Source organism: Micropterus salmoides, unplaced genomic scaffold (assembly GCF_014851395.1).
Source record: "Micropterus salmoides isolate LMB-PRFRI ecotype aquatic unplaced genomic scaffold, ASM1485139v1 Ms_hic_scaffold_14, whole genome shotgun sequence".
Classification (NCBI taxonomy): domain Eukaryota; kingdom Metazoa; phylum Chordata; class Actinopteri; order Centrarchiformes; family Centrarchidae; genus Micropterus; species Micropterus salmoides.
Genome location: NW_024040485.1, coordinates 23,320,350 through 23,382,640, shown reverse-complemented (window position 1 = coordinate 23,382,640; position 62,291 = coordinate 23,320,350). Strand labels below are relative to the sequence as shown.

Sequence of the window (62,291 nt, the reverse complement as noted above, 5' to 3'; positions counted from 1 at the left end):
CTTCAATGGCTGTGCAAAGTTGCAGTCAGGTCAAGACCCCAATGAGGACAACGAGCATGCAGATGAGCTTCCCTGAGACGGTTCCTGACAGTTTGTGCAGAAATTCTTTGGTTATGCAAACCTGTTGTTGCAGCAGCTGTCCGGTTGGCTGGTCTTAGACGATCTTGGAGGTGAAGTTGCTGGGTGTGGAGGTCCTGGGCTGTGATCACGTGCTCTGCGGTTGTGAGGTCGGTTGGATGTACTGCCAATTCTCCGAAATGCCTTAGGAGACAGCTTAAGGTAGAGAAATGAACATTCAATTCACAGGCAACAGTTTGGTGGACATTCCTGCAGTCAGCATGCCAATTGCACGCAAAACTTGCGACAACTGTGGCATTGTGCTGTGTGATGGAACTGCAAGTTTTAAAGTGGCCTTTTATTGTGGCCAGCCTATGGCAAGGTTTATACTTTCCGCGTCCATGAGTATGCGAGGGTCCGCGTGACGAAAAAATCGTCATCAGAGGGGGTACGCATAGGGTCTATGCAGACGTCCGCGTGCCTCCCATTTTTTTTGTCCGTGCGTACCTGGACAGGCGACTAGCGCTACCAGGGCACCAACCAATCTACTGCGCATGTGTGGAACGTGTCCGCCAAGCAGACTGCATTAAGTAGTATAAACAGAAGTAGTCCGCGTCCGTGGAGTCTGCAACTGTCGGTGTCCGCATACGCTCCCGAGTATATTCGAGGCTTAAGGCACACCTGTGCAATACTCATGCTATCTGATCAGCATATTGATATTCCACACCTGTGAGGTGGATGGATTATCTCAGCAAAGGAGAAGTGTTCACTAACACAGATTTTGACAGATTTGTGAACACTATTTGAGTGAAATAGGCCTTTTGTGCACATAGAGAAAGTCTTAGTTCTTTGAGTTGATGATGAATGGGGGCAAAAACAAGTGTTGCGTTTACAATTTTGCTCAGTGTAGTTTTTGTTTGTTGTTGCCTTTACAACAACCTTAGCATTAATGTATCAAACAATGTTGCGATAAACAGCTATAATCACCAATATCTGTCATGGCCTGAAATTCAATGGCCATCTTTTAAAATATTCCGAAGTTATTAGCAGTACAAGTCACACACCAAAAAAGTCAGATTCTGGTTTAAACTTAATTTTGACCAAATGTGTAGTTACTCCATTTTGGGTCTGTATAGCAGTGTGACTTTATGGGTACAGTAAAAGGCCTGTAGAAAAGGCTGGGTGCGCTGATGAAATACCAAATTAATCACATTAGAAATAACATCTTGTAGGATGGAAAAATTCCCTTAGCCACGTGGCAGTCAGTTGTTTAGAAAGGACAGTATCAAAGTAGAATAAACCCTGCCTATTGTATGCATAGATGATTGATGTGGACTGTTATGTGGTAATGTTAATGTTATGAATACAGTTTATGTTAAGTTAGCACATTATTGTGTGTTTTTGGTGGTTAGTTAGCCTATGCTAATTTTAGCTGAGGCTAGAGAGGCTTGTTAAATGTTAACTAACTAAGCTGTATAGAAGTTGCAAGCTCTCACTGCACACAAAATATTGTTGATGGGAGCTTCTTCAGTATGTGGGCATTTCACCCACTGTTAACTATAAATAAAGTTAGTCAGTGCTATTCAGTTATTACTGTTGGAGCTTGTATTTGGGCTTGTAATTCTTGTGTACTGTATTAATGAGGAGTTCTATCCTTAGACCACACACATACCCACTCCTCACCTACATTGTGGCTGACAGATTTAAGGACTGTGAGCATTTTGTGCTTATGTACCTGACAACTTATGCCTCAGTACAATTAAAAGTCCAGTCTCTGTGTCGTGACCCGACAACCTATATAGCGAAACATTCCAGAACCAGCTGTATCCTTTTGTACAAGCCTCCATTTTGCCATTTGTAACTATATTCTTATTATGCACTGCCCTCTGTGGACAACTGTTTGCATCTGGATTATGCATACTCACCTACTAGCTCTACTGACAAAGTGCATGGACCAGCAAAAGGACTTTTGTGCACTCTGGTTTCTCAGTTTAAAGGCAAAACCACAGAAAAGCACAACATATTTATGCAGTTTAGTTTGGAATCTGCAATAGTATGTAAAAATGGTCATTGGCAGCACAGATTAACAACACTGTAAGAAGAGATGGGATGTATTATAATGTCAGTCAGGAGACTCAGCAGCAGCTGATGGAAACTTGGGTGAGTTGACTTCCCCCCAGTAGCATTCAGAGAAATACAGTGAGCCCGCAGTGGGTTGTTTTAGCTCACTACAAAACTGCATACCTCTATATAAGACAGTGTGCCACCACATTCTGAGCTGCAATTCACCCTTTGCCAGTGTCATTTTCAGTCAGCCACAAAATGACTCATTGTCTCAGTAAGATATACAACTACATCTGTAGAGGCTTTAATTAACTTTTTATTTAAAAAAAGGCTCAAATTAAATTGAACTTTGGTTTCAGCATTGTAAGATTAAGTCCATGCATCATCAACACCATTGTGGGAACAAGCTGGATGTGCATCTTAATAGGATATGCCACCAACCTGCCAATGACAACCCAAGCCACCTGTTTCAATGTCTCCATTTCATTCTTTTAAAAAAAGAGCACAAACAAGCACACAAAAAAACCTGATACAGATAAACAAAACTGAAGCATAGTGAAGTAACTTTGATATCATCGAATAATAATAAATAACAATATTAAAGCTCACTTTTTATAACGCAGGGAATTTCTGAATTACACACACTCATGCTACACATTTCCCCCACGCATAGGCTGACAAACACACACATAGTTCCACCAAACCTAATGTTTCCAATCTGCCATCCAGAGTCCACTGTAAGCCCTGTTGAGTATCTCTCTCAGTTGCAAGAGCAGCAGGTCCTGCAGGCAGTCCCAGGTCACCCAGAATCTTTCCACTAGACTATATTGGCAGTAACCCATAACCAACCCAAAGCCCACATCTGTCACATAGTGTCTGGCAAGCAGCAGCCGGGACAGGCTCACCAGAGCGGCCCAGCCCACCACGAGGACCCGCATGGAGGCTGTGTCCACCAGCTGAGCTAGGAGGAACCGGGCACACATGGCCGCACGCGTGGCGTGGCCCGAGGGGAAAGAGTAGCGCTCCACAAAGAAGGCGGAGAGGATGTCAGAACGGTTCTGGGCAGGCCTGCGACGTCTGACCACAGTTTTTACAGCTCTGACCAACAGCAGGTCCAACAACAGAGCTGTGATGAGGAAAGACAGAGATACAACATTGGTTTCAGTCTGCATTACAGGCCAACGACCTATTCACAAAGTAACTCAGCTACTTTCCCTTGTTAAACATTTCCCCTCACAATTCCCCCTTTTATAGTAATCTGTTCTAGCCCATCACTCTGCAACTTCTCTACCTTTGTCCTTATCAGAGCAGTCACCTATACCTCTGATTTACTTATTTAGAACTCTATGTATCACTTTATAATAGTAATAGTGAACATATAAGTGGTTTAAAAGTGGTAACAACTGGCTTTAATAATGGTTAATAAATCACTTAGTATCCTACTGCTTTATAGTTCAGACATAAATCATTAATAAGAACACTTTTGTTTGTTGAAAATCCCCATGGCTGGTGCCTATACTACTTGCTGTTTGGTATTAATCCAACTATCCCCAGTATTTCCAAAACACAGTGGCAAACAATAGGATATTATGTGCCCAAAATAGCTCTGGTATTTTCACCACAGCACAAAACAATATAACCGTGTAGGACTTGATCTCTAGCTGTCAGTCAACAGATACAGAGTCTGCACATGTAAATAAAGCATCAGCCATATCACGTGCATGTCTGTCCGTGGCCGTGGATGCCCTCTGCTGCGGCCCAAAAGGTTTCTCTGACGGTCAATTTGCAGCGCCACTAATGCATTATTTGACACTTGGGTGGGTTGATGCGGATTTTGGTCTGTTAAGTTGTGCTATTTCACAATCCAATAACATTGATAACTTAGCCACTGATAACCTTCACTTTGTCCTCACAAGGCTCTACTTTGACACAAATGTGCGTAATAACGCAAAGGCTTTCCCGTAGCTAATGTGGCTATAAACACAAAGGTGCGTGAACATGGGGCACATAAATGACAGCAGATTAGTAATTGTGTATTTTGATTTCGTAATAATAAAGACGTGTTTCTCTGAAGACTAAAATGTTCCAAACTGGCATGCCAAATGTAAGGCGAAGTAAAGAGAGTAAAAACAACAACAAAACTAGGAACATTGTTGCAGTCTAAATGTTCATATTAAATACATAAAAAGGTTATCTGATAATCATGGGTGACAGTCTTAAGAAGCGGATACTTGACTGAATAGGCCTACCTACAGCATAAAATTTATTCATAATTTGATTCCAGGAATCTAAACAAATGTTGATCTATAACCCGACTGGACTCATTCCTAATAACCCGAATTAAAAACAACGAACACACATTCGCTCACCCAGGGTCAAATTCAGCATGATCTCCTGTTCCGCCACACTCTCTCCCCGGAGCAGAGTGTACACAGTGCCGATGAGCCACGGGATGACATGCCCAGATAACTCCACCAGCCGTACCAGGGGCCGTATACCACCCCACGAAGACCCCTCACATGCGCACACCCCGAGCCGCTTGGACAGCCACAAATCTATCGCCAGCAAAAACCGGAGCGTTATCGTGACTATCGGCTGGCTCAGGCTGACGGAAAAGTCTTCAGTTTGCGCCCCAGAGGAAAAGTAAGAACAGCTGGATCCCCGGCGGCGGACGACATGGCACTCTGATGATGCCCGGTTTCCACACACAACTCCACGGCAACTATTCCGTCTGGACGTTGATGAGGACATTGTCATTTGACTAAAGTGTCCACAGCAGTCTCTTCGCCCTTCTTTATCGACCACCAGTGGCGCGTAAACAATTAATGCTGCTGCGCCTTTACTCAAAACATCCTGCAAACCGGGGAGTCCTAATACATGGGGTTAAAATGTCACCTATTCAGAACGGGGCTCTGGTCACGTGGCAACATCATCCCTCCCATTAACATGTAATTAAACTGGCATTTAGTTTTCAATGTATGATCCCCGCTCGATCCCCACCCCGCCATCCCCGTTCTCTTGCAGGTGCTGTCCTTTCTCTGGGGTGTCTGTTTGTATGATGTTTGTGCCCCCCGACCCGTTTCTGCCCCCTTTCCGGCCCGCTGATTAAATAAATAATAAAGAAGACAAAGGATAAATATTAAAACTCACTTGTTAAAGCTAAATCTGTCTGGCACAACATGGTATGCAGCTCCTCATATTGTATTCCAGGCTGCTGGGCAGGACAGGTTTAAAAAAAACAACCAACAACTGGCCTTTAGTTTTAAATGTAGATAATGCAGAGTAACTAACTTCCCAGACATAATGCACTCTTTATTTGCTTAGGCTTCATATTTTATTGGAGATGTGTTTCAGTGCTGCACTTTAATAAAATGTGTCAATCCCTGCGACGACTGCGCCAATCAATCAATCAAAACGCACCACAGTGTGGATGTCTGGATGCGGTCATGTATGCTGCCCTGTGCAGTTGACAGTGGGTGCTTATGTAAATCGCGTGGCCTTCAGGGGGACGTTTCCGCCTTATCTTGATCATCTTTCATCACAGCTGCAGCTGAACAGACGGAACACCTCGCGCACTGAAAATGCCCGGACTGCTGCTCGGAGATGTGTTTCCTGATTTCGAGGCAGAGACCACCACTGGCAAAATTAAACTCCACGAATTTCTCGGTGATTCGTAAGTAGGCTTATTAAATGTGTTTATTGTTGTTGGTTATTGATTCGTAGGCTTAACGAGAATTCAGTTCACTAGAGAGAGAGAGAGAGAGAGAGAGAGAGAGAGAGCGCGAGAGCGAGAGAGAGAGATTGCATGGAGTTCCTGTTACTGATGTTTAACTTCTGCTTTAGACCTTTGGCTATATGCTGTAGGCCTATAGGCTAGAACACCAAAACCTATAAACATATAAAGGTGGAATCTTGGCCTACAAGTGCATATGTCATTTAAAAATAATTTATAATGTGGTGGACAAAAGGACAAACTAATTTGCTCTGGCATGCAGTTATCAACTGCAACAACTGTTTATGACAAGATCAAAGCCTTCATGATCACATGGTGAGATGATCCAAATCAAAAGAATCAGTAAGACCAGACAGAGGTCAAACCTAAAATCCCCCCACCATTTTCCCTCTTGTCATCATTTTAAAAACATTTCAGTTAAAAAGAGGTGACATCCTGTCAGTCTGGTATCAGGTGCATCATTCAGCTTCATCCTATTGTGCAACAATAGTAACCACAAGAAAAAGAGATGTGATGAGAGGAAACCAAGTCAGACTGAAATATGTTTGTGCTTACCGAAGCACTGATCTTGGCATACACCGGACACAGCCTCACTAACCTCTCTTTTCATTCCAGATGGGGAATCCTGTTCTCCCATCCGAGAGACTACACCCCTGTGTGCACCACAGAGCTAGGTCGAGCTGCCAGACTGAGCAGTGAGTTCAGTAAACGCAATGTCAAAATGATCGCGCTGTCCATCGACTTCCTGGAGGATCACCATGGCTGGAGCAAGGTGTGATAGCTACATCCACCTGTTTTCTGACACCACATCCAGAGTAACACACAGTGCTGATCAGTAAAACTGAGGAAGCATGAGGCTGTCCACATTTGGAGGATTCTGTTGTTTTAAACTTAGGCTTTAATCCAAAGCAGGGACGGTGGGAATTGAACCCGGGTCTCTCACACCAAAGGCATGTGTCTTATCCACTTTTCCATTAAAAAACATACTTAGTATCAAATTTGCTAAGCTCTGTCTTCAACCCAGTAAGCATCGCTTTTCGCGAGTCAAAAGAAGTTCAGGCTACCATTGTTTAAATTAGACAGGTTACACATAACCCTTGTTTTAAAAGTGAATTAGATGACTTAGATCTAATTAGATAGTATATTTTAGTGTCCCAAGTCTTAACTACACATGTAAATGCTGTGAAAAGAAACATTTACTTTTCAACCAAAGTTAGCGCAGTGTTAATGTGGAAATCTTGTGACCTGCAAATTTCAAATGCTTACTGGGAGAGCAGGCAACCAGAACATACTGAATGTCCCAAGATTTTTTATAGACATAAAACCTTACAAGACAAACTAGGTTTGATTCCACAGTTTCAGTGGAAAATTTGATAAGATGGTATGTTCAAATGTAATTAACTATGCAGTTAAAGAAAAAAGTCAGCTATGGGTTTGCTATGGGTTCTGCATATTGCACATTTTAGGAGCATCTTATAGCCAAATCTTGTTCTTCTTTATTTTCTTATTTTGTTCAGTTTGCCTCTACTGTCTGTGCTGCCGTACACATTTCTCTTCAATTGTTTTTATCATAAATATCACTTGTTTGGATAAGACAACAGAACTACAGTGTTGCACCAATTTGGTTTAAATAACTAAGGGCTTGTGTCTCTGTACTAACCAGGACATCCTGGCATACAACTGTGAGGAGTCTGCCTGCTGCACGCTGCCTTTTCCCATCATAGCGGACAGTAAACGTGAGCTGGCAGTGGCCCTGGGCATGCTGGACCCTGATGAGAAGGACAAAGATGGCATGCCGCTCACTGCCCGCTGTGTAAGACTTAACAGTCAAAATCAAATGTTTTTAGCCAGCATTCAAACTTAATATCCAATATCTACTCTCAAGCCTACAGTAGAGATTAACCCTCTCAGGCTCCTACTCTCTGTCTCTGTTTGTGTGTAGGTATTTATCATTGGCCCTGACAAAAGGCTGAAACTATCACTCCTCTACCCAGCAACCACTGGGCGCAACTTTGATGAGATTTTGCGAGTGGTGGACTCACTCCAGATCACAGCAGGGAAACGAGTGGCCACACCTGCCGACTGGAAGGTATGTCACGCCTTTCAAAGTGACCTCAGTTGGCACCAATCATTTCAGCAGCTGACTACAGAGATAATAGAAACAGGAATTGACCTGATGCCATGGAGAATAACCCCCATTTCTTTTCCGTGTCTGCCTTCCGCCAGCCTGGAGACTGTGTGATGGTCCCTCCCAGCATGTCTGAGGAGGAGGCTGCCTCTTTGTTCCCAGGTGGTGTCTACACCAAAGACCTGCCCTCTGGCAAGAAGTACCTGCGTTACACGCCCCAGCCATAAGCACAAGCAGAGACAGTACTGATATTCAACACTCGCTTTACAAAATGTCACACAGACTGTCCTATGATCCAGCAGCTCTCAACCCTTGACTTCAAGAACCTTGAGTTCTGATCACCAGGTAGAAAAACAAGTCAGTGGACAAATGACAACCAGTGCCTTTTAGAATATGTAAGACTTTTTAAAGTTTTTACAGTTAAAATAAGTTTTAAACATGTACAGTGTACCAATAATAAAAGCTGCAATGTTGCAGGAGGAAGTGGTTTGTGGTGCCATTTACACTAAGGGTGAGGAAATAATGTGGTCGCCTTGCCTGGGTAGTGAGTACTCATTTTAGGTTTACAATCAATAAACCTGGGATTGTCTACTCTCACATAACTGATTGCTGTAAGTTTGCAATAGTTTTGCCAGGCCACACTGATTATTTTCACAGAAAGTCTTGTGGATTTATTGTATCTATATATAGATCATGGTTATGTAGCGATGAGTATTAGGAGTAATTTTTTACTAAAGAATGATGTTTAGCAAACTCACTGAATAACTCTGTCATGATTTCGGGACTCCACTGTTTAGAAATATCTTAGTGTTGGGCAGCAGAGCTCTCCCTGCCCCCTCTTTGTCATAATTTACTTCTGTTTGAAGGCGGCTGTTAACTCAGCTGTGTAGGATTTGGCGTTCCCCGTCACCGGGTCGACAGCATTGGTGAAGAGCTTATCAACTTTGAGCCTGGGAACTGCTGGCAACAGGTTCCTCTCTGCGACCAGCGGACAGGACAATTTAAGGACAGTGGAGGAATTACAAAGAGGAAATGAAAAGATAAGATAAAATACAGTGAAGATAGAACAAAGGACATGGTTTTTAAAAATGAATGAGCGTGTCACCACTTAGTTGAAGCTCACTAAATTATATATCAAAAGACATTAGTTTGGAGTGACTGGCATGAGCACAGTTCTATCATTTAAATTTTTTATTAGGAATACATTTGAAGGTGTCAGTACTTGCCGGTTTGTGACTTTGGATGGAGCAAGTGAACACTGTAAAATCTGTCGATGTTACCTCCTTCACTCCTGCATCCTGCTCTTTGTTTTGGGTAGAAATGCAACAGTGGATCTACAAGGACAGACAGCCATGGAAAGCTCCAACAGCTTGTCCCCATAAAGGTCTTCTTTACTGTCATCTGCCAGGTGGTGTTAAATCGAGCATGTGTGAAGTCTAAATTCTGCCAGTCATATATCCAGAACCAACTTAACCCCTGACAGATAGTCAGCCACAGAGAGCGGTTTTCCTTCAGGTTCCTTCAAACTGGGCCATTAATAATATCAGGGAAATTAGCAGGGTTAAGACTACTGTTCTTGTCTCTAGTGTGTGGATTTGTCATCACTATTACGTCAGAGAGAGTCAGTTCCAACTTGGCCGCCTCCCACCAGCAGTGTCATCTCTGGTTCATGATGGCTTGGTACTCCCTCTGGTGGGCGAACAGTCGCAGGAACACTTTGTACTTTCTCTCATAGAAGCTAAAAAAATGAAATGTAGAAAATAATTACACAAATCTGATGCATAGTACTGTATGTTTCAGTTTTTATTGTAATAAAAACATGCAGACTTCTTAAATGTGAAGTTTTTCTCATAACCTGGCTGACTTTAAGGAGACTAGTATAACATTTTGGTTTCACCTTGAATGAATGGACTCATTTAACAGAAAAATACCTATAACTCAATCAATCTTTATCTATGTGGGTCATTTTGCACATTTAAAAGCGATGCAATTTCCTTCACATTAGAAATAAATTGTTCTAACATATGGCTCTGTAAAAACGATGCATTCTTACTAAATTGGGCATATATTTGATCCATTTGTTACTATCCCACAGGCCATTACAGCAACCGTGACATCACCAAATATTTGGGGAAAAAACCCTCTTTGTCTCACCTCTGGAGTTCATTGTCAGGCTGAACAACTTTCCCCACTTTAGCCATTTTCTCCATTGCCTCCTAAAACATAAATTGCAAAGACAAATATCCCTCAATAAATCATGTTATGCACATTCGGTTTTAGGCCAGCCGTGACCCAGTTATAGTATTAACACAAGCCAACTGCAGTGGTTTCGATGTGGCTGAGTTTATGACTAATGCAGTGCTGGGGCTCTCTCCTGGCTAAACCTACAAAATCCAGCTACATGACTGTGTGCAGCGCTGAGGATCAGACACAACTGCCTGCTAGTAGTTATGACTGAAAACAGGTGCAGCCTAGTCCAAAGTCTTATTTTTAGTATATCTGGCTTAAAGGCTTGCCATTGTGCTACGAGCTCTGGTACTGAGACACCAAGGGATGATAGCTTGACCTAGCAACAGATTAAATCATCGCTTATATCTTAAACACATAGAGTGCAAATCCACTCTGTGACTGAGGCAAGCAAAGCAATGTAAATTTTGGTTCCACCCAGTAGATGGAGGCATTGAGTCAGTGATTATAAGATCTGTGCCATGTGCATGTAGCGTGGCATTTTACATTTCTGAAGTCAATTTCTTAAATTTCATTAAAATAAGATTGGTTTGCAAACAAATGAATATATTGCACAATAAAATTTCAATGTACAAACATTTAACCCATGAAGTTCAAGTTCACTAGAACAAATTTTGAGAATTATTTTCTCTGTCACACAATTCCCCCACCTTTATGGAAGTGTAATACTAAATAACTGTAGATCCCCTTTAACAGCAAATTTCAGAAGTATCAACAAATTTTACATTTTTGCTTCAATATTAGCACTGTTTTTACTTATTTTCATGGCATTGAAAGATATTAACATAATTAAAAAGATTGTATTAGCACTTGATTTTTATGTTGTTTCAGGCACACAAGGTCCTTCTTACATATTTTCTCCAAAATCCTTAATTACAACATATAGAAATATTTTATGCTTTTCAGAACTAAGCTGTTTAATGCAACCTGCACAAAGCAGTGCATTCAGAAGCACAAAACAACATACAGTGGGCTGATTTACAAGTGTGTTATTGTAGACTGCACAGGCCATTTTAAAATTACAACTACAAATTTTTAATTATTAAGGACAATTTTAAGCTAAAGCTGCATGAAGTCTCAAAAGCCTTTTCTGCCTAAGCCCCTGTCAACTTTATGGCCTTAGTTTACATACTACGGTATGTAATGTAATGTTTGTGTATCACACCACCTGTATAGTGCTGTAGTCCTGTGATGCACATGCACCCAGGACTGCTGCTCCTATTAGCACAGCCTCTATCTGGTCAGGCAACACCACAGGCAATCCTGAAAAGTATAATACTGAAAAAATTAGAATTGGCTTAAGCCTCCACGGGAGATAATGTCCAACAAAAGTTTTGATAACAATGTGGATTATTTAGTAGAAATTGTAGAGAAACAAAAGTTGTTGTGATGCCATTACTTTATATTTTGGGGTGAAATGCCTATTTAGCTAAATTCACAAAACAGTCATCGTCCCTTGTTTATACCTGTAGCGTTGGCATGAATCTGTACAAACAGAGCATTTTTGCTCAACCCGCCACACAGGAAGAGGGTTCTGATGTCATGTCCTGCTTCTTTCATAGCCTCGAGAATATGAAGAGTACCAAGCTGAAACCAGAGAAAAAGACACAAGGGGAATCAGGTTACAGGTAATCAAATACAATCTTCTTTCGTACTTTAAGGTACTTGGATGTCAGACTGAGGCTCAGAGGTGGTCATTTGAAACAAATGAAACACAGTAGACTCACAGCGAGGGCTTGTACAGTGGCCAAATAGAGCAGGGCCAAGTCATCCAAAGTTTGGGAGAGTGACAGTCCGATCACCTGCAAAATGGTAATGAGTCATTCATGAAGAAATGTCTCAGTGCTGAATAATAGGGGTCACCAGACAGTGAAAACCGTAAATGATCTCTAATCAGCGATTTGGTTGTAACAATGTTCACCAGTTATCTGCTCACTGGCTTCCTGCTTCCTGGAGCTGCAGATATGGCCTGGAAACAACAATTAGCTGACTGAACACAGAAATCATTTCATGCTCAACTGATCAAGTTTCTTCTTTGCACTTACAAAATCATGATACTTTTTTGAATGCTTAGCAGTGAATGTAAACTGTTGTCAGTACAATGTTAAAAAAAATAAAGGCGACATCTACAAAAACAAACAAATCGTTTGTGATGCAATGATAATGACCCAGAGCCTGGCTAAAAGTTACCAGTTTCATTTAGCTTCTAGCTAACTGTATCATGCATTTATTTTGTTTAAAAGAATAGTTAAATATTTTGGGAAATACCCAATTTCAATGAGATTATTTATACCACTGTCATGTCTGTGCTTTACGTATGGAGCAGGGACACGATTAGCTTAGCATAGCGAGTGGACAGCTACCATGGCTCTGTCAAAAATTTAAAATTTCTCCCACTAATTAACAAATGTTTGTTTGTTCATTTGTTTAATCAACATCTGTTTAATCGACACACACAAAGAAATGTAAAAACGATAATTTGTGGTTTATGGGGCATGTGGGGCTGTACCCCAACTCCATTTCCATACTTAATTATTTGCTTACTTAATCATAAGCATTATGCTTCCATAATATGCTTTACTAATTATTCCTTATTTACTAAAATGATCAAATTTAACTAAATTGGTTAGAGGAGGGTCTGCAATGATCGCTCCACCTCTGTAGGTTAGGGTGGTAAATAAACTTAAAAACCCACGCTTTGTTTAATAGTATTTTATGTCATAAGTTACACTCTCTCACCATGCCCTTCAAGGTGGGGTCAGCCAGGGGAGACCTGTTCCCGTGAAAGTCTGGCCACAAGTGCAGACTGGAGCCCAGCAGGTCAACAGCAGAACCGGAGTTGGCCATTAAACTCAGGTGGCTGTTCAGGTAGCTGTAGATATTCTCTCCAGTAAAAGGAAGTCTTGGAAAAAGAACAGCAAGCAAATAAAGAGCTCCGTCTGATAAAATGTCATTAAAGATGGTGCTGTATGGACACTACTTTGTTTAGAAAGTTTTACAGGCATTATGACATGACATAGCAGGAATATCTGTTACTAATCACATGTAACAGTAAGCCATGTCAGTAGGTGAGCATGAAAATTATACCAGAGCATTCTTCTTTAATTCTAAGTAAAAGTTAAGCTTCTAACCTTCCCAAAGCTTACTAAACCTTATTATACGTCAGCTGAACAGAGATGACAGCTGTGCTAGAATATTTTCGGGAAGTGCAGCACTAAATGCATCAGCTGACCTCTGCCGTGCCTGTTCCTGGAGCTGGGTGTAAGCGGTGTGACCCTTCACCATGTGGTCGATCTGAGGGAGGACAGAGCAACACAATTTAACAGAAAGTATTAGAGATGACACAGCTAAAGGCATAAAGGCTCGTGAAGATGCAACTTCTGATTTTATATCGTCACTGATTAATTTATCAGTTATTTTCAATTACTGGCCAAAAATGTAATCAATAAAGTGTCAAATACATTTTACAAATTCCCATGAAATTCCCATGGAGCTTAAAGGGATGGTATAAAATGGCTTATTTTGTCAAACCCACAGTTAAAAAACCCAAAAGGTATTTAATAGAAACCAGCCAGAAACCACAAAATATTCTGTTTTTTTACTAATATATATATATATATATATATATATATATATATATATATATATATATATATATATGACTGTTCATAGTTTATAAACATTGTTAATAATAAATTTCTCTACAACTAAAAAAACCCCTGAAATAACTGATGAAATAACTGTCACTCTTACATCATCCATTTATTTACTATAAAGGAGACAGCCTGCTTTAAATGTCATCGTTTATGTGGCCAGATGTGTTGATCACGTCTGGGTGTCTTCTGGGTGCATGGTCACATGGATTTTATACATTTTGTATCTACTTGCATTCAGTTTTCTGTCACTGTGCTGCATAAACCCTGGTCAATAAAGTCATGTATAAAGCTTGAGAGTGGACTGACCAGCCTTCCCGTAGCGCTCTGTCCTCCCTCGTTGAGCCACATGCCAGGCACCATGGCAGACAGGCAGGGCCCCCACACTCCTGGCACAAACAGAGGCTGCTCGCTGAGCTGATGCACACAAAGGTGAAAAATGTAATTTTTTAGTTAGCACTGTATATCTGTATATCACACTAACAATGAGTTTACATCTACAAAGATATGCATGCTCTAAAAGCTAACAGAAATACTTTTTGTACTTATGTTTTAAATGGCAATGGAAACCACTACAGTTTCAATTTCAGATCAACAAAACAAGATTGCCAACAGTTTGCTTCACTACTTACAGTTACTGCCATTGGTCTGTGCACACAGGATAATTTCTACATACAATAACAATTCACTGAACATATAATATATGTAAACATTAAGGAAGAGAGGAAAATATATAAGACTTCTTTTAACTGATTGCACACCTGCGTATTATTTTTACATCACTTCAGAGTTGACTCAGTTAACACACCATAGGCAGTGATTGTATGATTAATTATAGGAGGTATTTTATTATTCATGACATTCTCGGTAAAGTGTGCATGTGTCAGAAAGGTCATCATGGAGATCACACCATGTCTATGTTTTTTAATAGCACATAAGCACAGTGTTTGCTAAACACTGACACTGAAGTGTACAACGGGTAACGTAACCCACTCACCGCCATGTGACAGGTTGATGTCCCACAGATCATTGCCATGCGTGAGGTGATTGGCTGGTCCTCACAGGGCAAGTGAAAGCCTTTTACATCTGCACCTATAACACCTGGGAGGAGTTACATACATAAATACATAAACATTTTTTAATTTTAATTTTTCAGGGGGTGGTAATGTAATATTACCCAAACAAAGTTTACAAAACTCCTGTTAAAGCCCGGTCAAGGACTAATCACAATGATTTGCAGATCAAAAGCTTTAAATCCTTTTAATGTGGTTCTCTAACCTTCACCTGGGATCCAGCAGTGACACTAACTGCTGGAATAATGTTTGTCAAGCTGGTTTGAGTTTGAGGTGGAAGGTTCATCTATGCACGGGAGCAGCGGGTATACATCACTGTGACATGCACAACAAGCGTTTTTTAACCTCTGACTGATGCAACAATGTGTGATCGGCAGAGGTCACAGCCAGAGGGCAGAGGGCAGAGTTCATGAGCAGTTTTATCTCTAAGAACAAAACCAGATGGTTAGGATTTCTGTAACAAAGAAAATACTGCTGCAAGGAAGCTAACAAGGTGTTTACAGATACAGTATACAGCGGCATTAATTAAATTATTAATTATTGTTGCACAGAAAATTAAAGTTGGGGGAGTTTTGGTGGGCAAGCAGTCTAAAATTCACGAGTTAGCTCAACATTCCTGCTTTGATTCTAGTTAGGAATCTTCGTATGTCATCCCCCTCTTGTATCACTACTACTTTCAGCTAACTTTGTGTGCCAATTTCTTCTTTACTCGGTCTGTTTGTCTATACCTGAGCAAATTATCTTGACAACTACTGGCTCAGAGTGCAATAATCTAATGGACAGATGGCTTTGAAATTTACCAAACATCCTCATTTTCTCCCAAAAATACACTATTTGCTTATGGGACTCTTTGTTGGTCAATTTTCAACTTTGTGCACAAGATACTGAAAACTCTTGGCTGGAATTCCATTAGTCTGCTTTATTTTCACATTCCCCTAAGATTAAAAATTGAGTGTTTGCAAGCTGACCTTGTCTAGAACTACAGTCAAGCTAACCTTGTGGCTGTGTGCAAGAAATATCTAAATGTAACCAGAAAATTGTCATGAAGTTTATTTAAGTTCTCTTGTGGATAAGCATCTTAATTTTTGACATTACATACATACAACTTAGACCAAAATGTCAACTTTAGACATTAGCTTTAAATCTTCTACCTCTCTTTTCCATTTCATGTCTTTTGAAGCGTCAAGGTCTAGCAGGGTTGGGCTTATACACCTTGCTTATGACACATTTTTCATGAAATGTGTCAGTTTATATTTTAAAAGCTGTTGCTTCTCAAAGCAACAGGGGAACCTGCAAAGTTACCTTATGCACCTTCGAAAAAATTTATAAAATTTGGCAGAAGAAGATTGGTTCAATAAACAGATTTAGGATGTAATACCAAGGCCTCCAGCATGAGCATCAATGAGAGAAGCAGCAACTGCAGTTCTTGGGTCCAAACCCAAATCTGCTGCTGCCTGCTGGGTGAGGCCGTCCCCCAACGGGCTCCCTGGAGCGCACGTCACACTGCCTGGGTGGCAGAAAACAGCACAGCTTAAATTAAAGATGATGTGTTTGAAAAGATCATAATACAAATGCTCTGTGAAGCTTCCTACCAATATTTTCAGATTTTCTTAAAATCTTACAATATACAATTAATTAACTGTTAGCTTGTTAATTTATTTTACCTATTTTGGAAAAACTGTTTTCGAGGAGATCCTCCAGGCCAATGCTAGTCCAAAAACTGGCATCCCATCCTTCTGGAGGGCAATATGTCCATTTACACACCAGAGTACATAAAGACCTGCGACACGTTGCAGAGTAGTACTGAAACATGTCTCATAATATATTCATTAAAGTACAGCTTGGGGTCACATTAACAGCATCTGGTGAAGGCAACATTTTCAAAAATCAAAATGCTTTTGTTGCTTTCCATGACAAAAAAACTAATTTCTTAGAATTACCCCTGATGTAGAGGACAACCCTATTCTTTCTTTTAAACAGACATTTGATACAAGGATAATGTATCACACAGTCACAATGACCATCATCCAGCAAAGCTCACCGTGTCAAAGAGCCTGTTGCCTTCCAAGACAGGAAGTCTGGAAGGTCAAAAAAGTGAGCAGCTTTGTTCCAGCAGCTTTCTTTTAGATTCTGATGAAAAGACAAGAGGAAAGTGATCACTGAGAGAAATAATAGCACATGCATGTACTACCAGACCTTGACCAACAAACCACTTGCATGGAAACTTCACCATGTTTTGAAGATTCAATCTATCAGATGCCTCCCAAGAAAAATGGCGGTATGGCTGAAAGACTTCTAAAACAACACTAGGCACATGCTGACCAGCCAATACAGACAGGGATAATAAAGCATAGAGATCAGTGGTCCTGTGCTGACCTTGCTCACCTCTCACCTCTTTGAGCCAGAGCAGCTTAGGGGGTTGTATCTCTGGTGACATGACCCCTCCCACCCTGCTCAGGACCCTGTGGCCGGCATTTGTTATACGAGCAGCCTGCTCTTCAGCACGATGGTCCATCCACATCACCACGTTCCTTTGTCTGTCACCTTGGAAGGCAAAATGTAAAGAAAAGACATCATATATACATATACCAATATTTAATACTGCATGGACTGAATATCCCAGATGCAATTCTAACATTAAATTGGTCTATTAGGAGTCATTTAACCTGAGTATCCCCTGTGTCCACCTTGCTTAATTGATAAAAACATGAATCCCTACCATCTGGCAGGGTTCTGCTCTGTAGCTGACCCTGACCTTTGACCTCGTAGTGGAGGAGGGGATATTACCTTTAGGGATCAATAACATACCCCTTCACATTAGACTAAAACAGCATGTCCAAGAAAAAAACACTGTATAACCTAAACTGTGTAATATACCCATAAGGTGTATATTAATGGCGCTTTACAAAGTTTTCCTGAAGCAAAACCTATGAGTGAGTTGTGAGGTACATAGGGTAACAAAGTGTTTCACATACCATCCTGACTGACTGGCACAGGCTGGAAGCTTTGGTCCAAAACCACTAGAGAGCAGGTGGCATCAAAGCCAATCCCTCGTACCAGACTCCTCTCCACACTTTGGGTAACTCGCTGGAATAGATTAAAAATAAATAAATGCTTGGTTTCTTTGCAGTTGACAGGGGGTACATGGAAAGACAGTGAAGTATCTTAGCTAATTTTAAAATTAATTTTAAATATGACTTGTTCGTGTTAAGCAGAAAAATACACATCCAAATAGAACCTCAAACTGGTGCGATGCTGATGTTTAGTAAATGTATTGACAACTAGCTGTCTGTTCAGTACCCAATTCCTACCATAGCAAATTAACAGAGAAGTTGAAATAGTCAGAAAAAAGTGACACAGAAATGGTCGAAAGAGTAAAAGTAATTTATAAAGAGCTGAAATGTTAGCTACATGTAATGGATAAACGGTTAAAATAGTAAGTGGAAAGTAACAGATAACAATTTAAATATCTTAAGATCAGAATAAACACCTAAAACTAATGATGAGCTACTTAAGTGCATCTGATTATGGAGGACATGTTAATAAAAGCTTGGGAAACTGAGATCACCCTACTTTGACCACTGTGCAGCATTTCTCCCAGATCTCAGTGGAGGACTGGACATAATGGTCAGATTGGGGCTCCCAGATGCTGATGGGCTCCTCTGCAGTGCTCTTCAGCAGGCCCGCCCTGGTCACCAGTGCAGCCCTCACACTGGAAGTGCCCACGTCCACTCCAACATAGTAGACCTCTGCCATGAGACGAGCTGAATGTGGAGGAGGGATAGCAGGAGAAGGTCCGGTGTTAAATATTAACTGGTCAATGTCAACCCGTTTCGAAATAGGTGCAGGTAAACAGAGATTTCAACGCAAGAATATCGTACATTTGCTTTTAATTCATTATTTCTTGTCTATGTCTTCTTGGCACATCACACACTGAAATCGTCCTCAAGACCTCAACTGAACACTATCGTTACTAGACTAGTGCAGCAACTGGGAAGATAACGTTAGTGATTTTTCACTAATGATTTGCACAGAAAAACATTTCAAATACGCATTACAGACGTGATCAAACATAGAGGAAATCAGCTAGAACGACCTCTCCGAACTTACCGGAAGATCAAAATATTATTACAGCGCAGAAAAGAAAAAAAAAAAATCAGATTTGAGTTTCTGATAAGTGTACTTTGAGCTGCAGACGGTGGCCGCGACGGAACGCGAAAGCGGCCAAAAAGGACAAAGTCGAAAACGAAGTAAAAACTGGCAAGCACCACGAATGGGTTATTTTAGATTCTCTCTATCATCAAGTTGTTATCTTGTTGTCTTTGGAGAGTCCAGGTTTTTAGAAGGTCAATAGGCCTTGAAAAAAATCACTGCAACACAAACAAAATCTTCATCATTGTGCATTATTATGTACTGGCTATTGTGGGAGATAGGAGTGCATAGCTGTTTTGTTGTTACTCAAGCTGTTTTTTTTTTATCATATTAACACAAACAGACACACAAGAAACAGAGTGGAACTCAAGGGTTACAGCAAGTCATGCCGTTAAGCCAGCATGCACAATGCAAAGGATCCAGAATTGGTGAGACTACATGGTATGCAGCCACCGTTAATGTATTAAACACGTGTTTTCGTGCTATGAAAACTCAAAATATTTTCTGTGAATAAGATCTATGAAAATACTCAACAACATGGGTACAGACAGTGTACATGAATTACACAGCTGAATTAAGGACCAATCTAGTCTACCAATCTAGAGTAGTGTAGTGTTAGGGCTGCAATATGGGATTTGTTGCAAAACGGTTGAGGTGATGACAGGCCATCAAAAACATTTGACATGTCAAACTTTCTACCCTCCTTGTCTCTTTACTCTAATGTGTTCTTTTCTTGAGATCAACAGCTGTCTAAAGGAAGTGGTGCTGGCTGTGATCAGCGTGTTTGGACCAGGAATGATCAGCATAGATGGAGTACAGAGAGAAACCAAGCAGCAGGACAGGAAGAAACAGATGGCCTTCCACAAACACTGCACGGACAGTGTTTGAAAGCTCATCTGTCTCTCTCACTGCTCGACGTGTCTGCGTGTGCGTCTATGTGTCCCTCTGGTCCACGCCTGAAGGTAATCAAAACTTTGTTCTGTTCATACATCAACACATGCATATATAGTCTTTCTCTGTGTTTTCCTCTCATGAAAGGAGGACTGTTTCCATGGACCTTACTGTCCCACCTGGGTACATCAAAAGCTGGCCTGTTGGGAGGCAGGCAGGACCAGCTCCTGATTAGAAAACTTCATGCAGTGGAAACAGCTGGCCTGGGCAGGGGAGGAGGGAAGCGCTGTTATTTAAAAGCAACCCCATCAGGCCAGCAGAGGGGAAAAGCTGACAAAGAAACAGGAAGCGTGGCCGGGGGACAGCGGTAGTTTGATAGGAAAATACTCTCTAGGGCTTAACACAGGTGTACAGAAAGAAACAGAGAGAGTAAAGTGTTTCAGAAAGTTATTGTTACATTGTAAGATGCTCTGTTATATTAGAAGAGAGGAAAATGGAAAACCGAAGGAAAGAAAGAAAAAGTGGAGGCCTTGTTTGCCTCCATTGCTGCTGTGGTATTAGACACAAATGTTTCTGAAGCATTCCAGCACTGGATTTCCACTTCAGGGTGTCAAATACTTCCAAATGGGTGTTGTGAGGACAACATGTCATCTCAAGAGTGTTGACCTCAGGCAGCTCTGGTTCTCCCAGGCTGTCTGGGGCTGTTAACTTATTTATAGTTGGCTTGAGGACAGCATGTTGAATAATACAATGGGGGAGGCAGACTGGACTGCAGCTGTACAGAGCCTTCAGTCATGAAGTGCAGCTTCACATTTACCTACAGGCAAAGATCAAGTGGCCAAGTGATAAGCATGAGCGACCTATACGTTTGAGGGCTAAAATGTATATCATGATACATTTACCATGATAACTATAAATGCAATTATTTGTCATTTGTCCTTATTACAGATATGGCCAGTTTAACATCTGGACATTTGCAATTTACTGTGAGCTGACTGGTTAATTAAGATAAGCTTGAACTTTATTCATCTATGAAAGTTTAAATATAGATATATCAATATATAAATGATAAATGAATGTGCTGGGTACTGCTGACTATGGTATGTTATAAATTATTAAAAAATTACAGTATGTTACAAATGACAAGCATATAATATATTAAGAAAATGGGTGTTGGAGCTATTTCCACTTTGATTATATGAGAATTGAACAATTTATTAGAATCTGCAGTATAATATAAATGTATAAGACAGAAAGAAATTCATAATGTCTGTATTTTTTTTTAAATTCAGTTTATTGTTTAGCTCTAGAAACCAATATGAATTAATTGTACTTCAACATACACAGGTTACAATAACAATTTGACTTATTTATAGGTAGCGTATGTTGGTTGTGATCTATTTTCATACCCACTCGTGCCTGTCTTCCTGTACACTGAGTGTTTGGCCCTGTGTACAAGAATATTGTGAGCTTCTGAAAACTCCAGTCATATTAGTTGGCCTATAGGCCTATGCTCCTTAAGTTCTCTGCAAGAACTAAAAAAGGAACTTCAAACATGCAGAGTAGCGGAAAGACGTTTTTAAAATGTGTTGTTCTTTACAACAGAAGAGCTCTTGGTGAAGGTAGGCTATGACCTCACTTTCTGTCTTCTGTCTTTAACCCTTAACTACTTTACCATCCAACAGCACTCATTTTCTGAACTGTTATAACTACATTTAGCCTATAGCGACACTGACAATTTCAAGTGTCTGCATTTTGATAATTAGGTAGGCTACTCATTTGCATATGCTCTTATTTAGTGATCTGTGAAACATTCTGTAAGCAATATGTTGCTTATCAAAACCATAGCCTATTATTAAAAGAATATTGATTTGCTGTCATGTGTTAATCACGACTAAGTTCTATACGCCATCTGGACCAGCCCTCACTTTAAGATGGGTAACTAATAATTGAGCGGGTAACTAAATATTCAAAAACACTACGTAATCCCAGAGTACATTGCTGCACTGTCTGCATTACCTAATCCCATAAGCCATCGCGGGGGGGCGGAGATATGGCTAGTTGTCAGAGCAACCTGCATGTCATTAGACATACCCCGCCCACCAAATCAGATCAAGCCAATCAGAGTCCGTAGAAATGACATCATTGTTATTTTCAGTAGAGCTGCAGCTTAGAGGTGGATAAAGTTCGTCTCCACGTTGGAAGTGATAGAAAGTATAATCCCTATTCAGGCTCTGTTTCCAGATTTTCGGGAAGGAGGATAAATCAGAGAGGATACTTCAGGTGTACAAACACCGAGGCTCGGCGGCGGGGAACTACGTTTTCCGTTGATGATCACACGGTTCACAAGAGAAAAGTTTTCTCCGGACGCGAAGTTGTCAAGTGAGTTGAACTTCAACAATAGGCGGACTCTTTCACAAGACAGTTAAGAGAAAGAGAGTCACAGGACGTATGTAAACCATTCGATCTTGTGCTTTTTTTAAGGAATAGACCTCCCTAAAGGTGATAAAAAACTTTATGTCCAGAAAAATGGAAGCGACATTTTACGACGAAGCCGTGAATGCGTCCAACTCTGACGGGACGACGGTGTATGGGTTCAACCCCAAAACCCTGAAACAGACCATGACTCTGAACCTAAACGACCCAAAAAACTTCAAACCCCAGCTGAGCTCCAAGGCCCTGGACATCCTGACGTCCCCTGATGTCGGGTTACTGAAGCTGGCCTCGCCTGAATTGGAGCGATTAATCATTCAGTCCTGCACCGGGCTGACGACTCCCACCCCGACCCAGTTCGTCTGTCCCAAGAACATCACCGACGAGCAGGAGGGGTTTGCTGAAGGGTTTGTGAGGGCATTGGCTGAGCTCCACTACCATCAGCAGGGTCCCGCACAGGCCGGCGCCACCAACAGCATGGTATCCGGCTCCGCTGCGTCTGAGGGCGGCGGGGTTCCCTACAGCTGCACGGTGCGCACCGACCCGCCGGAGTACACAAACTTGGGCACTTTCAGCCGGATTATGGGCTCTGCGTCTGCACCTGCCAGCGAGAGGCACCCACCTATAAGTTACCCGGCTTCCCAATCGTCATCCCACAACCACATGGACCACCAGCGGCTACACGCACTCAAAGAGGAGCCGCAGACGGTGCCCGAGATGTCCGGCGACACCCCACCGCTCTCCCCCATCAACATGGAGAACCAGGAGCGCATCAAAGCAGAGAGGAAGCGCATGAGGAACAGGGTGGCCGCGTCCAAATGCCGGAAAAGGAAGCTGGAGAGGATCTCCCGGCTGGAGGATAGGGTCAAAAACCTGAAGAGCCAAAACACGGAACTGGTTTCCTCTGCCAACGTCCTCCGGGACGAGCTGGCTCTACTCAAGCAAAAGGTCATGGACCACGTTAACAGCGGCTGCCAGCTCATTTTGACGCAGCAGCTCCAAGCTTTCTAGAATACCATGGGGAAAGAACCAAGGGACATTTCTTGGGGACCAAATGCAGCTTAAAGTGGCCCGCGGGGGAAGTCCCTGCGTCTCATGTCATTTCCCCACCAAATTATCTGCTCAGGCTGTATCCATTAAGTTTTCGCAGACATTTGAGCAACGAATGGAGACTGAGAAGATATGGGCTACTTGTAATTGGTCAATAGTCTGCGTCCACCAAACTTATTGCACAGACACACTGCAGTTCAGAGAGAGCATTTGTTCCAAACACCCCTCTGACCCCTGTGACTTGTACATATTTCTGGCAATTTTGTCTTTTCTTTTTTTTTTTTTTCATTGAACAAAGATCAAATGTTTATTCAGTCAAGCCAAGGTACCATGGCAAGTGTCCAAAACTGAAGAGATTTCTAAATCGAAAAAGCTCCCACGCAGTCTTGCGTGCTATATTAGACCTGTGTGGGATCAAATTGCAAATCGTCAGAAACCCATTGGGAATGAGGCTTTGCCTGGCAAATCTCCCACTATGTCACGTAGCAGTTTATGCATATTGACATAAGTCGAGCACTTAGTATCCCACCAGCGACCACACAGTATGTACAGAGTAACACTAACAAAAAAACCTCACATCTTTACGCAAGGACTCTCGTAGGTGTGTAGCGTTTACTGACAAAACTGCCTTACTTTCTTAACACTTATGTTCATACAAGTTTGTGATCAAGGTGTAACTGTTAGACCTGAATTAACACTTTGTAACATTTGTACGCTGTATTTTGAGCACTTCGGAACTGTACCTAATGAAAAAATAAAATGTTATGGACACGCATGAGTGAGTAATTTTTGTGTACTTAATCATTCACCATTGAATGCAGCCTTGCGGTACACTGCATGTAATACGCATTGTTATTGAAGGAACTGAGGCGGACAGGATATTGAGTCACCAGTGCAGTGTGTGGCGATTGTAAAGATTGGTGAATCTACGAGGCCACCCATTGGACAGCGGTGTCGGAAGTGAGCAGCAGCCAGCCAAATATGGCAAGAGGTCCTCAATGCGCACTGGGACGGGGTGTGCGTGCGTGTATGTAAATCACCGTCCTCCCACAACAGCTGGTGACTCCCAGAAGAAACCTATGAGGCCTAAGCGGATCTGCGGAAGTGTTTCGAGGTACAAAAGAAATATTCTCAGTCTTGTTAAGATATGGACAACTTGTACCAAAAGAAATACATTTATTTACTTTGTGAACTACTGTCTGTGATATAAATTACAAACAAGCTTTGTGTAGAAAACGGTACAAATACAATGTATATACATTTAAACCTGAACCAGATCATGCACACAAACATGTGCACAGAGACAAAAAAATCTTAATCTGTACACAGATTGTGGACCACAAACACTGATGGATTCTCAATGGCCTTAATCCACACACTTGTACAATGTTATAGGAACACTAAAGGAGACAACTCCTTTAGTTAGATATTGAAGATATTGAATGTTTATTTAACAGTTGTGGTGCATATCTGACAACATGAAGAAGCTTCTTACACACACACACACACTAACACTGCTACCTGGCCCCGAACCTTATTTTCCTGTCCAGTGCTTGTAGCTGCTGGTATGTCCTGAACACTCAATATTTTGCCACCAATTTAGATACTTACTATAGAACAGAAATTCCAAATGATGGTTGGTCGACTGCCGCAAAAGCTGGTGGAATATACAAAAATAAAGCAGCTACAGCGCTAATTTGCCAGCTGGTGGCTAGAGTTGACGGCCCACTCTGTTTCCACTGGCCAGCAGTTTTATTTCATCTTGCTCCACTCATGTTTTATCTTTTTGTGCAATGTGGGTGTCATTTTCCAGGTATCATAAAAAAAAGAATTCAGTTTTTTTTGGACACACTGCAACCCCTTATATTTTCCATGTGGGCTTCCGGATGATACCCACAGTTTATATACGGTACTGTGTCAGCAGTTCTCAGCTGACGAGCATGCCTTCTTTTGCAGCAAGGCGCTGCCGGTGTACATGGTCCTGCTCTAGTTCTTCATGGCTGGGGTGCCAGAGCCGTGACAGGATCCGCTCCATGTTCAGGGCGTACATGGTGTGGGAGGGCATCACACCATGGTGAACCTACATCAGACAAATGTTCCAGAGAGATATTTAAGCACATAAATCTCTTATGATTAAATGAGGGCAGGCCAGATGCACGAATGTCAATAAAGTCAGTGATAAGCAGCAAACATAAGTATCTGACAACAAACTAGCAATTAAGTACTAGGTCATTACTAATTACTTCTTTCCATTACTAAACATGGTTATTGAAGCTCATTGAGTTCTACACACTGGCTAACGAACACTCTTTCATAATGGATAATAAGGTAATGTGTCTGAATTTTTATGTATGAATCTATTTAAGATAATGTCTCTAGATTTAGTTATTAAATTATAGACTAGTGTTGATTAATCATTTAGTCCATAATAGACAAAAATTACAATTTCCTTTCCTTTCAAATAGGTTGTTTTGCCCCTGTCTACAAATGATCCCTTAAAACTAAGAAAAGCAGATGAGAAGTTAGGACAAGGGAGTGTTTTTGCTTGAATATGAATGTCAATCACACTCATGTTTTGGATAAACTTGGGTATAATGCTATGGAAGAAACCTTATGCCCCCAATTCCAAGGTACATAACTGCATCAAATGTTGTGCAATGCAGTGTATGAGTATGAGAATGTAAAAAATGCATTTTGTAAGTTTAGTTTGGGTTGTTTCAAATACTAGCTGCTATGTTTTTTGAGGGTCCTGGGACTGAGACACACGTGAGCGCATTTCTCTTACCTGTAAAGCCTCCAGGAGATCAAACATACTGATTGGAGGGAGGGGGGCGGGGAGCATTTCAGAAGAACAAGCCAATAAGTGAACAGCTTGCTGCTCAGCCTCATCAGGTGATACTTGAGGTGGCGGGCCAGCAGGGAGAGAAGCACTTGGAGGGGGACTGAAAGAGAGAAAAAGTAAAAATCACTTTGGACTAAAATTGTGATCAGCATTTATGCTACCCTTTAATTACAGCAATAGAAACAATGGTTAACTGTATTGTATGTGGAGCAAAGAAAATAACACCAACAAAGTTTTACCTTTCAACTTCCTTCTCTAAAACCTGCACAATGTTTATCAGCTATGTCACAACTGTCCCTACCATTCAGTTACACTGTGGTAAGCAGCAAGGCTGTTTTTCAGATAAGGCTGCGGCGTGACATCACTGCCAAAGGCGTAGGGGAAATGACCATCTCGTATCCGATACGCCTTCCTCCGGGTGATTACAGCAGTCAGGACGTCTTTCAGGTGGTGCTGAAATAAATCAGAGCAAAAAGTCAAGCTTTTCTCAATCTCCTGGCACACAGCTGTCAGTCATACTTAATGAGCGTTACAGTAAGGACATTAATTTTAATCCTTTGCATGGACGTTAAAACACAGAATTCCAATGAAAAGTTACAATCCAAAATGAAACCACCACAATAAAAAAAACAAAAAAAGACCACTTTTCTCTCCAATGAGTTTGTACTCACATAATTGACATATTAAAGTAGGGATTGTCCAAATAATTCTAAGCTGCATTCATAACATTGACATCAGAGTTCTAAGTCAACATTTGAATTCTGCGCAGCTTTTTTTTGTTTCTGCGTGTCTATTCATACTGTTTAAACCCTGTATTTCAGCACAGTTGCAGATAAAGATAAGGCTACCCCCAATAATATCAGTATTAGAATATTTGTAGAATTAAGTTCAAGTGGTGTAGGATTGTTTCCGGTTTTTATCTGATTCACTGCTTTGTTCTTGCTAATGCCGCTCTCACGCTTCATTAACTCTAGCTAGCTCGACCACTGCTCTCTCTATCTCTATTCACTTTCAATTAAATGGGGCTTTTATGGCACAGGAAATATTTACATTGAAGAAAGTGTGACATAACAGGTACTTTGAAACAAGTTGAACTAATTTGAAATAAGTGAGAACTATTTTAACTCTACAACTTTCTCTTAACTCACTGTCCCTCAGGTGGTGGCATGTTAATACGTATTGGGCAGCAAGATATGCCCTGCCCAGTATTTGTAATTTTAAGAGCTCATTTAGTCCTTTGAAAACTGAGATTACAGAATCTTCCTTTTTTAATTGCCATTTTGTAATCACTGACTTGTACTTGGTTAGTGTCTGTCTCTGCTTTCTGCCAGTTCATAATTTGTTTTTAAGATAATCTACTTTGGCTTTTAGTTTCTTCTTTCTCCCTCTCGCTCGCTCGCTTGTTGAGCCGGGGCCAAATTGGTATTGTGTGTTTACAAACAGCAACCAACAAAAATCCTACTTATTGTGCTTTTACAAAAAAAGACTAACTCGTTTAAATAGACGACTCACTTTATTCAAATTGAGGATTATGTTTGAGCATTTTTATTATGCATGATGACAGACATTCAAAGCTTCTTTCAAAAAAAAAAAACCTCAATAGAATGTGAAAAAAATAAAAAAAGACATTCGGCATAGCCCTAGATATTTTCTTACAAAATGATTCACGTCTTGACAGAATCAATGACACTTTTATGAATTTCAAGAACAAAACTAATACATGAAGTTTTGGAGAGAACCTGTTAAATCTATGGTCTCCTAACGCACAATAAATTGCCCTGTAAGTAAATAGTACAAACGTATCTGAGAGACTGACTAAAAGTAAAATATTAATACTTGCTTCCATGTCTCTGTGTGTGATGATGATTATTATTTTTTACATATCTATATTTTTGCCACAACATAAAAAAAATAACAATTGGGGTCACTGGGTCAGTGTTGTTGGAGATACAAAGTCAGGTATTTACATTTTTGTTATTTTTACTGCATTTTATGCTTATATTTGGTTATTTATATAATTTTATCTACAGATTAAAGACAGTCAGTATGGTCCAGCTATATGTACACAGTACTAGACCATCCACAGTACTGAACTGTAGGTTCAATATGATAAGCATCAACATTATTAAAAGAACTGTGGAGCCACTGAACTGTTACATAGGCACACACCTTCACATAGCTACTCAAATGCTGATGAAGGTATCAAATGTGGCACAGATTGTTGCAATTGCAAAAACTGCTACAAACCTCAACAGCATATATCAGGGTGCTGACGGCATCGTCTGTGATGTTATCCAGGCCCAGCTCAAAGGCCGTCACCATCATGCGGGCCTCCAGCTGGCCCCGCGTGGGCAGCAGCCGAGTATGGGCACTGAGACGCAGCTCTTCCTCATCACCTCCCACCTCCCGTGGACTGAAAGGCTGGGCGGAGCTCAAAGGGTTCTGAGGCTGGAAACGGTGCTGAAGGCGCAAAACAAGACACACAAACATGCAAATGATACAGACAGTGAATTGTTACAGCACCTGGTGATTAATTAGGTGCAGCTAACCTTAAAACCATTTACACCCAGACATAATTTATGAAAATTTCGACATTTAGCAGAAGTGCTGGAAACTTGAACACAACCAGCCAATGCAGAGATGATGTGACTTAAGTACTTACATCAAATTTCTGTCTAGAGGAACATTTCTTCTTCCCTTTTGGTTTGCCAGGCTTTGAAGCAGAGCTACTTTGCCATTGCGATGGCCCTGCGCCCTCTAGAGGACAGTAAAAGAACAACACAGAATGCATTAAAGAAACAACAATTGAGAAAGAGCATGTTCCTTCAGTTAAATTACAACAATTTCCAATATTGACATCCTCTAACTGGCTCTTGCCAGTTCACATGCAGTTCCAGAGAAAAATAAATGATTAAACAAATCTTACCTGGTGTGGAGACGATGATCTGGCAGCGTGTGAGAATGGCCAGGAGAAAATCATTGTGAACATGGACTGCAATGAAAAAGGAGGGAAAAACAAAACAAGCAACATTTGTTTTTCAGATAACATACTTTTTTCGAAATAAACAATATAAGTATTGGTTTTTGCTTAAATTTCTAACCATTTTCTTGTGCCAACAGACGACGTGCCTCAATGTCGAACTCCTCTTTGCTGATCTTTTGTTTGAACCAAAGCTTCAGGTTTGCCCAGTAACTGCACGGAGAGACACCAAACATCAATACAAGGCAAATCTTACACCAAACAAACAAACCTATGTTGGACATAAATTACCCTTCGTCTCATTATGTCTTCAAACGCTTAAACTTAAGAGCATCAACAGCAACTTACCTAATAAAAAATGAATGAAACAATTTGGCCTTTCCCCCACTTTCTCTCTATTTTCCCTGGTCACTTTAAGCTATTAACTCAAGCTGCACAACGAAAATATTTAAGCAAATCTATACACACGTTAAAATACATGTTGCTGATGAAATGTGTGGCGATAATAACAAAAATAACGTTATACTTGGCGGTTTGCGGTTTGTATCACTTCATCCTTGAAGCAAATAATTCTGAATAACTGCAAAAACATTATCTTATTGATGACTGCTGCTGAGAAGAAATGCTGCAAACATTAGCAAGTGCTAGCAAGCTGCTAATCTGCACATAGCTATCTAAATTACTTTGCATTTCAGCGGCAAATCAAGTACTGGGATAGAGCACTAACACCACAAAAACAAAACACACAGAAACAGCTTTCTGCTTACTGCTTGACATTATCGCCAATCGCATCGGTTAAATTTTTCTTTGCAATCTCAAGCTCGCTAGCATGAGCTGCCATGGCGATCATACAGGCTTAGAGGACGTCATCATCCGGCGACACCAAGTAATGTATCCCGTTTTTTGTCTATTAACTTTATTGTAGCAAGTAAGCTTTCTTTTCCAAGATGCAAAATATTACTTGACAGTGAATAGGCTACTACATGGCACTTTTTTGTTATCATTAACCTTACCTAACAATAAGAAAATTATACTTATATTTAATATAAATAGAATGATAGATCAACAATAGCTAGGGTACCTGATCATAATAATAATCTTTATTTGTAGAGCACTTTTCAAAAACAAGTTACAAAGTGCTTCAACAAGTGCAAAGACAACAATACAAGCAAGAAAACATAGAAAAGACCAAAATACACGTTTAAGATATATATAAAATAAGTAAAAAAGAATGAAGTAATTGGGATAAAATAAAGTCAAATAAGATCGGGAAAGGCTCTCCTATAAAAGTATGTTTTAAGAAGGGACTTAGAAGAGTTCACTGACTCAGCTGACCTGATTTCCTCGGCAGGTTGTTCCAGAGCCTCGGGGCCCTGACAGCAAACGCTCTGTCTCCTTTAGTTTCAGACAACAGACCTCTGCCCGAGGATCTCAAGGTACGTGCTGGTGCGTATGGGACTAAAAGCTCAGAAATATAACAAGGCGAGAGGCCATGAAGAGCTTTAAAAGTGATCAATAAAATTTTAAAGTCAATTCTAAAACATACTGGGAGCCAGTGTAATGAAGCTTAAATAGGGGTGATGTGGTCATATTTCTTTGTTCTGGTTAAAAGCCTGGCAGCTGAGTTCTGGACAGGCTGGAGTTGAGTTAAACAGATGAAAAGGCTGTTGCAATAATCCAGGCGTGATGAGATTAAGGCGTGTAAAATGGTCTCGGTGTCCTTAAAAGTTAACATAGATCGAATTTTTGCTATATTTCTAAGTTGATAAAAACATGATTGAACAAGCTTTGTGGTGTGCTGCTCGAAATTTAAATTACTATCAAACCAAACACCAAGGTTCTTTGCCACAGGCTTAATGTGATTTACTAGGGAACCAGCAGATGGCAGTATTTGTTTTGCCATCTGCTGGGACCCGATGACCAGGATTTCTGTTTTGTCTGAGTTCAGCTTGAGGAAATTATTTGACATCCATTTTTTAACTTCACAAAGGCAGTTGTTAAGTGAACTCAGCATTCCAGGGTCTGTGGATCTGTCGGGCAAGTATATTTGTGTGTCATCAGCATAAATATGAAAAGAAATGCCATGTTTATGGATAATATGTCCAAGGGGAAGCAGATACAAGGAAAACAAAATGGGTCCCAAGACCGACCCCTGAGGCACACCATATTTAACTGGACAGAACGAAGAGACATAGTTGTTTACAGACACGCAAAACTTCCTAGTTGGTAGGTAGGATGGCAGGATGAAAATCATTCTAAGGCAGTACCAGAGATCCCCACCCAGTGCCTCAGTCTGTCTAACATGATGTTGTGATCAATGGTGTCAAAAGCAGCGCTAAGGTCCAGGAGTACCAGGACTGAGCACATGCCTTCATCAACAGACATTAAAAGGTCATTGGTGACTTTAAGCAGGGCCGTCTCAGAGCTGTGGTACTTCCTAAAACCAGACTGAAACTTTTCAAATAATTTGTTATTTTCCAGTACAGTGAGCAGCTGTTTGGACACAATTCTTTCTAGAATCTTTGCAATAAAAGGCAGTTTTAAAATTGATCTAAAATTTTGTGGGAGGGAGGGATCTAAACCAGGTTTCTTTAAAAGTGGGTTCACGCAAGCCGTTTTAAAATAATCAGGGACACAACCAGTACATAGGGAGCTGTTAAAAACAGATCAAATGGGGCCCAACAGAATCTATTATTTTCAGTAAAAACTTTGTAGGTATTACATCAAGTGGGCTGGAGGACACTCTCATTTGTGATACTGTTTTTAAAAGCTCAGACAAGTCGATGGGATAAAACTGGTTAAAACTCTCTTGTTGCTGGTGAGGAACCTCTGAGTAAGAGGCAGTGGGGGTAATAGAGGCTCTGATTGACACCACCTTATTGGTAAAATAAGATAAAAACAATTCACAGTCATCATTACTTCCAGCTGAGGCACAAGGAGGGGTTGGGTTTACCAGCTGATCCACAGTCTTAAACAGAAACATGGCATTATGTTTATGTGTAGTAATGAGTTCAGAAAAATAGTGTGTTCTCGCATCCTTAACCATGTTATTGTAGTTAATTAATAAATCCTTCAGACTGAGGTAATGGACTTGGAGACTGGATTTTTTCCATCTGCACTCTGCTTTCTTGCATTCCCTTTTTAGGCTGCGAATGCTGTCATTTATCCAGGGTTGCTTACTAGCTTTAGACGTAGGCCTAACCTTTAGAGGAGCAGTAATATTTAGTGATAACAAGCAGATATGATTGAAGTGATCGACCAGATTGTTGGTGTTGGAATCAGACAGGTGTTGTTTCTGGATCTGAAAGAATGTGAAAAACTTTGAAACACTTTGTTCATTAAAGATGTGAGAACACACGGAGCTTGGTGAGGCGGCATGAGTAACAGGCGAATCGCAGCTAAAAACAATACATCTGTGGTCAGATATGGTCATGTCCACTAATTCCACGGAGGAAATGCTGACACCCAGGTTAAAAACCAAGTCCAGTTTATGACCACGGTTATGTGTTTGCCCTTTGACATGTTGTTTGAAGTTAAAAGAAGTGGCCATATTTAAAAAGTCAGTTGCATTAACATTGGTGGGGTCATCAACATGAATATTAAAATTGCCACAAAGAACAATTCTGTCATAATTTAAAACCAGAGTAAATAAAAATTCAGGAAGTTCTGATAAAAATCCTCCAGGCGGTTTTGGGGGGCGATAAATTATAACAAATGATAGGTTGCAGCCCTCCAACTTTAAGAGTGAGAACTTCAAAGGAGTTAAATTCATCACAGCGTACTTGATGACATTTAAAATGTCATTTATGTGAATGTAGATTTCCTACTTGTGAACTCGGAGAAAAAATATGTACCCTGACTTCACGAGTAGCAGCTGAATGATGTCACAAAACAATGGAAGCACGCACTGTAAATGGTAAACCATAAACTAAAAGGCAACAAAACGTATATATTTGCATGTATTAAAATAATACATATATGATCATATGGTAAAACCTGTTCTGCAACTACATTGATGTTAGGCCTTTTAGGTAGCTGGCTACAGTAAAGACTCTCATAAAGTCATCTTCTCTGCATAAAAGTTATTGTTAAAAATGCCAAAACATTAGGAGGTGTAATCTACAACATTGACTGACTTGAGGGTTACCAACTGATGTAGCTAGAGGGGTACATAGTTAACTAGTAATGTATAGGCTATTTATGTCAGTTGTTGCAGTTAAACTGCCATCCTTTGAAGTAACACCTAAAACACTGCTGAGGGTGCAACTGTGTGCACTTTGTCACGGTCAGCCATGGGTTTCGTTCACTTTTGGCCTCATGCACCACCATGCACCTGGAACGCTTTGAGGTCGGAAGTCAGAAGTTTCAACTGGGAAAAATCCCAGTTCTGACTGGTCTCGAATGCGGCATCAGTACTGTCTGTTTTACCTGTCTTGTCAGCTACAGCAGAGTGAGGACCAGGGTAATGTTAGGTAGTATATGTACTCCACCACTAGATGGTATCATAGTATGATTTAAATTCTTCAAGCCCCAATCCACTTAAACCTTGGTAAGGAAGAGCTGTGAAACACATATAACAATGGCAGTAGCCAGTCAAGTTCAATTCCCAGGCCCAACGGGCATGTGTGTGTTTTGCAAGCTACTCAGCATGTGTTTACTGGGCAGTATGGCTTGTTTTGTTGCTCATTATTTTTTAGATAGAGCATGTTTGGTTCCAAAATATGATACCATCTGATAGGCACCATGGGCTCACTGGAGCCTGAGCTGATGTGTATAAAGCATGGCTGCAGGGTCGTGCAAGTCTGATCCAAGAATTCCAAGAATGTCAGCAGAGACGTAAGAGTAAATCTAAAAGTTTAATTTGTTCCCCTTCCTAGGAATGTGTTATTAATGTTGACTTTTTAATGATCTTCCAACTTTCTACTGCCCAGTAAAGTTGATGCTATTTTCCCCAACTCCAGAAATAGTTTTAATGATATCAGTAACCTTCCTTTTAACACAAAGCCAGCTGCCAGAATCTGAGTATTTTTAATAAAATTGGAGAAAGCTGTTATTTAATAAAAAGTAGAAAATCCCATTTAAACCACTGAAGTTCCTGCCCCATTCAAAAGTCCCTCACATCTGCAGCTACTTTAGAAAACAGCAGCTAAAATTTTAACAACTGCCAAATGAGTATACTTCCTCTTATATAATTTAAATGTGGTAGTAGAGTTGCCAGTTAAATTTAGAACTGGTGGAAAAAATATACTAATCACATTTAAAGCACATCCAGCGTTTGGCTATAGCAGGACTTTAATGTAATTTTATCCCTTGGTTTGGGCTCAATTTAGTTAAATGTGATTTGTCTTCAAGCTAATCAATCAAACTGATGCTGATTTTTTTTGTTGTTTTATTTGTCGTATGTAGAATTTATTGTTAGCCGCTAACAGAAAAGGCCAGAATTTGTGCTACTGCTATTAGTCTTTTCTCAAGAGGTGGGGTGGTGATGGCAGTGGATAAGACACATACCTTTGGTGTAAGAGACCTGGGTTCAATTCCCCACTGTGATACATCCACCAATGTGTCCCCTTGTCCCCACTTAGTATTTGCTCCAGAAGCCTGCTACCTCAATATAGCAATTATATGTCACTTTGGATAAAAGCGTCAGCTAAATTAATAAATGTAATATTTAAATTCTCCACTGGAATGGATGTAAAACATTTCTGTTGTCCTTTATGGCTCTTTGGCTTATGTCTCTCTTGAACAGGTTTAGGCTGGGAGGCCCTTTTGTTTTTCACTGTTTCAACTATGGTGTAAAAACAGTTGAGTAGTCAGGGAGATCTCTCCTTTGGCTCCGTCTCTCCAGGCGGTCATGAAGCTTTAAACAGACCTCCATGACTCAGGCCATTCATCACAAAAAGGGAAATTGTATATCCAGAATACATACAGTTAATGGTCATACTGTAGACTATTAGTGCGTCCTCCGGTTCAGTGACTAATGCTGACTCCACAGTGTTCTGAGGTCATACTTCTTTACAGGAGATCCATTTGATAAGGGGTTTCAAGGTTTGAGTCTAGAATAAACACGCTTTTCATTCCAACCACATGAACAATGAAAACCATCTGAATTTTTGGTCACTAATAGATGTATTTCACAGACAACATTTCTGATAATAGGCAGCTGAAATCCAAGGAGCCCACTTCTCATGGCTCAAATGTTCCTGTGTTTGTTATATCTGGGTTGCGATCTGTGCTTAGATTGAGTTCTTTCTATCAAAAAAACCCTCATTAAAATAAATCTAGATTCCACCATCTCAGAACTCGCTTGTGTGCTTCAAAGCTAAGTGAAATATCAGTCTACTGTATATTTTAGACTAATAAGGGAGAGTGGAAACTGCAGCTGCTTGCAGCTCAGTGAGCCTTCCCAGGTCCCTCCAAATGATCATCCATCTTAAACAAGTGTCTGTTAAGCTTTAAATCAAAAGGGCACTTAGGAACGGACTTAGTTATGGAGTTGTTTAAATGTCCCAGTAAGGGCAAAAATTAGTCATGGTGCTTATTTTCAAAGAAAACAGCCCCACATCCTGTCTGTTGATTTGCTGGTTGACACTAACTGAGTTTTTGAGGGCTAATGAGTCACTCTCACGGACATTCCCCCAACAGCAGATGTCTTTCAGCAAACAGCAGTAGAGCCAGCTTCTTTCAGAAATCTTCCGAGCCTGGTGCCATTTTGGTGGTGAAATTCACAGACATCGATGCTTCACTCAGTGACAAAGAGGGCTTTCACCTCTGAAACCTGCAGCAGTTCTCAGAGGACCACACTGCAGCAGTGCTTGGCCATCCCCAGTCTGTTGGCCAGGTATTCGAGGCGGTAAAGGCCTGAGTGTGGTCCCCTTGCCAGAGCCAAGGATGTCACCTCCTCTGTTCCGACGTCTGACTGCACAGGAGTTTGGTTTTCGTGGTCTCATCATGCATTTCCATAGCCCCACGAGGCTATTTAAAATGTGAGGGTTCAGTGTGTGGTGGGCAGAGTTATTGGAAGACTGCAGTTACAGCTCCTGTGGTGACGGAGCATCTCACACTGGCAGTCTGTGGGGTTATTAGGCTTACCGTTGGAGAGACAGACTTGCGACAGGAAGGTGGCCCCTTTCACAAATCAGTGTTGGAAGTGTGCACAGATGGCTAGCTGTTTAATAAAACTCTTGGAAGAGAGTGTGTGAGTCTGCCCTTGACCTTTTCATCTGTGTACAGAAAAAGGATTGTCTGGGTTGAAGGGAGACATTCTCATAAAGGCCTATATACACTTATATTGTATTTGTGCTTTAATTAATAGTTTGACATTTTCGGAAATGCACTTATTTGCTTTCTTGCCGACAGTGAGTTGAAAAGATCAGGACCACTATCATTTCTGTACGCTAAATATTAAGTTAAAACCAGCAACTTGTTTATGGAGGACTGAAACTGCCAAAATAAAAAAATAACATGCCATTAAATGCACCAACAATAATATAAAAATAAATGTAGGCAATTCATTTATAAATGTGACATAAATTGATATTTCTGTTTTAATTTGCTTTTGTATTTATTTACTTTTATATTAATACCCTCTTTATTTACTTTATTTATTTACAGTCTATCTACCTGTCTCAGTGGCCACCGGTGTGTGAGCAAGGCATGAAAAGTGGATCCATGCAGTCTGATGTTGATCAACCAATAGGCAAAAAGTAGACCCCATGACGCATCTTAAATGAGCCCCCACCCTTGTTTGAATAATGAAGCTGAAATGTATATATAAATGTAAAAAGAAAACACAGAAATGAAAAAAGTTTGGGGAAATGGATAATGTCTATTTATTTTTGAAATTATTTTGGTTGCATTTACTGGCATATTTAATAATTTATTTTGGTTTATGTCCCTCATTCCAGTTAGCTTATGTTAGCATAAAGACTAAAAACAGGGGGAAACAGCTGACCTGGCTCTGTCCAATGTTTAAAAAATCCACCAACCATTACATCTAAAGCTAACTAATTAACACATTATAATTCATTTGTAAATGGTAAATGGTCTGTACTTGGATAGGCTACCCATAAAACCACAATTTGTCATTTTTACATTTTGTTTTCTATATGGACAAGATATATAAAGGTTAATTAAGGAACTTTAGAGGTGCTAGTAGGGTGATCTTTTAAACTTTGGACAGAGACAGGCTAGCTGGTTCTGGTTCCAGGCTTTATGCTAAAGCAAGTTAACCGTGAGTGATGTCAATCAATTGTCCAATTTTTCTCTTGGGAAGAAATAAAATAAGCACATTTCCCAAAATGTCAAACTATTCTTTAGGTATAAATCTAATCCTAGTGTATGCACATATTAGCATAGATAACTCTACTGGCTTTTGTGCTAAACTAAGCTAATTTGCTGCTGGCTGTAGCTTGATGTTTACAGTACAGACAGGAGAGTGATCTTCTCATCTAACTCAGAAAAAAGAGGGAAAAATGTCTATTCCTAAGTCTATTCCTTTAAAATAAAAAATAACACATACATGTACGACTATGAATGAAAGGATTACACTCAGGAAACAGAAGTTTGATGTTGTTGATGATGTGACAAATTTAAGGTATAAAGGTTTTCATTGTGCTTTGTTGGACAGTCAAACAAAAAGAATAGACAGTGTAGTTTAGGTTGTGAGCCAGACTTGAATTGATGACATGCCCTCACCTAGTCATCCACAGAAATGTGTCACCACTTGAAACAAGATGTCTCAGCGTATTGTTCATCTGTCTCCTCACAACTTTTGCCTACACAAAGTACACACAGCCCTGCACATTTGAGATAACTCTTATTGTTAAATGCAAGTATGCTTGATAATTAAAGTCGGGAAAACATCCCTTGGCATCCGTTAAGTAGTATAGTGTCTGTTTGAATTAGTCACAAAAACATTTCATCTGCATGACTCATGCCCACAAGATACATTTGAAACAAAAAAAATTAACAAGTCATGCACTAATTACGACTTGGTTAATAGTATAAATCAATGGGACATGAAAGAAGTTCCTTTGAATCTGAATGAACAAGACTGTCTCTTGATGTGACCTTAAATGTTCTTCATTTATTGACTGTTAGTTGTGTAACATTGTTCTGCCAAGTATTGTGACTCATTGGTTTCAGCTTTTATTGCTGTTTAATTTTAACATTATAATGCCGTTTTTATTAGATGCCACATTTTTTACATGTTCATAAAGATGTTTCCATGTCCAGCTGGGTTTGACCGTGTTTTGCTGCTTTATAAAAGTTTGTTAAAGAGATGGGTGTGAGGGTCATTGTGGTCAATACGAAAAACAACACAATATGAGAGTCTATTTTGGGTTCAGAGACCAGAGACTTTTGGATGCAGTGCTGTTCAAAGCAAAGCAAACCCACCACTTCAAAACCCCCGGCTCCCCTTTCCTCTGGGATAGTTTCCCCAAAAGGATGCCGCTTTCCTTCCATACCGGTGATTACAGAGTGCAGGCACCCATGACTTTGTCAATGAAAGATATTTTTCGAAAACATACCATTCAAGCACTTTAGTGTGGAAAGAATGTAAATTTTTCTGTTTTTAAAAAGGACAGGGGGGATAACTTGGAAATTTGGATTGAATCCATCCCAGTTCATCCCCTCCTCTCCCTCCTCCCTCCTCTCTTTTTCTTTCTCCATCCTGTCTGGTTTTTGGCAATGTGTTTCTCGTTGCCTAGAACTCTCAACGCTTGGTCGGCATATTTTTCGTGCTCGAAAACCACTCAAAACAGGACGTAATTCTTTTTTTCCCCCTCCGTAAAATGCTTGTTTTTCCAAGTCATACTGAAATTTAATCAACAGCCAAATGACAAAAACATATAACAGCAATTTCCATACGTGCAAGCACACTTTAAGAATGATTGTCATATATACAGTGGAGGATATTAGTTCTATTTTCTGTAGGATTATTTCCTGTTCCATCAGGACACCTGGCCCTTTTCACTGTTATGATAAGTTAATTGTACACATAAATTATCGTTTCTGTTCATCTGCACTTGGGCAAAGTAGTTGAACATATAGTTTAAAGGTAATCTTAAGTGTATGGAGAAAAATTAAAATCTGTACTGTTTGTTTTGTGTAGTCAAGTGTACATAAAACATGTATTTAAATCACCTTCCTTTCTCCACCTCCTTAAGGTGTTGGTCTTTTCAGATGTGCAAGTGGTGCAGAGTCTGAATAAATTTGTACAGGTTTTAACAAAATGTATTTTCCAGCTCCCAGCAACTATAGCACAAGTTAAATACCATATATGAATGTTTCCCCCACACGTTTATCTTGGCGAGGTAGGAAGAGCTGCATTTAGATCCTGTGACTCTAAAGCTTATGAATGAAATCAATACCAGTGAAGTTAGGATGTGGCGCCTCCTCTCCATGAGGTGACCTAGTAATGAGGAAAACACTGTGGTCTCTTAATCAGACAGACAATTATTCTTAATTTAGCTTCACCATCATATGTATTTGTGTCTGTATGGCTTACTATAAATAGTAATATCCCCTATATCTCTCTGTGTGCATCTAACATGATACAAAGTGAACAATGTTCACGCAGAGTCCATGTCTGTTATGGGAGGCAGTTCAAGTCACTATTGATGGTTTTTAATCTCCATTGGTGTCATTCTTTTATCTAGAATCAACCAGTTTCTGATGACATGCATAGTCACAATATAGAATGAGATTCAAGTTTGCCCTGGTGTTTGTAGCTACCCCTGGACCAGCCCAGCTTACAGTAGCTCCTCAGTCTATGGGCCTGATCATCATACGGACCGACTTCATGGAGTAGAAGCCTCCGCCATAGTCGGCCCAGAAGATACCATCCTGGAATTTGCTCCGGTAGACGCCTCCGGTGTACCAGACACCGTTAAGATTGGCTTGGCCACAAGCGTTGTACCACCAGCCTCCTTTATGGAAATGGGCACAGTTACCTGTTGTGGGAAAGGGGTGATGATTAGTTCTGTGAGGAAGTGTATTTTTTATAGAGATAATAATTTTAAAAAACACATTGGACTTAGAATTTTTCAAGAAAATCATTGCTTTCTGTTGTGCCTCTGCCTCTGATTTCCTACATAGACGTGGTCAGACTTTTGGTAACTGTGGAGCCTCCAAGAGAAATTTGCCATTTTCATTATGTTAAAATATTTTATACGTAAGGCCCTTGCCTTCAAGTGTCTGGCACAAAGTCATACACATTTTTGGAGAAAGTTGTAAGTTGCTGAATTTCACAGTGTTTGCAAGCCAAGAGCTACTGACATGCTCACAGCGATACACAGAAAAGGATCATCATCCCAATCTATTGTCAATGGGATGCAAGGGAATTGCTTCATAAGGCATTGTGGGATTCTCGTCAACATGGAACTGATGCTCGTTCAATTGGTCTTCACTTGATGGTCAATCTAATATGCACTAGTTCGAGAAAACCCCATTTCAAGAATGTGTTATATTTCTTTATTAGACTACCTTAAATAAAATTACCTACCTTAAATAAATATAAAATTTAACTTTACTGTATATCAGTTTTGCTATAGAGGATGTGAAAACTTTAAAGCTTTATATCTCAAAAACAGGTAGAACCCTATAATTCTGAGGTCTCAATATTTTAAAAGATGCTTTGAATTTCAATAAAATATCATGATGCACTTATACAGGACTATATGCTACACGAGCACATGTTCATCTACCTGAGAAGGCATCCTTATCTCGATCCAGGGTAGTGAACTGTTTGCCGTTGTGACTGCTCAGGGAGTCCCCAGCGTTGCCCTGGTAGGTGCCCAAGCGCAGGCGGAAACCCTCGCTCTCAGGCTCTAGATGGAAGCTGCTGTACTGAGCGTAGACCTTTTTGTTCATCCAGTCCTCCAGCTCCACCAGCAGCTTGTAGTCCCCCTGCCTCCCCAGGTTGTAGATGCCTTCCAGACCAAGCCAATGTTCTCCATCTATGTTGCCAAAGCCGCTCTGAGTCAAAAGAAGATTAAAAGGAACTTTAGAGAAAGATTACAGATAATAATGGGCATTGTTTTTTATGTGGTAGCCAGAGGAGTTTAGAAACATGAGAATTGTTTAGGAACATAAAACCTCGTTGTGGATGAGGCTGCAGGATTGTAACAGAACAAACGAGAATTTTCTTTTTGATGACGTTTTGGTCATGGTTCTGTAGTTAAGACAAACTACAAAACTTCAAAAGAAGAAAGAACTGTGGCAAAACAATGCCACCCTATCTTTGAAGTTCCTAAGAAAGACATGTTGTAGAGTTTAAGCAAGAAAACAAGCATGCATCTACAGAATGCTGGTTCATCACTCAAACCCTGCAGATCTCTTGGATCACGGCTAATAGCGAAACTGGCCACTTGTGTTGAATAACCGCGAGCAATCTACGTCTGGCCATGTGCCTCCAGAACACTTCACTTGGTAGAGGAGTTTGAGGTCTGTGATTGTGGATTGGCTGGGTGAGCCAGCAGATGATGAATGATGTAGGGTTTCAGTTCGGGGCCTCCTCTCTGGTGCTGTGTGTGTGTACATGTGGTGGCTTTGTGGGAGAGCGCAGAGGCAAATCAATGTTGAAGAGAGCAATTTAGCTTCTAGTAAGACATGCACAAACCTGGCCGGGCAGAATGGAACACTGGATCACCGAGGCTGCCAGCAGCGATGTACGCTATCGCATTCTCACACACCATATTAGCTCCCCTCTCTTTGATGAGGGGGGCTATATGGTGTGGTGTAGTAAGCCAACCAGCCATTCATCCAGGAAGGCAGCATAGTAGAAGCGGTTTTGGAAAGAAGCGCCTGCGGATTGAGCTGTGGAACATACCTTCCTAGTGGGCCATCTAATGTTTCATAATAGGAATCTCAAACCAAATGACCTTGGATGAATAGTGCTGCTGACAGGGCATTATATTTTACAGTAAGTGAAAACACAAGGATTCTGGCCCAGGAAATACTCCCAAAGACCCCATGATGGTTTCTCTAGATGGGTCATATAACGGCACCCCTGCAGTGTCTGGATGAATATTCTTGTTGGCTCAAGGGAGGAGAGAGAAAAATAAGACAGACATGGCAGGGGAAGTGTCATTGTCATCACCTTGTAGTTATCCCAGTTCCTAAAGAAGTTCACGGATCCGTCTCTCCTGCTCTGGATCACGGTCCAGCCCCCGTTGTCTATATCCTGTTCACACCAGGCCTGCACTGGCCTCTCTGCTTCGTCTGGTTTGATCAGGTACATGCCGCTGATGCTATGGCCAGCTTCCTGCGCCTCGAGACAGTCTCTAAACGGGCCTGAAGGAAAGAACAATAAGAGAGGGAGGGTGGTGGTAATAAAGACAGGAATAAGCTGGAAATGAGACAAAGTGTGTAACAAAGTGTGTAACGCTTAATAAGTAACATTATCAAATGTGTTTTTTAAGAATAATTACACCAACCTTCACCCCCATCTAGGCTTGTTAGCTTTTAGCAGAAATACTTTATCTGGTGTTACTCCTCCTCCATTATGATAAGATTTAGTGCCTTTTTTATGTGTTATAACAATCTCAATTACAAAAATGTTGTTGCATTACAATTGATTATACAGTTACAGAAAACAGGTCATAAAAAGTTGGGAAATTAACTTTAGCTATGGCTAGCTGTGACTGCCCTCAGGCTAGCCTAGCTAGGGTGCAGTCACTGCTGTTTGGTTTTTACCTCAATAATTACACATTTTCATGGTATAAAAAAGGTTTTTGGTTAAACATGCTCTGTAAAAAAGACTAGTCTTAACTCAGATTTGAATGCGTATGTAGTCACTAAATGTGGTAATATAAAACACATTTATCCAGGTCCGCAAAGATGTTTACTATGTACTCCCACAACAGCAGAGGAAAATGAGGCAAATTAAGTTACTTTAATTAGAAATTACTTGCATTCATTTGAGGTCAAGAGACTAACATCTGCCTTTTCTCAAGGTAATTCAACATTCTCATTACGAGATTTTTAATTAATTGCACATGTAGCAGTGAGTTTATTTTAAGGTTGAGTAACCCTCTCCTGGCTATTAATATAATAATAATAATAATGTAAAGGTATAGCCCATTCACTTCATAAAGTATACCAGAAGTGCCTCTAGTTTGTGGTTTGCAGGAGTCTATCAGGCCAGCCTGGGTTTTGTCTACGTCTCACATGCAATGGAACAGTCTTGTAAAGGATCGTTTACATACACAGCTGCACTGAAATCCTACACACTTTATTATTCTTGGGTGAGGGCAACCTAATGTGTCAGGAATTTCTGTTGATGAGCGACATCGCATTGGTTAGGTCTTTCTTTGCTTTGCTTTAAGTCCCCTGCCTCCACTGAGACGTTACAACATTTTAATTTCCATCCTGGTTTGTGTTCTTTCTGTTGAACGGGGAGCAGAGTTCCAGCTGAATTTGCAAAACTTTAACCTTTGAAATGAGGGCACTGGCCCAGCTGTATTCAAAAGTCAGTGATTATTATTTTGTTATGGTTGCCTGCAAAATCATGACTACTATACATTTTACTATGACTGTTTTTGATTGTCATGACTGAATCAATTAATAAATGAATGAAAAGATGGATGAATGGATGGATGGATCACTCACTAATTAATTCTCTCACTCACCTTCAGCACTGAAGTTTCTCTGTGGAGGTTTCTGAACTTCCAGGGTGCCACTTGTGGGTGACGGCCCAGAGCGAGAGCCTCTTTCTCTTGGAAACCCTCGGGTGTTGTCCCTTTGGATCTCATTGGTGAAACGTGGCACATTAACAGGAATGTTCTCAGGCACCACCTGCACAAGTGGAGGTCCCAGGGGTGACTGCTCATGCCTGCGGCTGTACACCTGCATACAACGTTCCTCCAGTGCCCCAATCAGCACTGACTGGTTGTTCACTACTGCAGACAGAGCTGCGTATTTGGCCTCCAGTTCCCTGTACCTGGAGGTCAAGCGGAGTGACTCTGAGGTGGCATTGAGGATGCGTGTCTCCAGCTGTGCCAGCTCCAGTGAGTTGTCCCTCTTCCTGATGATCTCATGCAGAAGCTGCATGTAGAGCTGGGTCACTCTGGAGTTCATGTTCCTGCTCTCTTTCCTCAACAGCTTCATCTCATTCACCAAATTGCCGTCCACATCCACCACAAGCTTCAAAGTCTCCACCTCTCGACGCTGCTTTGACAGGAGGTCACGCACCGCAGCTACATCCAGACGTGTCACTCGGTCCTTGTCAGTTGAATAACCGCGGGCGGCACAGATGGGTCCTGTGATCTTCTGCTCAGGGACCAGGAAGGTGTAGGAGCACTTCTTGCCTTCTCCGGTGGCCTCTGGAGCCCTTCGTATCCGGGAGAAGATTGGGTTCTTAGTGAGGGCTTGGCTGTTGCTCCAGAAAGACAGACCAAGCAGAATAAATAGGCTCCATGTTCCGGGTCCCATGGTTCCTCCACTCTTTATCACCAAACAAGCTAAAGATCTATAAAAAGGAATGAGAAGTGTAGACCGACCATTTTATTTAAAGCAAAGGTTGGTGTTATACTATATTACATGTATTGTCAATAAATCCCATAAAAAGACCAAAAACAATAAAATATTACTCCATCCGGTGAAGGTTAAAGTCAAGGGCAACTGGACACCAAGTCCAGTTGCCCTTGACTTTAACCTTCATTGGATAACTGTGACCTGGATGACTGAGAATCTTCACAGACATATATTACTCCATCTCTCACTGCTTTTCAACTTCCCTACCCTGCCTTTGGTGGTTCAATGGTTCCTACCGAAGATCTAGGGTTGGCACTGTCACTCTGTGGGGCAGTTGGTACACTACTTGGTACAGAGTAAAATATCTCAACAACAACTGGAAGGACTGCCATGACTTTCATGGTTCCCAGGGGATGACTGCTAATCACTCCGGTGATCCCTCACTTTTCATATGGCTCCATCATCAGGTCAGCATTTTAATTTGTCCAAAATTTTAGTTTATAACTAAATACTTGCACAACTAATGATATTCAGCCCGGGTGTACTTTGTGTTTTGTATTAATTAACAAATGTTACCATGCAAAACTATGATTATGGACATGGCAAACGTCAGCATGTTGCCATTGGGAGCATGTTAGCATGCTGATGCTAGTATTGGGCTCAAAGCACTGCAGTCCAGCCTCACAGTCACTAGCATGGCTGCACACTCTTAGTATAGTTAAATTAAGCACAGTAATTTCCTGAAACAGCTGGGCACTGTAATCTTTAGCAAAAGTTACTTAAAGAGAAGTAAGTTATGCATTTGTTGAGGACTATTTTCAACCACAGATTACTATTACTATTAATTTGGTGGGTTAGGGGAATTGACAGCCCACGAATGGATTTTTCTCAAAATAAACTACAGTGCCCAAGGTCATCATAACAAAGGAAGATGTCACCCAGCGCAATAGTATGGCTCAATGTTGGGTTTTTATTAGTTTTTGTATGGTGAAGGTCTATTTTATGGCTCAGACGATTATGCCATATCAAGCTTTGGCTACACAGACAGTACTTGTCAGAAGGATTAATTCATTGTTGGCTGTGGTCTTTTCATTGGCCTTGTTGACAATAAGAAAATATTGAATATTACCCCACTGAGTCTTTAATTTGGTCCAAGTCTCTATAAAGAAGTTTCATTTTATACTTCTTATTCAGTTTCCTACCAGATGTTTTCTTTTCTACTCTAATCCAATATAACCACTGTGCTTGAACATTTTAAGCAGTCATGGAGCTTTTGCTGGTATGATACAGGAGAAAGCTTCTAGTCAAGACTCAACACAAGAGTCTTGCTTTATTATGAAGTAAGTGAGCATGAAAATGGAAACTGTGAAAACTAGCAGACTGTGGCAAAGACACAGCTGGTTTGACACATCAAGTACTGCAGACAGTTCTGCCCTTGGCAAGATGTGTCTTCTGGTACTCTTCTGGTGGAGTAAGAGCAGTGCCACCCACCCACCACAAATCTATTATCCTAGCTTATGTTTTCAATACATTCCCTCATGGGTTCTCCTTCATTACGGCCCTTACCACATCTGTATCATGTGTCTGGGTGTGTGCAAGTACTGGGATCTGTTTTTCATATTTCTGTAGATCTCCTGGCTCAGACCTTCCGTGCACCTCCGCTATAGCTTTTAAGCGTACCTGCACTGGCTCGTGTGGAGAGTTAACTTCTGAATCTGACAAAAGCATGAAATAGTTGGCAGAAAATTTGTTTAATGTGGCCATGGATGAAAGTGAATCACTGAAGTGTTAGATGGTGCATATTAGTTATGAGCAAAAGCAGGTGGTTATCATTAGGCCTCACTGACTCATTTTAACTTCTGCCTTTTCTGCCTGGCTGGTACAAACAGATACATTTGAATTTGGTGAGGAATAAAAGAAACTGATGTTTTTGAGAGGCAGCAGGGAGCAGGAATCCCTGATTTGTGAGTAATGTTTTCTGGAGTCTATTTTTGGAAGGGAAGCTTATGTTTTGATCTTATTGGTTTTGACAGCACAACGAATGGAGCAGGGGTAGGTGAGGTTCAAAAATGAATGCTAAGTGAAAGAACCCTCCTTCCATATTCAATAGCGAGGCTTGGATCTGGAAGTGGGGCTAATGGTGTGCCAAGTTCAGGCTTTTTTCAGATTTTGGCACTCGGGCCAAATCCAACCAGAAGGCAGTCTGGTGGATATGGCCAAGGAGGGTAAGTAACCTTCATCCAACACTTTAGACAGCCACACAGTATGACCCACTTCATATCAGCGCTCATCAAAACAACTCTGCAGAGGATTTTAACAGATGCCAAAGGAGCTGAATGCTAAATGAGTCCAAGACACAGACAGCAGAATCTTTGAATCATTTCTGTGGTCTCCTCTTGATGCTTAGTTGCAGTGAAGAGTCTTAACCACAGTTAATGGGACAGATCCCAGAGCATTACCTAAGCTCAAACTGCTGCTGTAGCAGAATAGTGCCCTTTTATCATTGTCAAAGGAAAAAAACATGCTTGTCTCAAGGGAAATATATGATATCAAGTGTTTGTGTTTTCATGAAGCACAATGGCTTATTGACAGAAAGAAAGTGTCTTAGCCAACATTAATTTTTAATAAATTGCTTAAAAGTTCAGCAGCACAAGAAAACGCCCGAAGCCTGTATTTTAGCTTTAACATAGGAACAAGCTGCAGTTTGTTTTGTCATAGATTATAACTCATTTGAGGGCAAAGGAAAAGGCACTTTAAGGGAAACGGGCCATATGTCAGAGCTCAGAAACACCTTGGCACTGTCAGGCAGTTATTATTACCAGAGAGGACTTTTTCCTGTCTTTCCGTAATCACAGGTCATCCCCTTCAATAGCTCGGTCTCAGCAATTGGCCCGTCTGCAAGTCTCCAGCCCCACAATATGAATCTCACAGGCTCTGGCCTGACAGAAGTGACAGTGTTTACACAGAGGCTCCTCAGCCAGGGCTGTGAATCTCATCTGCCAGTTATTACCACCAGGTTTCTCTCTGTCGTTCACACCCTGCTGGTCTTCATCAAGTCAACCACAGCAGCCATGTTTTTTTGTTGACTTATTAAACGGGTATTTTCTCCTCTCCTCGCTCAGAGCCAGACCTGACCAGATCCAGCCACCTCATCTATATTAATGCAGTCCTTTCAACCAGACAGGTCAAACTTTGCGGTGGCTGGTTTTTCCCAGCTCAGAGCAACATGAGGACCCTGCCAATCGGCCCACTGACTCTAAGTGGTGCCACTGAGCTCTAACTGTCTAATGGTAAGCTCCCCAATTAAAAGATTTTCTTTGACATTTAAACCATCAGAAAGCTTATCCCTGGGAATACCGCCTTTGCGTGCCCCTAATTGCTCTCCAACTTTATTTCAACACACAACATGAATATATTACAAATCAGAAATTCCCATTTTTCCAGGCAAACTTTGTTGTGGCTTTAGCTCTGGGCAAGCAGATTGTGCCAATTAGCCCACAGTTATTATGATGGTGCCACTGCTTAGGTCTGTCTGCTGAGATGATGCATGAGCTTTGTACATGGTGAATATGATTGTGGGTTTATACTATATGTACATTTCAAATATTACATATTAAACAAATATTAACTACTTTAAAATGTTCAAATGGTTTTTCCATAGCAATTTATGAAGAGTCACAGATGTCTGGAGGACCCCACTGTCATCTAAAATGTTGATCTGACTGTATTGTTCTATATTACATTTACTTTAATCAGTAAATTGCATTTTATTATTCATAGTGATGACTGAAAATTTATACTTTCCAAATCATAAAAAAAGATTTTATATACAAATAAATAACCTGATCATAGAAATGAGAAAATAAATATCTTACCTGTGTCAGGGAGTCAGTGGTCCAGGAGGTGCGGGTAAGACCCAGCTTGGTGTCTCAGTCGTGTTTCCTATCCAGGTTTATGCTCTCCATTCTCCTCCTCTCACTCTCAGTCACCCTCTGTCTTTGCTCTCATTGAGAATGAAGGCCTGCACACAGCTATGGCAAAGGAAACACTGTCCACTAGGAGAACAGTAGAGGGTGCATTTACAGAAAGAGGGAGGCTGATGGTGTGATTTTCTCTGTAGTTTGAGCAGGGGGAAGGCTTGGCCCTGCCTTCCTCCTCTAAAGTTTAGGAAGAAAAGAAAGACTCCTCCTAATATAAGGTTTCACCACTAATGAAAAACTAAGCGGTGAATCAAGTTGGCTGGGAGTCAACAAGAGTGGTGAAGACACTCAAAATTAGTCTAGCTGTCATCAAGGCCTTGTTTACAACATTATGTTGTCTCCCACACGCTATTTATCTTGTAAAAGTTGATGACATCGACATAAACTCTCTTTTTTTCTTTCACACACACACACACACACACATCTATCAGCTTGATTCATTTTACTTCTATTTCTCATACTCTACTTACTCCTCCTCACAAAGCTGTTTCCTATCAGCTCTAACCTAATGACTGGGTAATTCTGTCGATCCAGTAGCTTTTGCACAAGTATGTTTTGGATGTGAGTGTTTCTCTTGTGTTTGCCCCGTATTTGGGATGTGTGTGTCTCTTGCAGCAATCATAAGAGCTATTGGCAGCTGTGTTTATTTGGTTATGAGGACAATATGCAGAGGGCTTTGCAGACAAAAAGAACGCCCCTCAGCTAAATGTTTTGGATTAAGGAGGAAGGACAGGCTTTGATGCATGGGGATTCTCTGTGTGGGGAGACATACTTAAGCATGGGGGAGGACAGATTTTCTTATGAGCAATCAAGGCAGGACATTCATAATGTAGCAGCGTGTGTGTGTGGGTGCTTGCATGTGATCTGTACATGTATGAGAACATATGTTTGTGTATTTGTGATCAAGAGCGTGTCTCCTAAATGGTTGGTTGTGTATAATAGAGGTTGTCCAATTTAAACAAATTATATATAGAAGAAAATGTGTTTGGAGGTACTGAAAGAAACTAAGAAACACATTTTGTGCTAATTCAATCCATGCCTGGAAAATCTTTATCTGTATTTGCACCACATTTAATAAGCTCCACTCTTGTATAGCCTAGATCAGTGTTTCCCAACCTGGGGGTGAGCCCACCTAAAGGATCCCAAGATAAATCTGATTCAGACTTTATTTTAACAATTTGATGTTTCATTTTCTAAATTCTGATAAATGTGTTGTAAAGGTGTTTTTCTTGTGGGATACATTCACTTCTTTAACCAGCTAAAAATTAAACAATTTGAACAGGAAAAAACATTTTAACTGCTTATAATTCATGCAAGGATAAGGGACAAGTGTGTCTATTTTTAAACCTTTATTTAAACTGGACTTTTCCATGCTTCATTTGTGCCCTAATGAGATGATGATCATAATACTTTATTGCAAAACAAGTCTGATTTTGTTGTTGCATCACAGCAGCAGCATTTGCAACCTCACATTATGTGTTTGGTAACAAATTACATGTAGCTGTAATCTGTTATGGAGAAAAAAATGTGTAATGAAATAACAGTTACTTGTGAAAATGTCCATGATTACATTGGCTACTTTCTGTAAAAAACTAGGCTCTATAATATTAATTTTGTTGTTTTGCATGTTTTTTATGTGCAGAATGTCTTCCTTTGCCATTTCCAGCCATAGCTGTTTAGTAAAGTTTGATGCTGATCAGATGCGTTTGATTGGTTCTAGTATTTGAATTTTCAGTGCCTCCTGCCAGTTAAATTCCCTCTTAAGCTGTCTTTTGAAAATGGTTATCAGTTGAAAACAGTCAGTAGTCTAATCAAAAAGTAATTGAATGTAATAAGTTACATTACTTTGATAAAGTAATTGAAATAGTTACACTACTATTAGGGTAACTTGTCACAGCCAACCTATTACATTTCAAAGTAACCTAACACTGTCAGCAAGGCAAGGTCCTTCTCCACAAATGTACATTTTAGCTCTTGCCCTTAGAAAGTCTGTTTACATCACTGCTGACAGCAATTTATACAGAAATGCAGTTTGGCCTTTGTATTTGGTGATTAGTTGTTCACTATAACTAACATCAGCTGTCATGCAAGGTTAAAAATTGAAATCCAGCTCTCTCTGTGAGTGTGAGCCCCTCCTTGTGGCAAAATGAGTTTATTACCACCAATACCTTCACAGTTGTAGATAGATAGATAGATAGATAGATAGATAGATAGATAGATAGATAGAGTTAAACGTCTAATACATAGGGATTAAAACTTTATTTGCATGAATGAACAAGCTACATACCTTCAAACAAGCCTTCGGTTACGTCATGCGCACTGACCAATCAGAGGCAGTGTGCCTGTGACAGTTGATACTCGACTGTCAGCAACAAGGACTTTAATCAAAACAGAAGATTTCATAACTTTTCTTTGATTTACAGGGAAGAAACTGATTTAAAAAAAGACTTCTTTTAATTTAAGAATTTGCTGAACAACGTGGTACCGTCGTTTTGTTTTTGTCATTTTCCTGTCGACTTTTCAAGCATGGTGAGTTTGACCCCCGTCCCTTTCTATATAAATTGTTGCCAGTGTTTTATTTTGGTGAGCGTCGTGCCAATGACAGACTTCGCTTAGCCTACACACCCCACTGTATGACACAATTGCTTTTGTCCACTGTATACTACAGAGACCGGTTGGATTAGGTGATTTAAACAGGCTTTACTTGTGTGCCTTGCCTCGTCTGCTGCGGATAAAATTAGACTCCTTCAGCGTTAAAGATCCTGTGTCACTGTGGATCTGTTTAGCCCCTGAAGTTGAAGCCTGAGAGACAACTGTCAGGGCATTTAAGTGCTTTACAAATGTATTTCATGTGAACAAACAAACAAAGACCTCTGAGACATGTTGAGAGTGTCAATGCACACATCCTGTGCAATACAGATTCATTAATAACTGCCTAATAATAATTGCTTTACAAAAAAATGTTATCATTATTTTATGTTGAAAGGGCTCGTTTCACTCCAATTGATTTTTAATCTATATAGTGTAATATTTCTTATGTTATTTGGGTATACCTACACTATTAAACAGCAGAATACCCCTTGTGATTACCTGTTAATGTGTTACAGGATGCAGAGGGCCCCCAGGCCCTGGGTGACCTCTGCTTGGCTCAGGTGTGCCACAGCCTGAACGCTCTGTGCAGCAGGCGAGCAGACGGCTCCATGTGCCTCAGCTGGGCCCCGCTCTTCCCACAGGAGGTGGCTGACCAGCTGCTGTCTAAGATGGCAACTAAAGGTAGGTCAGGGTGACAGCAAAGACTCCCAACAACATCAGTATCAACAAGTGAGGGCAACTGCAGTGCCAAGTTCTGAGAAAAGGGGCCAATTAACTCACACCACAACAAATGTGACGTATGACCTTAGGTTAGTTGTAATCCTTCAAGCACACAACTTCCTGTATACAAAAGTTAACTGCTATGTCAGAATATCATTATGCTTACCCTATAATCATATGTCTTGTTCACAGTGATACCAGGCTGAAATTATGGGAAAAGTCTATTCCACACATAAATATGGCTAAACTGATGCAACTTTTTCCCCTCTGTTTGCTTCTCCTTGTAAGGCATACTGAATGACACAACTGTTGGGATTTTCCGAAACTGCAAGGAACTCCGCCTGCGCCGTGCCTCCATCCGCTGCTGTCCAGTGTCAGCAGAAGCTTTTCGCTTGGCCCTTTGCCCTCACCGGCTCCAGGAACTTGATGCCTCCTGCATTTCGGGGGGCCTCACTGGAGCTAACATTATCTCAAGTCTGGCCTCCAACCCTGAGTGCAGATCCAGCCTGCAGAGGTTATCCCTCAATGGGCTATGTCTGGACTGTGAGTCTCTGGGGGAGGCTGGAGGGACCCGTGTTGGCTTCAGCTCCCTGCAGGGCTTGAGGACACTCAACCTTGCCAACACAGACCTGACTGATACTGTCCTTGAGGATATCTGCACTCTCCCTCTGCTGGAGAGCCTGGATATCTCCTGCAGTACCGTCTCAAAGCTCACTGCACTCCTTGACTGCAAGAACACCCTTAGATCTCTGATCACCCATCGGCTGCGGCAGCTGGATATGTCGTCTGCCAGATTGCTCTTTGTCCTTAGCCAGCTTCAAGCTCTCAGGCATCTAGATTTTTCAGATGACCATTTTACTGTGGATGACAGTAACGGGAGAGATGGGGATGAGACAGTCCGGCAGCTTCTGGAGGGGAGTCCCCAGGTCCTCCCTTCCCTCGTTTCTCTAGATATCTCTGGACGGAAGACAATCACTGATGCAGCAGTCAGAGCGTTTGTGGATGCCAGAGGTGGACTGGTCTTCCTGGGCCTGCTGGCCACTGGGGCTAGCTCCTGTGATGCCCTGTCTTCAAAGAAAAGCCTAAAAGTAAGGACCTAATGCAAGCATCAGGTACAGAGTTGATGTCACACGATGGTTTGTGACATGTCAGAAGAATGTTACGGATAGACACATGAGCTTGACTCTCGCATAAGTTTCTAATTTGTGCTTGACTTGAGGCCCTGTTTGTATATGTACTGAATATGACCCGCTGCATTTCCTGTCTCTTTGACTGTGCCAATCTGTTGTGTATATTTAGGTAACTGGAGAGGCTAATGAGAACCAGGTGTGCGAGGCCCTGAGAAGGTACAGAGACCGTGAGTGTTTCATACGAGAGGCTCTCGTCCATCTCTACAATCTAGTCACTGACACTGACAAACCACGACCAGATATGCTAAAGGTACTGTGGTTAGCATTGTGTTTGAACAATATCTTACAATAAAAATGTCAACACAGGTCTTATTTTTGTTATTTCTGACTGCAATCATTTCTATTGGTTTTAATTATATTGTACTCATAAAAGTTATTAGTTCTGGAATGCTAAAAGTAAAAATTAGTAAAGTTTTATAATGGATTATCTAACCCACTTTATTTTAAGCTAAAACTGAAGGCGAGCACACCTAAAATTTCACCAATGATCCCTCATTGCATAGAAAAAATGGGAGTGCAAAAAAATAAACCTATTAGAATGGACAGTTTGGGTAATCAATTTACTGTTCACCTTCATTTTTATTTTCCAAGTAAGTTTGGTTAACCTGGGGGATTGTTAAAAAGAAAAAATTGTTTCTTGCCCATAGGACCTTTTTTAGCGATTACAACACATTCACAGATCTCAGCAGTTACCTTCCTGAGTACAGTGTTTCTTATACAGGCAGGAATGATGGCCAGAACTACGATAATAAGACTTTTATACTTCAATAATGGCACCGCATAGTAATGACTTTTTATGATATTTTACACTAGTGTTTCAAATACATAGTATAAACACAGAACAACACACAACAATTCACAACAACACACAATTTTCAATCACAATAGATATTATTGCCTTAGTAACATTTCAAGTAGCATTCAAAATGCTCACTTATTATGTTTTAAAATCTAAAAAAGGAATGAGATATAAAAATTAATGAGATATTTGAATATATATAATGTTTTTAACTCTTTCCCTTTGTGAGGACCATTTTTTTCTAGATCACTTTGAACATACCTTACAGCTAAAGTCAAAATGTCCTCCAACCTAACATTATAATTGCTGGACTTAGACGTGATTGTAAAAAGGAGGTAAAGAGGCACACACATCCAGCCTTTTGCTTGACAGTTCACAATCTGATAACAACAACAGTCACAAGCACAAACGGTGTTTATATAAACACATGTGATTATAACATAAACTTCTTGTTTCCTGTAGCTGGTGTTGAGGGCGATGCAGCGCTACCCCACCTCCCTGCACATCCATCTTGTGGCCACAGCATGTGTTTTCAACCTGACCACTCAGGACCTTGCAGAGGCCATGCCTGTCAGTTTGCTCAGCTCCACTGTCACTCAGCTGCTGCACGCCATGAAGACCTTCCCCAACCACCAACAGGTCAGGGGACGTGCTCGGTGTCTCCGATTACAGATGTATCTTGTAGTCACAGAACAGCAAAAAGAATGGTTCTGTTGCTACCAGCTGGCTTATCCTTCATGAGATTCTGACCTCATCTTTGCATTTGTTTGCAGCTCCCTTTCTGCCACACACAGTATTTTTAGTTACTCTATACCTCATGTACACATATGCCCATGTATTTTCCTACACACAGTGTTTTCATCTCTCCAGGTGCAAAAGAACTGTCTGCTGGCACTCTGCAGTGACTACATCCTTCAGGATGTCCCCTTTGACAAGTTAGTTTGCTTTCTCTCAGTTACAGTGACGTATGGGGCCATGGTCCTGCAGTAGCCAAGATAATCACTGCACTAATAGAGTGGCTCTATAGGGTTTTTCCAACAAACTGTGATCCAGCTAAAATATATTTTGTCTTGAAATGTAAGTGCCAAAGGAAATAGTTCCTCTAGATGTAAAAATGTAGACCTGAAATCAGATTTTTCCCAAGACTTTTCTGTACATCACTGGTATATTTGTGTAATACTATGTTACTTTCATCCGTGCTGTGATCATGGTTCAGGTATTTAGCGTCCACGCTGGTGATTAACTGGCTGAGCAGCCACGAGGATCCTACCCTTCAGAGGATGGCGGTGGCTGTCATCTCCATTCTGGTGGCCAAGGTCAAGACACTGCTCACTTACAGTGCATTAGTCTGCTGCAGGAAAATAGTATAGCACCTGTTAGTCCTGCCTGTTAAGATCCCCGTGCCTCAGTCACCTCCTCTACCTCTGTGACACTCATTTCAACAGCAGCTTAATGCTTATCCAGTTAAATGGGGCCAATTTCCCTTTGCGATTAAAGCGCTGTTTGTTGTAGTTTGACATTTAGGAAAATAGGGAGAATTCAAAGAAGCACTGATCTATTTGTTTTATTTGCAGTTGTCTACAGAAGAGACCGCTATGCTTGGCAAGGACATCTTTATTATGAAGGTACATTTACTCTTTCAGGGTATTCAGGGCGCTGGATAATTTACTAGATTTTTGGTTTATTGTCACTCAATCTGTTATTCAATTCAGCTCTGTTTTTCTCTATTTTTCTCTTTTTGTATTTAATAAAGCTTCTTTAGTTTATTATATGTCTGGTGCCACTTATTAATATGTAAAAAATTTTATCTAACAGTTGAATATATTGACAAGAATTGCTATTCTTTTTTCATTTTTAGCTGTGTTATGTGCCATGGCCTCTTTGTCCCTCTCCATCATTCCCCTCAGTCTCATGTTTTCTCCACTCATTTGCTCTGTCTCACAGCAGCTTCTGGCTATTGTGCAGCAGAAAGCCATGGTGGGAGTGGTGGACTCCACTCTGAAGTTCGCCCTGAGTGCCCTGTGGAACCTGACAGATGAGATGCCCAGTGCTGCTCGCAGTTTCATCGAGTGCCAGGGCCTGGAGCTGTACGAAGAGGTTCTGGAGGTAGAGCCCCCCGAAAATACACTGATAGACATGTTAATAGAGAAATGCAGAGAGTCACATACACACAAACGTTTTTCCTCATATGCTGTCCCTTTTTTTGCGTTGCAGACCTACAACACTGAACCATCCATTCAGCAGAAAGTTCTTGGCCTCCTGGTGGGTTCAGTGTGTACAGAATGTGTTTTTTGATTGTGTGCCACAGTACTGCATGTTTATAGCTTGTGTTAAACTAAAACTTTTTGCAATCATTCCCACATTCCGGTCTTAATGCTGTGACATCAGGTGTTCTGTCAAATGTTTTCATATTGACCCCAAATGTTAGTATTTGACCAATAAGAATAAAATTAAATTCAACTGTAGGAAATACATACATATAGCATACACACAGAAGTTCCTGTAACCCCTCTGGCCCGAACACCTTTCTGCCAAGTTACATCCAACATTAGTTTTGCTGTCATCACTGCTATCATTCGTCCTGCTGTGTTGCAGAACAACATAGCAGAGGTGGAGGTGTTACAGGCGGACCTGATGGAGGAGGACCTGCTGGAGCACATCCTCAGCCTGCTGCAGGACCCACAGGTGGAGATGGGGGTCCGTTACTTTGCTGGGGGGATTCTAGCACAGCTCGCCTCCAGACCAGAAGCATGGACCCTGGACGACGAGCTCCACAGCACCATACTGAAGCAGCTGGTGCGTGTGAGGTGGCAAAGGTTTGGATGCTGGTTTGCATTTAAATTGACATTTGGCTCTTTTCTGAGTTTTTTTCCTTCTTTGCAGCATGAATCCATAATAACGTGGACCCAGCTGGAGAGAGAGATGGTGTCTTACAGGTGAAAGAACGCAAACTGGACAAAACAGAAAGAAAGCTTTTAAAATTTACTCCGTCTGCCAGTTCAATATCAAATGCAAGCTACATGGTGCATAACACTTAAATTGTTTCCCATCAATAACACATCTTACATTCACTCTTAATACTCTTACATAAAATTCTGCCCAGTTGTTGCTGATTTAATGTATATGGTTTGAAACACTGTGCGCATGTACCTGTATAGGTTCATTTGTTTGGATAGTGCCATATAGGGATTTTTCACAGAGAATAGTTGTAAGAATGACACCTCAGTTCACACCTGTATAGCATTAGAATTACTCAAAAGCAACATTTTTTTAAATCTGTGCTGTGTGCTGTGTCCTTGTGTCCATTTTTCAGGTCGTTCCGTCCATTTTGCCCTCTGCTTCAGACGAACCAGCCCTCAGGAGTGCAGCTGTGGGCAGTCTGGGCCATACAGCTGGTCTGCAGTCAAAACAGTAAGACACACAGACTGTGGGTATATTGGGAGGAAGTTGGTGAATTTATAGGGGCAGCATATTTACATCAATTTGTCACACACAACTGCAATGATTAGTCAAACTACTGATTTGCTGATTGACAGGAAAATCACTAAAAATGCAGTTTTCTTGATATAAAGATTTTCTGCTTTTCACTATTTTGTATCATATTAAACTGAATATCTTTGGGTTTTGGACTGTTGGTCAGACAAAACAAGACATTTAAAGATGTCACCTTGGACTTTGAGAAACTGGGATAAACATTTTTATAGACTAAATGATTAATTGATAATGAAAGTAATCGTTAGTTGCAGCCTAATACAGTACCCATTTTGATATAAATAGAGCTTTGTTATTCTCTCTTTCATTATTTTACATTTTCCACAAATATTTCACCACTGAATAGATATATTAAATAGTTTCATAAAGACTACTTAATAGTCAAGTGATAGATAAGCTTCCATTCTCTCATGTTCTTCTCTTTATCTTCTAGCTTCACTTTACAGCAGCCTGCTGGAGAAGGAGGGCGTGACTGAACTTCTGAAGTCTTTGGCTGCTCATCCCGACACACACAGTGACATTAAGGAACTATCAGACAGCATCTTGCATTTGGTGGAGCAACACTAGAGTCACTCAGGGCCCTTCAACAACCAGATGGGCCTCGAAACGCTTTGACAAAAAGTGATTGATTTATTGTCTTTGAGCTGTGCCTAAAATGTGCTAGACATGAGGTGGCAGAAAAAGCAGATATTGAAGAACAGACAGTTCATGTCAATCTTAGAATTCAGGTTTAATGTAATAGATTATGTGTTGTATATTTTATTCAAGGTATGAGCAGTGGTTGTGAAAAGTTATTTCTGTCATTATCTACTTTTAAACTGTTGATTTAGTTTAAATCATTTGGGGGGGAAGTCTTTTGTAATATTTGCACTATTCTGAGGTCGAATTGCTGTTAAGTTTGAAAATGTTTAACCCTAACCCTAACCCTTAATAAATGGTTCCAAATAAATTGAGAGACTGAAGCTTGTGTTGTTAATCATGCATAGAACCAAAACCTGTCACTAGAGGGTGCTTTAGTACTGTAGCTTCAGAGCTGTTTTGCCTCTTTTCACATAAAATATTAGATGTATAGAATCAACATCAGACATCATAAGAAGAAATATACCAATGCTATGTGAATCTGCTGTGTTGATCTGTCTGTATGAGGGCTATCATGTTCTAAAGTAAGTTTTTCTCTCCTCTCCCTCTCTAGCTCTTTCTTTCCCCTCCTGGTATCCTAGATGCTGAATTCATTATATTTTATGTAACAGCTGGAAGACAGAACTGCTTGTAGGCATCTACAGAGTCTATTCTAAGTTGGCCTATTAATAATTCCTTTTGAAAAGTGGATTAACAACCTCACATGAATATTTGAGTTGTACCACCATGTTCAACTTTTAAGTGTCAAATCCCTTGACTCACATATTTAAATCCCCCAAAGGAATTTAAAGGGTATCTACCAAATAGGAAATGGCTTTTGCGTGCTTGTGATTCAGCCAGGTTAGTCATCTCCTTGTCAGTGGTAGGTTATATGTTAGAAAAGAGCTGCGCAAACTGATCCAGGGTCAGCATTTAACAACAACTTCAACCCCTACATATATCGCACAGCGGCAGTCATGTGGGATCAAAGGTCAAATGCCCTGCAATGTTCAAGACATGAGAAGTGTGGGGAAACGCCACTCTCCAGAGGCTGTAGATTAATCTATAGCGTGCAAGGTGACTTTGCACTGGTGTCAGTTGTGTATATGGAAAAGGTAGCATGTGAGGAGGTAAGGTGAACTAAAGAGCCAAAGGGTAATAGTGGTGTGCATTGCACTAATCAGGTCTTATATTTCTGTCAGTGGCTCGAAGAGCCTATCAATATTCAAGTGACACATGAGTCGAGACAGACAGAAAGACTGTATCAAATAGAAGAGGAAAAACAAATGGGGAAAGACTTAGTCTTAGAGTAGTTCAACATTTTGGCAAATTCGCTTTTTAGCTTTCTTGCTAAGAGTCAGAATAGAAGACTGATACCACTCCAAGTTAAATGTGAGGCTACAGCCAGTTAGCTTAGCTTTGCATAAAGACTGGAAATGGGGAAACAGCTGGCCTCTCCGACTACCAGCAAAGCTCACAGATGAACATATTGAAATACAAAAACTGAAATTTTATATTAACAATTTGGTAAGCAACAAATTTTATTTTGTATGTTAAATTCCTACAAAAATTTAGGTATAAAAAAATCAGGTTTTGGTTTTACAGGAGGCTCGGGGAAGTCACTGCTCCCGGCCAAGAAACAGTCCGGCACAAAAGGGTAAATAGATCGGTTTTTGTGTGGATTAAACAAACAAGAAATAATGTGTGAATTAATGAGCTTAAGATGTGCTGGCAGACAGCTTTTGTTATCCTCGAACAGAGCCAAACTAGCTATTTCCCCATGATTCCAGTCTTTATGCTTAGCTAATCTGTAGGCTAACTCTAGGCAAGAAAGCAAATAAGCATATTTCCCAAAATGCCAAACTATATAAAGAACAGAAGGATAAGCACTGTCGAAAAGATAGAAATAGATAAGTCTATATGGAAATTGACAGGTGCAAAAATAGGATTTATGGCCAAAAATATCTTTAGACTAGATAAATAAAGCATGGGAGGGATAAAGAAAGACATGCTGGAGATAAGAAGAATAGAGTTAGTCCAAAGAAATTAAAGACCCATGCTCTACGCCTATTTGTGCAAAAATACCACAGACCAATTTGTAGATCCCCTGTCTCAGTTTGAAATATCATTGTGCTGCTTTTGAGTTAGAGCTTAGTATGAGTAAGCATCCCGTTATCTCACTTTTGCAGCCAGCTCTATTGGATTAACATAATTGTGAACCAGTATGGGCACCCACAATACACCAATATACAATGCAACACATCCCCAGCTGTAAGTGTGTATCGATGTGCTTGTTCACTTGTGTGGAAATGATTGCAGCGCTTATGTGTATTTGTGCAGCTATATCTGTAAGCTAACGCCCCAGTGTAGACCGTAAGTCTGACTTACAGGTTTTTAACTTAGATGCTAATTAGACACCCGCCAACATTCGAAATACCCAGAGAGCAAAAGAAGGGGAAAGTACATTCAAAGAGCAGGAAGAGGTCGAACAACAAGACAAAGCAAAAAAAAAACACTTCTCCAGGCAGAACTGTGACGCACAAAAGGACACACCATCTCCTCTCAAATGACCTTTTATTGCTGGGGAAAGATACCGAGTTGGCAGGCCCCTGAGCCTGTGTGCAGATATGTAACAGTAGGACCATCCTCCTCTCTGCCAAGTGGAGGCAGGGGCTCACTCTACACCAACAATCAATAGCCACTTTCGCAGAGTAGGGCTAAGTGGAGCTTGTCAATATCAAGTCCAATAGAAAACATACAGTATGTAACATAGTATTAAACACAATAATTTCATTATGTTGATGTAAATCCCAGCTGACAGATCATTTCTGATAATAATGTGATGTGATAATGTTGGAGAAAGTGAGGGAAGTGAAACTGGAGAAAACTCTAGAAAAGTAATTTTTGCCCTGTAATGAAAAACAGGCATTTCTCTTGTTCCTGTCCCTCCTTCTGTGCTTCTGTGTGGTCAAAATATGAAGTGACAAATAATTAAAGCAAAAGAAAGTACAAATTACACACTGTTTGTATGTTTACAATTGTAAGCATAAGAAATATATTTAACTTAATATAAGTTGCAGCAGTTCCTTTATGTTCCAGCTCCAGAGCATCTTATGTTCCAGTTCAGCACAGTGGTATGGGTGGTTGGATTGGGCTGATAGCTATTCGGGTCTGTCATCCATATGTGTTAGTGATTAATGATGAAATTTAGTTGAAATAACTGAAACACAGGAACCCATTTTCCAAGCACCAGTCTGTGAAAATATATCCCTCATTTCTAACTTTGGTGCAAGTCATTCCACTGCTACTTGACTAAAGGATTTTCTTTCTCTTTTGTGTGTAATTGTGTGCGAGAGAGCATGTTTGTAAGTAGATGTGTCAGAGGGCTATTACGGTCAGTTAGCGCCGCTCTTACTTCATGTCACATCTCCCATCTGCGGGTGTTTTACAATGGCCGGTTTGCCTTCAGCTTAGTGGATGCACACAATGGTGCAAAGAACGCGTGATAAACAACAACAGACAGGTAACAAACCTGCAGGAGCTCCTGCACCCAATAGTCTATTCACTGAATTGGCTTGCAGTCACAGATGTGCCATTGATGTGACCATAGCCAGCTGAGTGCATCTCTGTCCTGAAGCATATCCTGACCACTACCTTATCCTGGCTGCTGAATGTTGTGATACAGAGATGAAAACAAACATCCATTCTCAAGCACAGCAACATCCAGTACCATTATACGTTGACTTAAAGTAATAGTTAAACATTTTTGAGACTACGCTTATTCACTTTCTTGCCATGAGTTAGATGAGAAGATTGTTTCCACTATAACGTATGCTGAAGCTACAGCCAGTAGCTTGTTAGCTTTGCTGAGAATAAACACTGGAAGCAGGAGGAAACAGCTAGCCTGGCTCTGTCAAAGCATAAAAAAGACATCTAGTTTATGTAATCCGTCCGAAAACCAAAGTGTAAAAACATTTGGTTATACAGGGGTAAATTGGTGCTGGGGCATTAAATTCATGGGGCTCAGTAGTTTATTGCTTAAATAAAGCGTATTCTATTGTAAGATAAGTTTAAACTGTATTAAACCAGAAGGAAATTCTTGGGCCAGAGATTGCTCACA

General features: G+C 40.7%; 7 protein-coding genes across 10 annotated transcripts; 3 read left to right on the top strand and 4 right to left on the bottom strand.

Moving 5' to 3' along the window:
• Positions 1-2,419: 2,419 nt before the first annotated feature.
• Positions 2,420-5,310, bottom strand: LOC119902399 (phospholipid phosphatase 6-like). Its single transcript, XM_038718555.1, has 2 exons — positions 4,491-5,310; positions 2,420-3,247 (listed from the first exon to the last, which is right to left on the bottom strand). The coding sequence occupies exons 1-2, from the start codon at positions 4,876-4,878 to the stop codon at positions 2,826-2,828; spliced, it is 810 nt and encodes a 269-aa protein (XP_038574483.1). The 5' UTR covers positions 4,879-5,310; the 3' UTR covers positions 2,420-2,825.
• A 99-nt stretch (positions 5,311-5,409) lies between these two features.
• On the top strand, positions 5,410-8,461 carry LOC119902400 (peroxiredoxin-6-like). Its single transcript, XM_038718556.1, has 5 exons — positions 5,410-5,794; positions 6,470-6,626; positions 7,518-7,667; positions 7,797-7,943; positions 8,081-8,461. The coding sequence occupies exons 1-5, from the start codon at positions 5,703-5,705 to the stop codon at positions 8,207-8,209; spliced, it is 675 nt and encodes a 224-aa protein (XP_038574484.1). The 5' UTR covers positions 5,410-5,702; the 3' UTR covers positions 8,210-8,461.
• A 689-nt stretch (positions 8,462-9,150) lies between these two features.
• fggy (FGGY carbohydrate kinase domain containing) lies at positions 9,151-19,215 on the bottom strand. Of its 2 annotated transcripts, none has more exons than XM_038718550.1 (16): positions 19,066-19,215; positions 18,529-18,719; positions 17,931-18,042; positions 17,348-17,499; positions 16,997-17,085; positions 16,620-16,735; positions 16,334-16,462; positions 14,880-14,983; positions 14,192-14,299; positions 13,462-13,523; positions 12,969-13,131; positions 11,957-12,031; positions 11,696-11,816; positions 11,398-11,492; positions 10,137-10,198; positions 9,151-9,720 (listed from the first exon to the last, which is right to left on the bottom strand). In XM_038718550.1, exons 2-16 carry the CDS (start codon positions 18,709-18,711, stop codon positions 9,639-9,641), a joined length of 1,653 nt encoding a protein of 550 aa, XP_038574478.1. In that variant the 5' UTR covers positions 18,712-18,719; positions 19,066-19,215; the 3' UTR covers positions 9,151-9,638. The 2 variants fall into 2 exon arrangements, with proteins under 2 accessions (XP_038574478.1, XP_038574479.1); XM_038718551.1 differs by lacking the exon at positions 19,066-19,215 and adding an exon at positions 18,837-19,024.
• Positions 19,216-22,164: 2,949 nt separating this feature from the next.
• On the top strand, positions 22,165-24,256 carry LOC119902398 (transcription factor AP-1-like). The gene is made up of 2 exons (XM_038718553.1): positions 22,165-22,380; positions 22,483-24,256. Exon 2 carries the CDS (start codon positions 22,516-22,518, stop codon positions 23,440-23,442), a length of 927 nt encoding a protein of 308 aa, XP_038574481.1. The 5' UTR covers positions 22,165-22,380; positions 22,483-22,515; the 3' UTR covers positions 23,443-24,256.
• Positions 24,257-24,625: 369 nt separating this feature from the next.
• On the bottom strand, positions 24,626-30,181 carry tada1 (transcriptional adaptor 1). Its single transcript, XM_038718552.1, has 8 exons — positions 30,071-30,181; positions 29,425-29,516; positions 29,250-29,315; positions 28,986-29,080; positions 28,571-28,783; positions 26,625-26,776; positions 26,267-26,423; positions 24,626-25,561 (listed from the first exon to the last, which is right to left on the bottom strand). The coding sequence occupies exons 1-8, from the start codon at positions 30,151-30,153 to the stop codon at positions 25,409-25,411; spliced, it is 1,011 nt and encodes a 336-aa protein (XP_038574480.1). The 5' UTR covers positions 30,154-30,181; the 3' UTR covers positions 24,626-25,408.
• Positions 30,182-37,890: 7,709 nt separating this feature from the next.
• Positions 37,891-48,886, bottom strand: LOC119902395 (angiopoietin-related protein 1-like). Its single transcript, XM_038718549.1, has 5 exons — positions 48,656-48,886; positions 43,937-44,775; positions 42,406-42,599; positions 41,012-41,282; positions 37,891-40,258 (listed from the first exon to the last, which is right to left on the bottom strand). Exons 2-5 carry the CDS (start codon positions 44,736-44,738, stop codon positions 40,071-40,073), a joined length of 1,455 nt encoding a protein of 484 aa, XP_038574477.1. The 5' UTR covers positions 44,739-44,775; positions 48,656-48,886; the 3' UTR covers positions 37,891-40,070.
• On the top strand, positions 48,000-58,515 carry LOC119902394 (protein zyg-11 homolog). Of its 3 annotated transcripts, none has more exons than XM_038718547.1 (14): positions 48,000-48,070; positions 51,868-52,033; positions 52,361-53,160; positions 53,372-53,512; positions 54,524-54,700; positions 54,932-54,996; positions 55,278-55,377; positions 55,636-55,686; positions 56,006-56,167; positions 56,276-56,323; positions 56,657-56,857; positions 56,945-56,997; positions 57,375-57,472; positions 57,987-58,515. In XM_038718547.1, the coding sequence occupies exons 1-14, from the start codon at positions 48,068-48,070 to the stop codon at positions 58,118-58,120; spliced, it is 2,199 nt and encodes a 732-aa protein (XP_038574475.1). In that variant the 5' UTR covers positions 48,000-48,067; the 3' UTR covers positions 58,121-58,515. The 3 variants fall into 3 exon arrangements, with proteins under 3 accessions (XP_038574475.1, XP_038574476.1, XP_038574474.1); XM_038718548.1 differs by lacking the exon at positions 48,000-48,070 and adding an exon at positions 51,062-51,289 and having other exon boundaries at positions 56,009-56,167; XM_038718546.1 differs by lacking the exon at positions 48,000-48,070 and adding an exon at positions 51,065-51,289.
• The last annotated feature ends 3,776 nt before the right edge of the window (positions 58,516-62,291 follow it).

Excerpts from the sequence above, each read along its gene's own strand:
- LOC119902399 (XM_038718555.1), bottom strand. The coding sequence starts at position 4,878 with ATGACAATGTCCTCATCAACGTCCAGACGGAATAGTTGCCGTGGAGTT. Across the intron at positions 3,248-4,490 it reads CATGCTGAATTTGACCCTGG|CTCTGTTGTTGGACCTGCTG; the intron begins GTGAGCGAATGT and ends TCCTCATCACAG.
- LOC119902398 (XM_038718553.1), top strand. The coding sequence starts at position 22,516 with ATGTCCAGAAAAATGGAAGCGACATTTTACGACGAAGCCGTGAATGCG.
- LOC119902400 (XM_038718556.1), top strand. The coding sequence starts at position 5,703 with ATGCCCGGACTGCTGCTCGGAGATGTGTTTCCTGATTTCGAGGCAGAG. Across the intron at positions 5,795-6,469 it reads CACGAATTTCTCGGTGATTC|ATGGGGAATCCTGTTCTCCC; the intron begins GTAAGTAGGCTT and ends TTTTCATTCCAG. Across the intron at positions 7,668-7,796 it reads TGCCGCTCACTGCCCGCTGT|GTATTTATCATTGGCCCTGA; the intron begins GTAAGACTTAAC and ends GTTTGTGTGTAG.
- fggy (XM_038718550.1), bottom strand. The coding sequence starts at position 18,711 with ATGGCAGAGGTCTACTATGTTGGAGTGGACGTGGGCACTTCCAGTGTG. Across the intron at positions 14,984-16,333 it reads TGCTCATGCTGGAGGCCTTG|GTGTTATAGGTGCAGATGTA; the intron begins GTATTACATCCT and ends AACTCCTCCCAG. Across the intron at positions 11,817-11,956 it reads CCACTGTACAAGCCCTCGCT|CTTGGTACTCTTCATATTCT; the intron begins GTGAGTCTACTG and ends CTCTGGTTTCAG.
- LOC119902395 (XM_038718549.1), bottom strand. The coding sequence starts at position 44,738 with ATGGGACCCGGAACATGGAGCCTATTTATTCTGCTTGGTCTGTCTTTC. Across the intron at positions 42,600-43,936 it reads GAGAAACTTCAGTGCTGAAG|GCCCGTTTAGAGACTGTCTC; the intron begins GTGAGTGAGAGA and ends TCTTTCCTTCAG. Across the intron at positions 41,283-42,405 it reads GGAACTGGGATAACTACAAG|AGCGGCTTTGGCAACATAGA; the intron begins GTGATGACAATG and ends CTTTTGACTCAG.
- tada1 (XM_038718552.1), bottom strand. The coding sequence starts at position 30,153 with ATGATCGCCATGGCAGCTCATGCTAGCGAGCTTGAGATTGCAAAGAAA. Across the intron at positions 29,517-30,070 it reads ATTGGCGATAATGTCAAGCA|TTACTGGGCAAACCTGAAGC; the intron begins GTAAGCAGAAAG and ends CTCTCCGTGCAG. Across the intron at positions 28,784-28,985 it reads CCTCTAGACAGAAATTTGAT|CACCGTTTCCAGCCTCAGAA; the intron begins GTAAGTACTTAA and ends TTGCGCCTTCAG.
- LOC119902394 (XM_038718547.1), top strand. Across the intron at positions 54,997-55,277 it reads CAGGATGTCCCCTTTGACAA|GTATTTAGCGTCCACGCTGG; the intron begins GTTAGTTTGCTT and ends ATCATGGTTCAG. Across the intron at positions 56,858-56,944 it reads GCACCATACTGAAGCAGCTG|CATGAATCCATAATAACGTG; the intron begins GTGCGTGTGAGG and ends CCTTCTTTGCAG.